The 58,145-nt window shown below is 34.8% G+C and overlaps 2 protein-coding genes and 1 long non-coding RNA gene across 5 annotated transcripts; all 3 read left to right on the top strand.

Annotated features, from left to right (window-relative positions):
• Positions 1–28,813: 28,813 nt before the first annotated feature.
• On the top strand, positions 28,814–31,738 carry LOC145564121 (adenosylhomocysteinase-like). The gene is made up of 2 exons (XM_081624495.1): positions 28,814–29,262; positions 31,540–31,738. Exons 1-2 carry the CDS (start codon positions 29,020–29,022, stop codon positions 31,576–31,578), a joined length of 282 nt encoding a protein of 93 aa, XP_081480621.1. The 5' UTR covers positions 28,814–29,019; the 3' UTR covers positions 31,579–31,738.
• A 203-nt stretch (positions 31,739–31,941) lies between these two features.
• Positions 31,942–32,636, top strand: LOC145564056 (uncharacterized). Its single transcript, XR_014094740.1, has 2 exons — positions 31,942–32,028; positions 32,198–32,636. It is a non-coding gene; the product is annotated as an uncharacterized LOC145564056 (long non-coding RNA).
• A 7,174-nt stretch (positions 32,637–39,810) lies between these two features.
• On the top strand, positions 39,811–43,582 carry LOC145642203 (transcription factor BPE-like). Of its 3 annotated transcripts, none has more exons than XM_081693315.1 (6): positions 39,811–40,377; positions 41,004–41,198; positions 41,432–41,497; positions 41,770–41,838; positions 41,926–41,997; positions 42,134–43,148. In XM_081693315.1, exons 1-6 carry the CDS (start codon positions 40,120–40,122, stop codon positions 42,167–42,169), a joined length of 696 nt encoding a protein of 231 aa, XP_081549441.1. In that variant the 5' UTR covers positions 39,811–40,119; the 3' UTR covers positions 42,170–43,148. The 3 variants fall into 3 exon arrangements, with proteins under 3 accessions (XP_081549441.1, XP_081549449.1, XP_081549433.1); XM_081693323.1 differs by having other exon boundaries at positions 39,812–40,377; positions 42,142–43,148; XM_081693307.1 differs by lacking the exon at positions 42,134–43,148 and adding an exon at positions 43,239–43,582 and having other exon boundaries at positions 39,814–40,377.
• Positions 43,583–58,145: the final 14,563 nt, after the last annotated feature.

Below are 58,145 nucleotides of genomic sequence, written 5' to 3'. Positions count from 1 at the left end.
GTTGCTAATATGAGCAACAGATTTTTTATTCCGTCTCTAGATAATTTTTTAAACTAATTATTTAAAAAATTACATTAGAGACGAATTATGTAAGTTAAATTCATCTCTAAACTAGAAACGGATTTTCAAATCCGTCTCTAATTTAGAAACGGATTTTCAAATCCGTTTCTAAATTAGAGACGGATTTGAAAATCCGTTTCTAAATTAGAAACGGATTTTAAATTCCGTTTCTAAACTAGAGATGGATTTTAAATTCCGTCTCTAATATTTCTTTCATTTATTATCAATTATGTGCGTAAAAGTAAACAAATAATATTTGGTATAGTTGGTAAGAGTATCAATATTTGACATTGAGGTCACGGGTTCGACTCCTACTAACAGTAATATTGCGATTGGAGATTCAAGGAGCGTTACGTGGAAAGCCGAGTCGGGTTGACCCGAGTGAGGTCGACCCAAATAGCAGCTTTTTTTTCGATTCAAAATATTTTTTCCGTTGCTGAATCTAGCAACGGATTTTTTAATCCGTTGCTAAAGCTAGCGACAGATTTATTTTTCCGTTGCTAAATCCAACGACGGATTTATTTTTTCCGTTGCTAAATCCAACGATGGATTTTTTTTTCGTTGCTAAGTCCAGCGACGGATTTTTTTTTTTCCGTCTCTAAATTCATTTAGCGACAAGGTTTTTACCAACGGAGTGATTCCGTTGATAAATCCGTAGCTATCTATGTCCAACGACGGATTTTTAGCAATTAGCAACGGATTTCACCTGTTGCTAAAAGGCCAAATTTTTGTAGTGAACTCGCTTCCATGGTTTGGTGAATTCAACATTCTCGGATGTACCCTTTGTTGCTCAGAGCGTTCAATCAGGTAGATGGAGCATGAATTCCCAGAGGGTTATGTCCATATGAAGAACACATATGGGTTTTAGAAAAGTGAGAAAAAATTAATCAGGAAGTAGAATCGAGCAAACAGTGCTAAAAACTAGTCAAAATTAGAACGCATATTTCTGGCTCGGTATTGGAAGAACTTGGCGCCAGCGAACAGAGGCCGGCGCCACAATTTGGCTTTAGCACCTGGCGACAAAAGCTGTCGCCTGACGCTAAAGTCAAATAAGTGGTGCTGGACTTTGTTTCCTGACGCTAGTTCCTACATGCCTCAGCAGCTTTCTGTGCTCGATAAAATTTTCCAGTTTCGCGCAACATTATTTCGGTCCTAGTTGTGAAAGATATTCCTCAAATTTCCTACGTGTAAAAATCCTATGTTTTAACTCATTACGGATGGTCTTTCCAATGAGATCTTTTTTATACATATGACAATAATGTTAATCAAAATTACGCACATGAAATACTTAGAACTTTTTGAGTCTCATCCACTCATTCTAAATCATTGCCGAAATAAATTTCAGGAATTAAAATAGAAATCTTCCCCAGTGGAGTCGCCAAAAACTATAGAGAATATTTCAAGCATTACCCTTAGCTTGAACCCCACTGTGATCATACACTAAAGTACGGTGGCGTCCAAAGGGAAGGAAGCTAGAGCAAAAGAGTCGCCAACAAGTTTTAGGAACTTGTAAACCGTTCACGAGGTGAAGGTTACACCCCTTAACAATCCAGGAGATTGTCAACTCCAATAGGTCTGGAACCATGACTGGTAGTTCGGGGATGAAGGTACAAATCCAACCTAAAAGAGATTGAACCTGCCCTAATAATAGGCCTCTACTTTATTCTGATCGTATTCATGTGCGCTTTCTGACTAACATACAATCATTAGGTTTACCCTAAACCTGTTTATCTATGTTGGTTGAATATTAATGCACAAATAAATCTACTATTGGCGATCACTTGAGTTATAATCAAATTAACCCTAAACAAGATTATTAATTATCTTATTAAGCGTGATTATAAGTACAAATTCCCTTTAAACATGCATAAAAGGCGTGATCAAGCAATAACAATAAATATAATCAAGCAACATAATCATAACAATAACAATTATAAAAATAATCATAAGTAATAATTATAAAAATAAATCATAATAATAATAATCATGTTAAAGCATAACAAAAGCAAGATCCTAGGCATGATACTAACAAGATTAATAACAAACCCTAGCATGTCACTAAACAATAAAGATCAAAGCTTCAACCCTAACATGATACTAACATGAATATTAGGAAAGAAAATTGAAGGCATCATAGAAATCATAATTGATATAAGCAAATCACCCTAAATATCATACTAAATAAAGCATCCTAACATGATACTAGGAACATTCTAAACATGATACTAAGAATCAAAATAATAACCTAAGCATGATTTCTATATCAAAATATCAATAAATCAACTAAAGCACTTACTTGGATGCCTCGTACCTCCTCAGAAATTAAAACCTTTCACGTCTAGGGCGAAGGCAACATCTTTAAATTCGAATAGAATTAGGATTTAAGAAAAAGGAAAGTTTTTTTAAAAAAAAGGAAAGTTTTTATTTAACTCAAATTCTTTAGTTTTATCTTTTCAAAAAGGATAATTAAGATCTTTTAGAAACTTATAGAAGCTTCTAATTAATCCTAATTAGTTTAGGAATAGGATTAGACCTTTGGACCCTCCACATGATCATTGGGCCGTAGGTAAGATCCGGTTCAAGTCCAGTTTAGTATTTTGTCATAACTTCTTCATTATTCATCGAAATTGGGCTTATAATATATCGTTGGAAAGGCCTTTTCAAACCCCATCCAACTACACTATTATTGGACCTATATCATGGACCAAACTAAACTATAATGAACGTTTTTCATAAATAGGGTAAGAAAAGAAATATTTTAAAAAACAGAAAGAAGAGATATATTAATAAAAACATCCTCATCACTAGACTTTTCACACTTTTGATTTGTTCGATAATCAAATGACATGAAAGGTATTCATCACTGGGTTTGGTCATGAACCAAATAAGGGTTCGGGGATGATGGTACAAATCCAACCTAAAAGAGATTGAACCTGCCCTAATAATAGGCCTCTACTTTATTCTGCTCGTATTCATGTGCGCTTTCTGACTAACATGCAATCAATAGGATTGACCCTAAACCTGTTTAATTTGGATGCCTCGTACCTCTTTCTAATTACAAAATTCACACGTTAGTAACTTCAAGGAAAATAACAAACAAAGCAATTAAATTAAATAATTGAAAGAGAGATTTGGGACCAAACCCTCATAAATTAAAACCTTTCACGTCTAGGGCGAAGACAACTTCGAATATGGCTAGGTGTTTCTAGATCTAATGAATGCGGAATTTTGTATTAAAAAGCAAAGAAAGAAAAGAGAAGAGAAAATTATGAATGAGATGAATGATTTAATGCTTGTTGATGAATGAATATTGATAATTGGTAATTGTTGATGAATGGAGAAAAGAATTGATGATTCTTGGTAATTGATAGATGTAGATGATCCCTAAAAACGGAGTTTTTGATACGATATTTATAGAGAAAATCATCCAAAAAAGATAATTTATCAAAACAGAGTCTGAAGATCGCAAAAACACCTTGGCATCAGCCCTGGCTCATTGGCGCCAGGACCAGTGGCTAGCGCCAGGCGCCAATGCTGGCGTCTGGCGCCAATCTTGGCGTCTGGCGCCAATCCTGGTTCCAGGCGCCAAGGCCTGGGGTTGGACGCCAATTTGGATTTCAACACGTTTTTGAAAATCTGATAATTTTACCGTACTGGAAGATAAAATAATATAATTTCAACCGAAAATGCTATTTGATCTAATTAAAACTCTGAAGAGTCCTAATTGAATTAGGAATGAAAAGAACCTTCTAGAATCTTCTAGAAGACCAAAACCATTCCTAATTGCATTAGGAATGATCAATCATATTAGGCCCTCCCCTAGATCATTGGGCCGTACTTAAAGCTCAAACCGGGCCCAGTTTAGTAAATTGGCCATAACTTCCTCAATATTCATCGGAATTGGGCTTATAATATATCGTTGGAAAGGTCTTTGCAAACCCCATCCAACTACACCACTATTGAACGCATATCATGGACCAACCAAACTGGATTGGCTGTTTTCTTAAAATAAAGTTTTCAAAAACAGGGAGAAGAGAAAAGAAATAAAACTTTCCGCAACACTAGACCTTTCCACACTTTCGTTTCATTCGATTATGATTCGTCGTGAAAGGCACTCATCACTGGGTTTGGTTTTGGGGAGACACAAATGGGTGTCTACAGAAGCCCCCACTTTGACTGAGTTTGGAGAAACGCAAGTTTCGAAAACAAAAGTCAAAGTATCGATAGGGACGGAGAATGATTCCGAACGTTCTGCGATCCTGAATCACTCTTGTAACGCCGATACCTGCAAAACTAGCATTAGTTAAACAGATAGAAGAGTTAAGAAACGCGTATCTTGCACCGTCGAGCACACATCTCTGAAAGTAACCGATTGCTGATGTATGTTGCTGTTGTTTTGACGACCTCCTGCAAGCTAGAGAATGCCATCCCGCTTGAAAACCGCTACGCCCGTAACCGCTTCCAAATTAGAAGATTGCTTCGCCTGAAACTATCCTCTCCGCTGTGATAATATTCCACGTCCAAGGGAATATCATCGAAAATTGCTTCCCTTGAAACAATCCTTAGTTTTTTGTGACAACCCTCCACAATCTAGGGAACGCCATCTTGCTGTTTGTTTTGACGATCTTCCGCAATCTAGGGAACGCCGTCGATCAATGTTGCTACATCTTGAGCCTTTTCTTGAATCATAGTGACAACCTTTCCAATCATAGCAAAAGTCGTCGAAGACTGCCCATCTCGTGCTATCTTCTCAAATCTTGGGTGACAACCTCCACAATCTTAGCGAATGCCGTCGAAGACCGCCCATCTCGTGCTATCTTCTCAAATCTTGGGTGACAACCTCCACAATCTTAGCGAATGCCGTCGAAGACCGCCCATCTCGTGCTATCTTCTCAAATCTTGGGTGAAAACCTCCACAATCTTAGCGAACGCTGTCGAAAACAACTTTACTTGAAGTCATCCTCAGTTGTTGAGATAATATTCCAACCGAAGACCAACACTTGTCGATCTTTAAAGCTCGCTCGAACTTTGCTTCCGCTATGCCTGTACGTCGGCGCTTTCGTTGCTTTGAACCTATACGTCGGTGCCTTTTCTGCTTTTGAGCCAATGCCTAGGCGCTTTAAGCTAAGTGAGACGATGTTTCATCAGGTCAATCACTTATTGCAATTGTAATCTAACTGACTACTTAATCATGTCAAATTGCTTATAGGGGCTAACTGGCGTACCAAGGAACTCGAAATTGCTGTATGAAGTCGAAATCACCTTTCTGAGAGGCTTCGAGCTCTGTCGTTGCTGAAATATCTCTGGCGCCAAGAATTGACTCTGTCGCCGAATGCTGTGATAGGGTCTTCCCTGTTCTGCTGCACCTGTGTTTATTTTTTACTATAGAACTTTGCCAATCTTTTTAATCATCTTAGGGTTGACCTAAGGCTTAACGTTGCTTGACTCATCGACTTGACACGACTCAAGGAATAAACTTGACTCGATATGTTGACTGACTCGAGGTTGACTCGACTCGAAGTGAAATGACACATGTGTTAGACTCAAATCAAAGTTATATGACACGACATGACTCAATGTGTACATGACTCGTGTGTGCATTGTGATGTGATCGTGCGACTCGAAAATGCAAAAAGCAAAAATTTCCATCATTTTTGTGGAGGGTACCGACTTTCTCCTGAAAAAGAAAGACGTGAAAAAGAAGATCGAAGTTTTCGAATGCATGTTGAACGAGCTTAGTCAAATGTTGTTCGATACTATCTCTCAAGATTCAAGGATTAATCCATCCTAGGCTATCTCAACTATTGGCTCCATGATGAAAGTATTTGGGTAACTTAGGCACGGAGGCTAAGTACTTCATACTTCGTGATGCAATGATGATTACGATTGATGAGCAATTTTGATATGACAAGGCATGCTTCAGCGTTGTATTAAGATTTCATGACAAAGGGTTCCTAAGGGAAATATATTTGGTCATGTATATGTGCAGTGTGTGATAGTGACACTAAAGCTAGGCCGCAAGAGCTAAGTGTGTGGAAAAATATATTATTGAAAAGAGTCAAATGGTGGTGACTCTTAGGCTAGGTAAGCTAATAATATAGGGATCAAGCCCCCAAGTCTAGCTCTAAATGAATAGGGATGAGCACAGGGGATACCTTGATATGATCATGGTGTAAGTGTGTGAATGTGAATATGAATGCATGTTTATTACGGCCGCACCTCGATGTGAGGTTGCCTACGTATCCGTTAGGAATCAGGCCGAACGTAGCTCTAGCCAAACCTCGCACAAGTGTGTGTATACCTCAAAAAGGTCTTTTAAGGGTTGTAACGTGGTTAGGCTAAAGGCTGAAAGAAGAAGGGGATAAAGGCTCAAGACCCTAGATAAGCCCTCAAGGTGTGCAACCTCGCTTTTGAATCTTTGTATTTTTATGCTTAAATTTTCTCGCTCTTTTTATCTCTTTTTGCTTTAGCATTTATTTTATTTTAATAAGCGTGGGCAATCCCGATCATGCGGTCTATCACTCACTTGGCATTCATGTTTCTCAGGCACGGTACCGAGCACTCGATAAGAGACGCAATCTGAGATATGTTCTTATCGAAGATACTTTCATATCAAAGACATTTGAACACTTGCCCTTTTGTACACTTTTATTTATATTTGCTTTTATTTTTGTTTTGATCTTTTGAAATCACTCAAGCTTTTTTTAGAATGGCATAAGTTGCACACCATCCCATCCCAAGGTTAGATAGATGTAGGTTTAAAAAAGAAGGGTATATCGTTAGACGAGGCTCAAAGTGGTTTATGAAGAAAGGGTTGTAAATTTGAAAGGTGAAAGGAGATATGATGTGGCTACAAGGGGTGCCTCAAATCATTAGTATACCTTGTGCTTAATTCGACATGGTTTTTTTTTTTTTTTTTTCAATGCAATGTGATGATCATATGCAAGGAAATAAATGCTCATTTTATTAAAAAGGGAAAAAGGAAAAAATCCTATTAATCTAAAAGAAAAGAAAAGGTGCCTATGATAGACTTATTGGGGAAAGGAAAAAATGAAGAAGAAATAGAAAAAGAGGTCACGAAATCTTGTCGTTGAAGCTCGCCTCTTCTCTTGTGTTGTTTCATCATTACCCTCATTTTTTGTTTGTCAATCACATGACTCAAACTCGATTCAACACACATGGATGGAGAAGGTGAAGAAAGATGGAAGAATGTGAAGAAGATTTAGGTGGAGGGATGTGAAGAATTAAGAATAGAATGTACCCCCTCAACTCAAATGACGGAAAAAACCGACTCATGCATGAACCTAAGACATGGCCATGGTGATGTATACTCAAAGTGTGTGCTAAGACTAGTGAGTGTAGGTGACATGTTAAGACTCGTGTCATGACCATGTGGCTAGACTATGTGACCAAGACTCGATTAATGACTTGACAAGGTGTTATTGACAGCGAAAATTAACCGAATTAATTAGTAAACTCGTTAATTAGACATTAGGTGATGACTCGACAAATAATCCGAACTGTCGGCCAAGCGACAGAACTGGCGTCACAATATGGTGCTTGGCGCCAGACTTTTTAGTAAATGTCTGGCGCTACACACCATACAGTGGCGCTACAGCTCAAACTTTGGCACCAATTTTGGAGCCTCGATCCGGGACTGTTTTCGGTATTATTAGTCAACTGGGGTATGCCTAAAGTCGTACTAGGTCAATTCCGATTGAAAGAAGAAAAAACTTTATTGACTCGAATTAATTAATTAATTAATTAATTAATTAGGCAAAGTTCTTTAAGTCATTAATTATAATCTCAACACAAATCAACAAACGGTTAAGAGGAACATAGAATATATATGCACAACAATTAATGCACAATTAGTCAAGTAGGCACAATATGATGCAATGAGTTCGTAACCTAACCATGGCTCTAGTTCTCTAAAGTTCGGGATATGGTTTAGTCAAATAGGGTCCATGGTTAATTGTCCAGATGCACCGCGTAGAAGCCTAACCGTGAAGGGTTAACGCGTGTGGATAGAACACCGCGAGTTTTTAGAAAAAACTCACTTCCATGGTTTGGTGAATTCAACCTCTCAGATGTACCCTTTGTTGCCAGGAGCGTTCAATCGGGTAGATAGAGCATGAATTCCCAGAGGGTTATGTCCATATGTAGAACACATATGGGTTTCAGAAAAATGAGAAAAAATTCAATCAGGAAGTAGAATCGAGCAAACAATACGAAAAACCGGTCGAAATTAGAACGCATATTTCTGGCTCGGTATTGGGGGAAATTGGCGCCAGCAAACAGAGACTGGCGCCAACTTTTAACTGTAGCGCCTGGCGCCAATACTGGCGTCTGGCGCTACGGCTAAAAGTTTGGCGCCAAGCTCTGGACCCTGACGCTACTTCCCACATGCCTCAGCAGCTTTCTGTGCTCAATAAAATCATCCAGTTTCACGCGGTGTTATTTCAGTCCTAGTTGTGAAAGACATTTCTCAAATTTCCTACGTGTAAAATCCTTATGTTTTTGACTCATTACGGATGGTCTTTCCAATGAGAACCTTTTTATGCATATGACACAATGTTAATCAAAATTACGCACATGAAATACTTAGAACTTTTCGAGTCTCATCCACTCATTCTAAATCATTGCCGAAACAAATTCAGGAATTAAAATAGAAATCCTCCCCAGTGGAGTCGCCAAAAACTGTAGGGAATAATTTCAAGCCTTTAAAATCCCACTAGCTTGAACCCCACTGTGATCATACATTAAAGTACGGTGGCGTCCAAAAGGGAAGAAGATAGAGCAAAAGAGTCGCCAACAAGTTTTTAAGTAACTTGTAAACCATCACGAGGTGAAGGTTACACCCCTTAACGATCCAAGAGATCGTCAACTCCATAAGGTCATGAACCAAATAAGGGTTCGGGGATGATGGTACAAATCCAACCTAAAAGAGATTGAACCTGCCCTAATAATAGGCCTCTACTTTATTCTGCTCGTATTCATGTGCGCTTTCTGACTAACATGCAATCAATAGGATTGACCCTAAACCTTTTTAATTTGGATGCCTCGTACCTCTTTCTAATTACAAAATACACACGTTAGTAACTTCAAGGAAAATAACAAACAAAGCAATTAAATTAAATAATTGAAAGAGAGATTTGGGACCAAGCCCTCAGAAATTAAAACCTTTCACGTCTAGGGTGAAGGCAACTTCGAATATGGCTAGGTGTTTCTAGATCTAATGAATGCGGAATTTTGTATTAAAAAGCAAAGAAAGAAAAGAGAAGAGAAAATTATGAATGAGATGAATGATTTAATGCTTGTTGATGAATGAATATTGATAATTGGTAATTGTTGATGAATGGAGAAAAGAATTGATGATTCTTGGTAATTGATAGATGTAGATGATCCCTAAAAACAGAGTTTTTGATACGATATTTATAGAAAAAATCATCCAAAAAAGATAATTTATCAAAACAGAGTCTGAAGATCGCAAAAACACCTTGGCGTCAGCCCTGGCTCATTGGCGCCAGGACCAGTGGCTAGCGCCAGGCGCCAATGCTGGCGTCTGGCGCCAATCCTGGTTCCAGGCGCCAAGGCCTGGGGTTGGATGCCAATTTGGATTTCAACACGTTTTCGAAAATCTGATAATTTTACCGTACTGGAAGATAAAATAATATAATTTCAACCGAAAATGCTATTTGATCTAATTAAAACTCTGAAGAGTCCTAATTGAATTAGGAATGAAAAGAACCTTCTAGAATCTTCTAGAAGACCAAAACCATTCCTAATTGCATTAGGAATGATAAATCATATTAGGCCCTCCCCTAGATCATTGGGCCGTACTTAAAGCTCAAACCGGGCCCAGTTTAGTAAATTGGCCATAACTTCCTCAATATTCATCGGAATTGGGCTTATAATATATCGTTGGAAAGGTCTTTGCAAACCCCATCCAACTACACCACTATTGAACCCATATCATGGACCAACCAAACTGGATTGGCTGTTTTCTTAAAATAAAGTTTTCAAAAACAGGGAGAAGAGAAAAGAAATAAAACTTTCCGCAACACTAGACCTTGCCACACTTTCGTTTCATTCGATTATGATTCGTCGTGAAAGGCACTCATCACTGGGTTTGGTTTTGGGGAGACACAAATGGGTGTCTACGGGGAGACACATATGGGTGTCTACAAACTTACACTTTGTCTCACACCAAAGAAGAATTTTCGAGGACCAGTAGCCTCAAAACATGCTTTCTCATTCAAATACATACAGTAGCAATCAATAATGCACCATCGAATCCTGAGTGGGGCAACAAGGGTGTCTACAAACTTACACTTTGCCTCACACCAAAGAAGAATTTTCGAGGACCAGTAGCCTCAAAACATTCTTTCTCATTCAAACACAGACAGTAGCAATCAATAATGCTCCATCGAATCCTGAGTGGAGCAACAAGGGACACCATGTCTTCTCTCGGAATTAAAAAAATTCATTCCAAAAGTAACAAGGCTCTCACTGAAACAATAAAAAATAAGATCAGCATTAAAAAAAATAGTGGAAAAAAAAACAGATAAAAAAATAATTATCATAAAAAATGACACTTAACTTCCTATTCATTGAAACATCCTTCAGCAAACAATAATCGAGAACTTCCAAATGTAACTGAGGCAAATTCCTGAAAATCCGAGCATTGCCCTTCAAAAACAGAGTTACAAAAGGCACCTGCACACCTACTGGTCCACAGTCCAGAGAGCATAGAGATTTATTTGCTCTGATGATACGTCCAGTAGGTTCATTTTGATCAATATGCCCAACAGGAATATTTTCAGCATACCAGAAGGTCCAGAATCATTAAGACCTTCATTAACACTTTTTCCATGACCATTGTCATCATCCTTAGGAATATCTTCATTGAAACCTTGTGCAGGTTCTTTTTCGGGAACAACATCTTTTTCACCTTCTGTAGGTTCATAAAAACCACGAAACAAATTATGTACAGACTTCATTTTATTACACTCGTCAATTAAACCATTTAAAATCTTCAAATAATGAGGATCAGAGAGTAGCTGTTTAGTTTGAGAAACTAAAACGGAATCATCAGAAGATAATGAAACACTTCTGCGAGAAGTAATCAGCTCATTCAAGGTTTGAAAACCAGTTGACTGAACAAATAATAAAAACATCCATATTTCTTTTAAACAAAAGAAATGTTTCATGAACAACCTACAAACATATGAACAAAAAATAAATAAATAAATGTTACAAATAAAAATAATAAAATAAGTAAAAATTCAAAATATATGCTTAAAGTGACCCTTTTATATGCATAAAGTAACCCTTTTAACTAAATATTTAGGATAACTTTAATGCATATAAAGGGTAACTTTGGTGCAAATAAAGGTAACTTTTGTACATAAAAAGGGTAACTTTTGTGCACTTAAAGCAATAATAACTAAACATATAAAAAAAAAACAGAACACTTACATCAGTTGAAATTTCTTTAATTTCTTCATCGGTCATAATACCTTCTGGAAGCTTAAATGCAACAATGCGGCCAGTTGTACCACTTGTAGAAGCACCCTTATCATATCCCAAAGTAGGAGGTTGCTTAAAAACAGTTTCCCTAAAATTAATCTGTGACACAGGATATGTACGTAAAAGTATCCAACGGTCCCTGCCCATAACCACCAGCTTTGATCTCTAACTTAATCTGCTTCTTAATCTTTGCATCCGTCCAATGTTGAATCAAAGGAAGAGTACTACTTTCTTTTTTACCTTGAAAATTTAAACGGTGAAAATACATAATTTTCAAAGCCAGCAAACAACCACTAACATTTTGAGCAGTTTCATCATTCTTATACTTCTGAACAACCTTCTTTAACTTTTTCAAAACATATGAACACCAATCGAAAGTTTTAATTTCATCAACTTCTTCAACAGCTTTCAGCAACTTCAATGAAACAATCCTATTAGTAGTAGGAGCTAAAAAGCTAGACATGTACATAGCTTGAAGAACAAAACACCTCTTAAATTCTTCCCCTCCATCAACCAAATCAACCATCCGAGACTCCAATTTTGACAAATGAAGAGGTTACTTATCAGAAAGACCATAATCAGATCTCCATGCCTAAATGATACGTTTATCTACACTTTCATATTCAGAATTTTTATTAAGTTCAGGAACGCAAATATCACTCAAAGGCAAGCAAAACACATCGCATATATCATTTCTAGTAACAACAAATTCTTTACCAGTAGCAATGGTAAACATGCAGCTACCACCATTGAAGTTTTCAACAAGCCAAGGTAGCATTTGACGATTAAGAGTTTTCAATTTCAGATGTAATAAACCATCAAAACCAATTTCTTCAACAGCCTTTTTTTGCTCAGGACTAAAGTTCTGCAACAAAATTTCCAATGAATATGGTCTACACCATGAAATCAAGCTTCTTCGCTCCCTAAATAATAAAAAAAAATGTAACTGAAACAATATAAACAAAAAGAAAAATATAATTAAAAAATGCAAAAAAAAAAAAAAAAAAAAATGTATGCTTACACAAAAGACTCAGAATCAGAAAGCATTTCATAATCAGAATCTTGCACTGTTTTAGCTTTCTTAGGTACAATTTTGGCCTTCTTAGGAACTATTTTGGCCTTCTCAGACTCTGGTTTGGCAATCTTAGAAATAATTAAGCCCTTCTCAGGAATTGTCACGGCCTTTTTAGGTACTGCTTTGCTCTTCTCAGGAAATGTCTGGGCCTTTTTAGGTACTGCTTTACCCTTAGCAGGCTCTTTAGGCTTTCCTTTTCCTTTTGTAGGCAATTTATAACGATATCCACCTATTGAACCACCTGTATCTAATTATTACAGAGAAATAACAAAAAATTACAAATTCAGAAATTACTCATGGAAAAATTTAGAATAATGTGCATAATGACCCTTTTAAATTCATAAAATGACCCTTTTAAATGCATAAAGTGACCCTTTTAACAGTACAAAGTGACTCTTTTAATAGCACAAAGCACTAGTAGAAAAAACGTAATGGCAAGCGGTTCAAACCCCCTAATGGCAAGCGGTTCTGAACCGCATGGGTTTAGGGGGCTTGCCAATAGCCATTTAAAGGGCAAGCAGTTCAGAACCGCTTCCCATTAGGGGGAAAGGCAAGCGGTTTGGCGCCAAAACAGCTTGCCATTTGTTTTTTTTTCCCCCTAAATATATAATAATTAATAATAATAGTATTAGTGACCTGTTTTGATATGCACATTAATCTGTAATTTTAATAATTATTATTATTAATATTATTATTAATTAATATTATTAATTAATAATAATTAAATTAAAATATTACAAATTTAAGAATAATAATTCAATAACAATAAAATGCATAATAATAATAACATATATAACACTCACATATAATATATAGTACTAATTACATATAAGTAATGTACATATATAAAAAATAAAAAAAATAAAAAATAAAAAAAGATAGTAACTAAATATTAATTGATCAGAAAAAAAAAAAAAAAAAAAAAAAAAAAAAAAAAAAAAAAAACCTGGTCTCACAATCTAACACATATTATTCTACCTAGATGCCATCAAATGTCACGAAAAAAGCCCACATGTCGCGAATTTCATCAAATTCTTCCCTTGTTAACGAGCCTTCCCTTTGAATCTTACAAACCTTTGAAAAAAAAATACCAAACATTAAACATCATTCATATATTGCGTAAAATTCAAACTAAATAATAATGTATGTGTTAAATATTTCAAACATCATTCATATTCATATTACATCACTCTATTAGGTGTCTAAGGTTTGAAATCACATCAAAAGAGGATTTTGTAATTTATAGGACGTTTTTTATCCAAAATCTCCCAAATAAGCCCTATTTAACTTCTACTTTGCCCGATTTCTACATTTTTTATCTAATGAACTATTTCTTTATCATAACATGTCAATTATAACTAGTCTTAGGTGTCTAATGTTTGAAATCATAGCAAATTAGCATTCTAATAATTTTTAGGACGGCTTTTACCCAAAATCGCCTATTCCACTTCTACTTTGCTCGATTTCTACATTTCTTATCTAATGAACTATTTCTTTATCATAATATGTCAATTATAACTAGTCTTAGGTGTCTAATGTTTGAAATCATAGCAAATTAGCATTCTACTAAGTTTTAGGACAGCTTTGACCCAAAATCGCCTATTCCACTTCTACTTTGCCCGATTTCTACATTTCTTATCTAATGAACTATTTATTTATCATAACATGTCAATATTAAATAGTCTTAGGTGTCTAATGTTTGAAATCATAGCAAATTAGCATTCTACTAAGTTTTAGGACGGCTTTGACCCAAAATCGCCTATTTGACTACTACTTTGCCCGATTTCTACATTTCTTATCTAATGAACTATTTCTTTATCATAATATGTCAATTATAACTAGTCTTAGGTGTCTAACGCTTGAAATCATAGCAAATTAGCATTCTACTAAGTTTTAGGACGGCTTTTACCCAAATCGCCTATTCCACTTCTACTTTGCCCGATTTCTACATTTCTTATCTAATGAACTATTTCTTTATCATAAATCGGTGTAAGTGACTTATTTAGCTTATTCACTAACAATTACGCAAAAAATAAACAAAATTGCATGAGGTGCCAATGACAAGGCCAAAAAATTAATCCCCGGGCTGCTTACCATGGCTGATGCAGCTGCTCGGTTGCTTGCACGGCTGCAGCAGCTGCCTGGTGGCTGCTGAAGCTGCCTGTGCAGCAGCCTGGTGGCTGCTGCAGCTGCCTGTGCAGCTGCCTGGTGGCTGTTGCAGCTGCCTCGGCTGCTGCCTAGGCTGCTTCTGCAGTTGTCTGGGCTGCTACCTGGTGGCTGCTGCAGCTGCCTGGGCAGTTACCTGGTGGCTGCTGCGGCTGCTTGAGCAGCCGCCTAGGCTGCTGCTGCAGCTGCCTGGGCAGTTTCCTGGTGGCTGCTTGCAGCTGCCTGGCATAACCCGAGGCGGTTGCCTCGGGTGGTAAAGTTGGCTCGAGTGCTGCAGTTGCCTCGGGTACTAACTTTCCCATTTTCTACATTTTCTTTCAAATGACCTAATTTGTCCTCAGAGCATACCCATATTAACTAGTCTTGGTTGTCTAAGGTCTGTAATCACATCAAAACGCTACGTGAAAAAATGAAATTGGCACCGGTTCAAACCCGGCCTAAGGCGCCGGTTTGAACCAGTGCCAATGTGGGGGGTGCCAATAAGTGGTTTAAAAACGCATCGATTCAAACCGGTGCCAAAAATCAAAATTGGCACCGGTTAACCGGTGCCAAAAAATAACAAAAGAATTTAATTCACTGTTTTTGGCACCTGTTAACCGGTGCCAAAAGTGCCAAAAAATTAATTTTTTTTTTAACTTAAAAATTAAATAAACTAAAATTAAATGAGAATACAAAATATAAATGGAACATCACAATCAATATAATCAAATCTGTTCAATATATATATAATCAAAAAAAATTTACAGTATAGATCAATAAAAAAATTACAACATGTAAATCAAAATAAAAAAAATTACAACATATAAATCAAAATAAAAATTACAATATAAATCAAAATAAAAATTTACAACTTCACAATAAAAAAAACTCATACAACATCTAAATCAATATACTTGCATCTTGATTCTTCGATTTAAGATCTAAATCCATGTACCTGCACCAATTAAAACGACCAAAATAAATCGATTAAAATGATTTAATTAAGCTGCGAAAAAATTCAAAAAAAAATCCAGAAAATCGAAAAATAAAAAAGAAAATCAGTTGAAAAGAAAAAAAAACCTAAACATCAGTTAAAAAGAATTAAACCCAGAAAAAAAAAATTAAATTCAATTAAAAAAAACCCCCAGAAAATAAATAAAATTAAATTTGATTAAAAAAACCAGAAAATAAATATAACAAAATTCGAATAAACCCAGAAAAAAATTAAAAATAGAAAAAAATTAAAATCGAAAAAAACCCAGAAAACAAAAAAATTGAAATCGAAAAAAAAATTGAAATCTGAAAAAAAAAATCAAAATCGAAATTGATTAAAAATTTGATTACAACAAACTTGAAATCGAAAAAAAAAATAAACCCAGAAATCGAAAAAAAAATGAAAAAAAAAAAAACCTAATTAAAAGAGAATTGAAATGGAAAAAAAAAACCAGGAAAAAAAAATCTAAAAATCACGAAAATAAAAACCCCAAAACCGCATGCATTAACCCAAAGTAATCAATTATTTTAACAGAAAATTAACCCAGAAATCGAAATTGAAATCGAAAAACTAAATCAAAATCGAAAAAATCACAATCAAATTTAAAATCGAAAAACAAAACCCAGAAATAGAAAAAAAAAAAAAACAAAATCGAAAAAAGAAACCCAGAAATCGAAATAATTGAAATTGAAAAAAAATTTAAATCAAAAACCCAGAAATCGATTGAAATGGTAAAAAAAAAAAACCAAGAAATCGATTAAAAAAAATCAAAATCGGTTTTGCATGTTGTTGTCTTCGAATTGTTGGTGGTCTTCGAGTGATAGAAAGGAGGAGGAGATCCCGAAAGATAAAGAAATGAAGGAGATCGGTGAGCAAGAAGGAAAGAGGAGGAGAGGAGAGAGAAAGAGGCGGAGGAAAGAGAAAGAGGAGAGGAGAGGAGAGAGAATGGGCTGCGAAAATTAGGGTTTGGGGGGAGTTAAATGAGCGGTTTTTTTTTTAATAATTAAAGAACCGGTTCGTAAAGGCACCGGTTCAAACCGGTGCCCTTTTTATTTTTGGCACCGGTTTGAGCTGAACCGGTGCCATTTCTCTTTGTTTAAAATCCCGCCCATTTTTAGGCCGGTTTTTGCCACCGGTTTGGCCTCAACCGGTGCCATTAGGGGGTTGCCTATTTGTATTTTTCTACTAGTGAAAGATGGTTTTACTAAGTTTTAGGACGGCTTTAACACAAAATCGGCTATTCCACTTCTACTTTGCCCGATTTCTACATTTATTATCTAATGAACTATTTCTTTATCTTAACATGTCAATATTAACTAGTCTTAGGTGTCTAATGTTTGAAATCATAGCAAATTAGCATTCTACTAATTTTTAGGACGGCTTTTACCCAAAATCGCCTATTTGACTTCTAATTTGCCCGAAATCTACATTTATTATCTAATGAACTATTTCTTTATCATGACATGTCAATATTAAATAGTCTTAGGTGTCTAATGTTTGAAATCATAGCAAATTAGCATTCTACTAAGTTTTAGGACGGCTTTTACCCAAAATCTCCTATTTGACTTCTACTTTGCCCGATTTCTACATTTCTTATCTAATGAACTATTTCTTTATCATAACATGTCATTATTATCTAGTCTTAGGTGTCTAATGTTTGAAATCATATCAAAAGATCATTTTACTAAGTTTTTTGACGTCTTTTACCCAAAATCTCCTATTTGACTACTACTTTGCCCGATTTCTACATTTCTTATCGAATGAACTATTTCTTTATCATAACATATCAATATTAACTAGTATTAGGTGTCTAATGTTTGAAATCATAGAAAATTATCATTGTAACACCCCCAAATCTCCCTCTACGTAATTACTATATTTATACGTGTACAAATAGCGTAGAAGTAGACTTGGGCGTATTACCGCCACGTGAAAACGTAAGGCTTACTTAATTACTCAAATTGCAGCGGAAAAATAACTAAATTTTATTAATAATAATATGATTAACCATAATAACTGTTTCAAAATAATCTAATAAAAACTCCACACATAAATAAAATTAACCCCTAACTATGTGATCCCAGTCCCGACTCTAGTATGCGCACGAACGACTCCACACCTGAAATCAAGACTGCTTACCAAAAATGGTAAACAGGGCGAACCAAAACAAAAAGGAAAACAGATTAGCAAAAACGCTAAGTACGTATAAGTGCAAGGCATGTAAATACTTTTAATAGTCAAACATGCTTTCGAAATAACCATTTGACTTGCACAAGTCACATTCAAAATGAGACTTTCTAAAATTAAACCTTCGAAGGATAGTAATGATCATCATTAAAAACTTTCCAATTTTAAAAATATAATTCCAAACTAATTTTCCTCTGTGCACACCCCCAAGCAAGTTATACTATACTCGAGGAAAGACCATATCATACAAAGATCATGGTCTTACTTAACCAGTTCCGGGTAGAGGGACAATTAAAATATCAAATACTCAGGCTCATAATGAGCTGCAAATTTTAGATTAACTCAATCAAATGATTTATAAATTAAACCAACTTTTATTAAATCAATCAACACTTTTAGAGATCAAACATTTAAATCATAAAATCATATTTTAACTCGTTATAAAAATCATTAACTTAAATATTCATATGTAACATTTATTCAAACAATCATTAAAACAAACATTTACCAAACACGCATTCAAAATTGTATCAAGGACCTAGCCACCTATACGTACCTTGATCACGAGAATAATAAGGTACGACTACTAAACTTGACCACGATCGAGGGATTCCTACACAAATAAAATAACCTTAATTAATATAAGGTTAACAAAATAACACAAAACCATAAACACCATTCTATTGTGCATGAACTACCAAAATATTATCCTTATTAATCGAAACTTTTATAACTTATGGTAGCTAATACTAAAACAAGTGACACTAGTATATAAAAAATTATGACGTTAGTATCAAAATCAAAAGTAGTATTTTAGAAATATTGGTAATGGTAATCAGAGGCAAAGTTCAATTTTTTTTTTTTTGTTTATTGTTGTTATGTGGCAAAGGAGGGAGTACAGATTAATGTACGCACTTGCTAGCAGCAAGTCACGGCAGCAACGAGTGGCAGTGAGGTGGTGGTTGGCGGCAGTGGCGGTGGCAATGACGAGGTAGTTGTTTGGTGACAGCAACTTGGTTGCGGGTTGTCGTGGAGTTTATTTAAGCTAGATAGGGGAAGAAGAGGACGTGATGAGATAGAGAGTAGAGAAGAGAATTTTTTATTTTTGGTGTGAAAAAGTGGGAAGAATTAAGGGTCTATTTATAGTGTTGAGGGTGTAGAAAGGATAGAGCTTAAGGTGTGATATGATTACTATAAAATGTGATAAGTTTTTTGGGGTTGTTAAGGTACTTGAATCAAATTAAGTCCAGATTAATAGTTGGGTTAAAAGATAAGAAAGTTAAAATGGATATACATATGATTGGGAGAAGGAAGATAAGAACAAAATGAGATAATGAAGAAGAGGATTAGAAGTTAAGTTAAAATATACTTATTAACAAACTAAAATGATAAAATCCATTCTTAAAATCATCAGCTTCACGTTTCAATTTTTTTTTTAATAAATGAAAATCATACTTAAATAAGTAATTAACAAAAATATAAATATTTTAGATAATATTAAAACTAAGTTAGTTGTAAATCATATTAGATATTAGCTTTAAAAAAAAAAACTCTTGAAATTTGCTAGTATAAAATATAAACCGACCTTTAAAAGATAATTAAGCCTATATTATTAATTTAGAAATCCGAAAATAATTCATTATTCAAATGATTAAATACTTATATTTGGCGCCAAAATTTAAAATTCATTTTGGCTCCAAATTAAATAATTTAATAACTTTCCAAAATATTTTCTAAAAAATTCAGGGTATTACAAGCATTGTACTTAGGTTTAGGACGGCTTTTATCCAAAATCGAACGGAAAAAAGTAAAAATAGGTACCTCCTCAATGTGTTGGGCTTCAGTGCACCTATTGACTATGTCAAGCATAAACCGCATCACGTACAAGGCACAATCAACGCCATTGTCTTGTTGCGCACACTAACATGACACAAAGTTAAACTAGTCATCCATAGCCATAACTCAAGGCAATTTTATTAAATAAATCAATATATTAAGGCTTTACCTTCGAATATTTCCACGTAGGACCCGCAACCGAACGACAATTCAACTTCTTCATAACACTTCAAAAAAAAAAGCATAAATTTAGGAACATAGCCACTCAATGACTTAGGTGATGATATAAACAATAGGAAGCGGTATGCACCTATTCAATAGGTTATTCACTAGAAACTTCCTTGGTGGCCATATACGAGCCGAGTCAAAGTAGTAGATTGTGTTATTGGAAACACAAATCACCATAAGGCTCCAATGTAGACTACATATATATTAAAGCAAATATCAATCCATCAATTGTTATACGTCAACATCTATACTTAACAAACAACTTAAGAGTGACATATTTAAACTTACTCCTCAAAGCAAGGGGCTAATATGAACTTGTTTCCCGCACGCATTGATTCTGTAATACCCCGCTCAAGGTAATCTATCACATCACGAGGGTTATGCAAGCATTTTGTTACGGAGGTATGCTCGAGGCATAACCACCCAACTGCTGCTTCACCATCGGGTTTACTACTTAGGAGCTCCTGTAGTGACCTTCAAGAAAGTAATGTGTACAAGTAATTACTATTTGCATTGATTTGGTACGAAAATATCAAAAATACAATATGTTTAGAAATAGTCTCGTTAATTTACCTCATGAAAGTCTGAATGATGGAAAAGTTAAGCATGGAACCGGTTAGAAATTCCGTCACATCCTCTCTAGAAATGTATACGATCGCATCCTCATCATAGTGGAACAATGTCTTAGGCAAGTTTACTTGAATATGTGTACCCGTAGGCAACTCACTAATACGGTTGTGAAGAAAAGTACATGCTTTCAAAAGCGACTTAAGGACATCGGCTTCTACAAGTGGAGTACAAGAAGCTCTCGAACTCTTCTTCGACACTTGTCCTTGTTCCATGTTCGGAGGACCTTCTTCCTTGGATTTTGGCTTCTCCACCTTATTCCTTTTAGCGGACTGATTTTCCATAGTAATCTAGTAACATAAAAGAACATGGTCATTGCACAAAGCACATGTTAATCTAGTTACATACAAGTAGTTACATACAAGTAGTGTTTACTTACCCCTCCTACCAACCTCAACCAATCACATGGCCATTACACAAAGCTATCGGTCGTGTCACGCAGCTTAAAAAAATCATATTCCTCTCTAGGCACCGGTAGTGGTAAGTCCTCAAACCCAGCAACTATAGAATCGATCCCGACCGAGATGTAGTGGGTGCTAGTATTAGACTTAAAATGGAACTTGTCAAAAGGTTGTGCACTACCATACCGCAAGTTACATAGAACACTTTCTTAGCTTGAGATGCAAGGATGAATGGTTCAAGACTATCCCGCAAGTGGCCAAGATCTACAAGAGTGAAGTCATCATTTCTCATGTTGCGCCTATTATTATCGACCCATTTACACTTGAATAGACCAACCTTGAAGTCACGGTAATCTAGTTCCCATATTTCCTGAATTCGTCCGTAGTATGATAATAGTGCGTCAATTGGTGATGTATCCTTCGCACTTGCAAACTCTCTTGATGAAGCCACAAGAGTGACACCGCTATTTTGAGTCGATGAGGATTTCTGATCCCGAATCTCAGTCCAAAATATGTACCCATTTATGTCATATCCCTCAAATGAATGAACATCTTCCTTTAGACCATAAGTTAGCCACTTTATTGTATCAGACACAGTCTCATCCAATTGACGCATCACACGATCATGGAACCACTTCACAAACATCTTATTATGCAACTGCATTAGTTCTCTTTCCCCTTTTTATGGATATTCAACACGCAAACTATCCATGTGCTCTTCTAAATATGGGTGAACCTCCGCAATATGATGAAGCACAAATAGGTGAGCTTGCATGATTTGATCTCGAGCAGCCCAGATCCTTTTTGACCCGATTGTGCCATGACCATCAAGTCTCCCTTCATGTCAGGAAGTGGGAAGCCCAATAGGTTCGGCAACGGCAACATACTCTGCCACGAAATTCCCAATCTCCTCGGACACAATTCCTTATATCATACTGCCTTCCGGATGGGCTGGATTTCTTACCTTATCTTGCAGTGTACCCATGTGTCGTTCAAAAGGGTAGAACCACCTCATAAAGACTGGACCGCACAACTTAATCTCACGAACCAAATGCAGAATCAAATGCACCATTATGTCAAAAAGTGACGGCGGGAAAAACATCTCAAATTTGCACTAAATTACCACAACATTCGCATGGAGAGCATCAAGTGTAAAGGGATCAAGAACTTTGTTGCAAATAGTATTGAAAAACCCACAGATGCTTGTAATAACTTCTCTCACGTGCTTTGGTAAAATACCACGAATTGCAATCGATGAAATACTTGCATCATCATGTAACAATCATGGGATTTCATACTTGTCAACTTCAATTCTCCATTTAAGGAAACAAACCTTTTCATGTTTGACGAGAACCCAGATGGAAGCTTAATGTCATACAAACAAGCACAAAACCTTCGTTTTTCTTCCTTTGATAATGTGTAGCAAGCTGGAGGTAAATACACCTTTTGGTTATTACCTTTTCCATCACCTTTCTTCTTTGCGATACCCGTGGCCTTTTCCTTGCGCTTCCCCTTACGGTTTTGACCACCATCTTTTGTTCCTTTTTCCTTTACCTTTGCCATCCTTACCTTAGCTTGAACCCACAACTCCGGACGAACACCCCACGCTTGCAAATCTAATCGCGCACTCTTTCCATCCTTCGTTTTTCCAGGAATGTTCATAATTGTCCCAATGATTGCATCACAAACATTCTTCTCTATATGCATCACATCGAGACAATTTCTAACATCATGTTCTTTCCAGTACTTAAGCTTCCAAAAGATTGATTCCTTTTTAAAGAGAACATGCGGGTCAATTGGTTTCGTTGTTTTACCAAAAACACATGGTATACCCTTCACTCTAGCATAAACCTCCTTTCCACTCAATGGCCTAGGCGCAACCCCCTCCTCAACTTTCCCATCGAAGGCCTTTTTCTGCTTACGATACGGGTGATCGCGCCTAAGAAATTTTCGGGTCCTCACGTACGCATCTTTGCCATAGTGCTCAAGGTACACGTTCGGTGTGTCATCAATACAAATGGGACATGCTTTATGCCCTTTGTTCTTATACCCGGACAGATTGCCATATGCGGGAAAATCATTGATGGTCCACATAAGGGCAGCATGCAAAAGAAACATCTCGTTCTTATGGGCATCATAAGCGGTAACACCTTCGTCCCACATCTTTCTCAAATCATCAATAAGGGGCTCAAGGTAAACATCAATGTCGTTTCCAGGTTGCCTTGGCCCCGTTATCAAAAGTGAAAGTATTATGTATTTTCGTTTCATACACAACCACGGAGGCAAGTTGTAAATCACTAAAAGTACCGTCCATGTGCTATGTTTGGTACTAAGAGTGCCAAATGGATTCATACCATCCGTGCACAATCCAAGCCTTAAATTTCTGACTCCACCACCAAATGCCCTAAACTTCATATCGATGTTTTTTTATTGTGGAGAGTTAGTAGGATGCTTCAAAAATCCATTTTTCTTTCTTCCCTCAGCATGCCATCTCAGGTTCTTAGCATCTTTTGGTATTGAAAATAGACGTTTTAACCTTGGAATAATAGGAAGATACTACAACACCTTGGCAGGAGGTCCTTTCATACCAGCATTGCAGCTTGATCGCTTGTAACGCGAATTACCGCAACGTGGACACTCCTCCAACTCTTCATATTCATTTCGATACAGAACACAATCATTAGGACATGCATGTATCTTCTTATACTCCAAACCAAATGGACACATTAGTTACTTTGCATAATAATAGAAATTAGGAAGTTCATTCCCATCTAGCAACATATCACATAACGCAGTCTACAAAGAAGTGAAACTAGTGTCACTCCAATCATGCTTAGACTTTAATGTTAAATAGTGTAAGCACGGCTGAGAGTTTTGTGTATTTTTTGGACCCAAGATACAAAGGCTTTTTGGCAGCCTCTGATAATGACTCAAATACATCAGATCGGTCACCAAATTCACCTTCAACATCACGCATCATCTCATCCAAGTGATCACCACCACCATCCTCGGTGTCATCCCCTTCACCACCATCATCACTCCCATTTTCTTCTTCAACATGAATCTCGGCACTTTCAACATGCGTCTCATTGCCAATAATATTCTCCCTATACGATCTCTTTTCACCATGCCAAACCCAAACATGATATTGAGGCCTAAACCCATGACATTGTACATGAGCCATGATGGTATCAACACTATTAACCCTTGTGACATTATTACAATTGACACAAGGACAATAAAGGTAATTGACACCCGTTCTGAGCTGATATTGTGAAGCACTCTTGCAAAACTCTTGAACCCCATTAAAAAATTCCAATGTATCACGTCTACCATACATCCAACCGCGATCCATTGACGCTTTAAATTGCCTTTAAACTTACCAACACATTTCAAACAATGTATAAATGTAACATATATTATGTCAATCAAAGTACATAGCATATATATATATATATATATATATATATATATATATATATATATATATATATATATATATATATATATATATATATATATATATATATATATATATATATATATATATATATCGCGTAAAAATGAATGCTCCCAAAAGGTCCTTATCACTCCAACCTAACCCATCCTTGAACGTCTAATCTCACTAGTGAATGTATGTCAACTTTTCAATTTTCCGGAAAATCAGGCAGCATTTCCCCCCAGTTCTCCAAGTACACAACGTAGGTATGTAATAACTTACCTACATATGTACCTAGAGAACATGGTGAGAAAATGAGAATCCCGGATATTCCTTAAAATCGAAAAAGAGACATACATTCACTACCTAAGTGAGATTAAACGTCCAAGAACAGTCCCAACTGGGGACTATTCAAGACTTTCTCCTATTGAGAAAGACTCGAACGGGTATCTAGGCAAATGATGATGCAAGCATTCAATAATTTGCATTTATTTGACATTCAACAATAAACAAGTTCATTCATTTAAATAGTGCTAATAATTAAATTAACATACATACAATCAAACTAAGTTTACTTATATATATAGCAATCCATTATATTCATACATTGCAATTTACTAACCACATTTAACAAACTAAAATGTTAACTAATATATATTCTATTCATAAATTTCATTTTAAAGCTACTCAAATTCAAACAAAATTTATATATATATATATAAGTAACAATTAACATTATCGAATATACAAACAAGTAATAAAACAATTAAAAGAAAATTGTGTTAACTACTTGAAACCCTAACTTGAAATTTTGGAATAACAAACAATTAATACAAATTAATACATATGAAACTAAAATTTAATAAGAACTCACCCTAATTTGAGAGTGAGAAAGAGAAAGATTGAGGGATGAGGATGATAATTGGAGGGAGAGAGAGAGACATTAGAGAGTTGTTGTGTGTTGTGCTTGGGCTCGGTTCAACACCACCCACGAACACCACCACCCATTGCACCCAAGAACACCACCAACAACCACCGGCAGCCTCGAGCAACCACTAGCAACCTCGACCAACCACCAGCAGCCTCGAGCAGCCTCGACCCACGACCCACTACATGCAGCTTCGAAACAGCCAAATTAAAAAAAAAATTAAAAACTATATGAATGGAGTGGTGGTGGCCGGAATCTGAAGAAGTGAGAAGAGAGGTGAGGACGAGTGAGACAGAGAGGAGGAGTGAATGCGCGGGACTTAAAATTTTTGGAAGTGAATTGATGAAAATTAAGGGAGGAGAAGAGGGTATAGCTTAGCCCGCTTTTAAAAAAAAAAATGGTAAGCGGTTCGGGGTTGAACCGCTTGCCAATTTAACTAATGGTAAGCGGTTCAACCCCAAACCGCTGGCGATTAGTTAAAAGGCAAGCGGTTCGCGCCAAAACCGCTTGTCAATTCACTTCTCTCTTTTTGTTTTTTATAATTATTGAAATGGGAAGCGGATTTTGTAAACCGCTTGCCTATTATGGCTTCTCATCACATTTATTCTACTAGTGAAGTGACCCTTTTAACAGCACAAAGTGACCCTTTTAATAGAACAAAGTGACCCTTTTAACAGCACAAAGTGTCCCTTTTAACAGCAAAAAGTGACCCTTTTATATGCATAAAGCGACCCTTTTATCAGCATAAATTTACCCTTTTAAACTCAACAAGTAACCCTTTTAACTGAAAAAGTTACCCATGTAACAACATATAATGACCCTTTCTACAACATAAAGTGACCCTTTTAACATCGTAAAGTGAACATTGTCAAAGCATATAAATGACACATATGTCTATTACTCAAACACATTGAACAATGCACAAACACAATGCACATATGCATGTTAATCAAACACAGATGCACAAACACAATGCACATATGCATGTTAATCAAACACAGAAACACAATGCACAAACACAATGCACATATGCCTACTATACTCATACTCAAACCAAAACATAAAACCTAAACCTAAAATCAGTTTAATTAGCATTCTCTGCTAAAAACCTAACATGCAAAATTAAAAGAATAATAAGCAATGATAAAAAAAATTCTGAAAATAAACATGAAAAATAGGTGTAACATAAAACAACACATATATAACAAATTTTTAACCAATTATAAACAATGAACAAAAAAATAAAGCAAAATTAAACATATTAACTTCAAAATTCAAATTCAATTATCAGAATCTGCATGAAAAATCAAGTGAAAACTATAAAAATAACATGCACTACTAATTTAACATATATAAGCGAAAATTCAATTGAAAATTTTGAAAAAGTGATGAAAAATTTAAGTAAACACACCTACTTCAACATCTTAAGACTTCTTTGTAATCTTCTTCTTAACCATTGCAGAATAAAACACTACAAAAATCGAAAACAAAAACAAAATCAAAAAACCTAAGAATCGAAGAATCAAAACAACTCAAACTAACAAAAATCGCAAAAAAAAAAAAAAGTAAACGAACCTAAATATAGCAAAAAACTTCGAAATTCAAATGCAGAGAGAAACAATCGATTGTAGAAGAGAGATTGAAGAGAGCGAAAATGGTGTTCGAAGAGAGAGAAAATGGCGAATTGAGGAAGAAACAAGAGAGAGAAAGTAGTTTGCTGAATAATGAAGAAGAAAGAGAAAATTTCGCTTTTTGTTAAATTTGAAAAACCTGTCGCGCACGTGTGAGTAAAAAAGGAAACAATATTTGTTTCCTTTAAGCAGCTGATTTACACTAAATTAGTGTAAATCCGCCTTTAATGAACATTTGTGGTGCGTCTATTGCACGGGGTTTTATCCTAGTGTCTTACTAAAAGATTATAAATAAAAAAAAGAAAGGATTGGAGGGAGTCCTTCATAACAATTATAGACATTATTCTCTCAGTTTTAAGCTAATTACCACATTTTCTTTTATAAATTATTCAAATTAATTACTTCATACTACATTAATATTACTTTTTATTATTATTTCTCTCTGGTTTTCTTCTTCTTTTTTTTTGACGGGATTTTCTCTCGGGTTTTTCTTCCAAATTAAAGTGCATTTTTTCTAAACAAAAAAATAAGTGGATAAGTGGATTTCACCCCCCCTCCTAATTAATGTTCAATGTGTACTTTTTTCCCCTTAAATTTGTGACAAAATGATAATCGACTCCCTCCCCTTCCCCTACCCTTTTCGGCCTTCCCAACCCTAAACCACCACCGTACTCCAAAACCACCCAAAACGAATTTATGTTTTGCTTATAGTGGTTTTGGGGTGGTGGTTTAGGGTTAGGGAAGGCCTAAAAAGGTAGGGGGAAGGGGGGTATGGGGAAGGGGAACGGGGTCGATTTCGGTGGGGGGAACGGGGCTGGGGGCAGATTCCGATGGGGGGGAAGGGGGTGGTTTTGGTTTCGGGGTGGAGGTCGAGAATGCGTAAGGGTGGGGGAAAAGGAAGGGGGGCTGCGTAGGGTGGGGGAAAGGGAGGGGATGGGAAGCTCTGGGCGTCGGCCACCGGCAGGGGGGAAGGGGTGGCTGGGTTTTTTTTTCCTTTTTGGAATAAACTTAACGGATTCCGTTAAGTGGCCTAGTAGTGGAATTTTAGGTGGTAGCCAAATTAAATTAAAAATAAAACGGGTACAAAATGTAACACAAGGTACTTTCGTCGGTAGTAAATGTCAATTTTTCCTTATTTTTATAGTGGTGTGTGATTGAATTGTGGTGGTGGTAGGTAATTCTGGGCGATCTAGGATTAGAGTTTGGGAGGAAGGGATGAAGGATGATGAAATAAGGTGGGTTGTGGTGGGTGTGGATATGTGTTAGGGGTGGTGACATAAGGTTAAAACTTGTTTAATTATGTTAGTATGGTTTGGTTTGGTTTTGGTTTTGTTTGTTCGGTTTGATTGGTGTGGTTTGGTTCTGTTTTTTTGCAAAATTTGATGTTTATGTTGCTTGATAGGAAAATTCAATACGGTTTGGTTTTTTTTAGAAAACCGAAATTTAGGTGGTTTGGTTTCATTCCACTAGTGAAAAATTTGTCATTTGTAACACCCTATTTGTAACGGACATGATAAAATCCGTTACAAAAAGAGTAATTGTAACGGGCAAAATTTTTTATCGTTACGGAAAAACTTATTTGTAACGGGCAAAAAAATGTCCGTTACGAATAATTAATAATCGTAACGGGCAAATTAATGCCCGTTACGAATAGTTATTAATTGTAACGGACAAATATAAATCCCGTTACAACTAAATAACTCTCTAGGGTTAAAGATCGGTTCCTAGAGGAACAATCCCCAGCCGCATTTCTTCCTCACTCCTCTTCTCTTTCTCTCTCCTCAAATCACTCTCTCTTTCTGCATTTCTCTTCTTCTTCACTCATCTTCTCTTTCTCTCTCCTCAAATCACTGTCAACACTGCTCATTTCTCTTCCCGCATTTCTCTTCTTCCTCACTCGTCTTCTCTCTCTTCCTGTTCTTCAAGCTCAACAACAATGGCGGCGACTCCATTGTCAATCGAGAAGACCACCTCTGGTAGACTCGAAATCGAGCTTGCTGAAGTCGAAATGCCTGGACTTATGTCTTGCCGTACTGAATTTGGTCCTTCTCAACCTTTTAAAGGTGCTAAGATGACTGGATCTCTTCATATGACTATTCAAACTGGTGTTCTTATTGAGACTCATACTACTCTTGTTGCTGAAGTTCGTTGGTGTTCTTGCTACATCTTCTCTACCCAGGTATAATTTCATTTATCTCGTCATTTTTCGATTTAATCCCCTTTTTTTTTATCTGTGATTTGCCCTTGATTTTAGAAATTTCCAGATCTTAAATGGGGTTTTATTGTTTTTATGGATTGGATCTTGTTGGGTTTGATTCATGTTGTGATGATTTTAATGAAATGAGTAAATGATTGATTTGTAGAATTTTTTATTTGAAATGGACTGTTTTTTCTAAGGTTCAAGATCTCAGATCTTGTGAATTTTTATTTTAAGAATTGTGGGTTAATTGATTAATGATAAAATTGGTGGTATATACTTAAATTATTTAATCAATTTTAGTGGGATTTGGTATATAATTAGAGTTTAAAATGAATAAGTGTTTAATATGTTCATAAACAAGATCAGCTATCTCATGCAGACATGCCAACTGCTGTAATCTCGTGAGATCAAGTATAAAAGACAATACAGGGCTGCAATGCTTAACCCCAAATGGATAGAAACACCAGTAAACCTATGAAGAAACAACAAAGGGAGGTAGCTCGTAGCCGTTCAAGTTATAGACCCAGCCAATGCATTAAAAAATACCAATCTGTTTCATAAATTGCTGACTCTACAAAAAGCCTGTAACAATGTCTTTATTCTTTAAAAAGCAAAAATGCAAAGAAAGGGAAAAGGATGGAGAGGAGGAGAATAGAGAAGTGAAGGCATATTCTCCCAAATGATTGATTTGTAGAATTTTTTATTTGAAATGGACTATTTTTTCTAGGGTTCAAGATCTCAGATCTTGTGAATTTTTATTTTAAGAATTGTGGGTTAATTGATTAATGATAAAATTGGTGGTATATACTTAAATTATTTAATCAATTTTAGTGGGATTTGGTATATAATTAGAGTTTAAAATGAATAAGTGTTTAATATGTGCAATAAATAATTCGAAATGTGTTGTTCATTTCTGGATTCTTAAGATCTCAGATCTTATAAAATTATGGGGGAATTAATTAATATTAAAATTAAAATGGATGATTAAATGGTGGTATTACTGGTATATACTTAATTTGACTCCATGAATAGTTGCGATTTTAAGATAAAGTATGTAGTTGGCCGCTTAGATTTGTGACGTTGAGAGGTTAGCTTCTCGGTTCGACGAAGAAGTGCAACGTCATAAAGCTTGATTTTCAGTTTTTAAGGGTAATGATTTCTACTAGTCGGGCTTTTTAAGCCATCCGAGTTCGTTTCAGGCCCGAAAATAGCGTTTAAACATTTTCCGGATTTTATTTTTATTTTATTTTCGCATTAGGGTTTTGTTTAGACTACTTAAACGTTTTAGCCGTCTTTAATATTCAGTTTTTGACATTTTTATAATAATCTCAAGAGTTATACTCTTTTCTAGTGGATTCCGGAGTATTTTAACAGATTTATCGCTTGTAAATTTGTCTGTTCGCGAAGGATTAGCGCTTGCTTTTATTGCTACCTTTCCGACTGCGTCAATTTGAGAAGAAATTCAATTACTTGTTAAGATTGTATTAATGCATAACCTGCCTATTTGTTATCAAAGAGAAGATGAACATTCAAGTTGGTTATATCAGAGAATTACAATTGATACTGATCTATGAGTAAAAGCATCATCTGTATACGTTGTCTAATTATAGAAAGTTAGCGTCTGCATTTATGCCTGCTATTCAAAGGTACTGGTGAGATGATGTTTATGGTGGTTTAACTTGGTAGAATTAGAGGAAAGTTATGATTTTGGGAACGAATGCAGTTCGAGTTGTGTACTTTGGCAGTTGTTCATCTTTGTTTTCTGGTTTGTTCTACAAAATTTGTAGGATAACTTGACATATGACTAAGATTTGTTTTGATTCTTGTTTATCTGTTTCGTTCTCAAGTGTCCTTGAAATGAGGAAATTGATACCATTGACATTCCTTATGATCTTACTTTCTAGTGATTTCTCATCCAAGATGTCGTGTGGTTTAAGTTGCCACATAAAGAGATATCTGCTACTGTCATTTTCATGTTTATTGCAAGATTTATGAACATAGATACTAAGTAGACTCTTAGCAAGGTCCCATATTCTAAACGCCCTACCAAATTGTTTCTTATCAAGTTTATTATATGATTTGTTGTCGGATTTGTTGTCTACCGTGTTGATTGTTGGATGGGATTGGAGCTCATTCCACTCCCCAACAGATGCCCTGTGCTTTTATTAATAATTCTACAACTATTGATTATAAGTTATGACAACTTGTTTTAATTATGAACATCTACCCTAATGTTTTATAGTTTTTGTTTTACAGATGTGTGCAACAAAAATTAGGGGGACCTACTGTTGCTGAATATGAGAAACTTCATATTGAGATGTCAGACCTGCAGGAGAAATACAAAGAGCTTCTGGCCACCCATCAAGAGACTATTAAGCAGGTATTTTCCTTTCCTTTTATTGTATTCATTGTATGATTTCCATAGGCAATATTTATGTAAGCCTTACAAGCACTGGAAGTGTCATAGTTTACTCTGTTTCCTTTCGAATTTTCCGGCTCTCAACTTGATAAATGTGTAGTGTGTGTGTGTGTGTGTCGTTGTATAATTTCCATAGGCAGTATATATGTAAGGCTTACAAGCACTGTCCTCAGCCTAATGTGTGTGTGTGTATTTTTAACTATGCAGATTAATATTTAATAGTTCTTTTTTTGCAGGTTCTTCTTGAAGAGGAGATGAACATGACAAGTAGTGATGGCTCTAGCATTCCCGGTTCACTTGTTGTGCCTATGGGAGCTGAAAATCAGGTTTGTAAAATTGTAAAGCTAAAATTGTATATATTATTTTTTTTAAATTTAATAAATAATATAGGCATGTTGTGTTTGATTCTTCACTAGTGTAGTTTGCATTTTTTTGCTTCAGATCTATCGATTTTATTTTATTTTATTTTTCTGATTTTGGATCTTTCTTTGCTAGTTTGGGTATGGTGATAAGTAAACCGAGAGTACGGCAAGATATGCTACTCAGATCTTCTCCGGGGGCTTCAACAGTTCAGCAATCAACACGGTTGGTAGTTCTTCCTCCTGTTCCTCCTCCACTGCCCCCCTTTGCTGAAATCACGCCAAAATTAAACAACAACAGGAACAACCCGAGAAAGAACAACAATCTGCTGTTGTTGCTGAAACAGTTTCGAATTATGAGCAAACGAGAGAGCAACATATTGAATTTGAATCTCATCTTAGTTATAGCAATTAGCAAGTGCATGACTTGTTTTTAATTTCTTTAATTGATAAAATCATTTGAATGTTGTATAGCTTTTGCTAATTGAATAACTGTATATTTGTATAAAATATTATTTAAAATTATTTATTTTTTGTAATTGATAATTTATAATAGTAATTAAAATTTGGCAGCATACTAGCAGGTATCACCTGCTGGTTTTTTTTTTAATTTGGGTTCAATTGTATTCGTAACGGGCAGTCAAACTGTCCGTTACAAATAACCCGTTATTCGTAACGGACAATCAGACTGCCCGTTACGAATAACGGGGTTATTTGTAACGGACAATCAGACTGCCCGTTACGAATAACATATCCTATCCGTAACGGCAGCATACGTAACGCCCGTTGCCCGTTACGGGTAGGCTGTTTTTGCCCGTTACGGATAGCTATTTTTCCACTAGTGTTCGTTTTCTAAGCTAAAGTGGTGCGGTGCTGTTTGCAAATTCCAAAAACCGAAATAAGGTGGTTCGGTTTCGGTTTGGGCAATAAACCAAACCGAAAACTGAACTTTCACCCCTATATTTGATTCCCTAAAAAATAAATTATTTTTGCTTATCTGAACTTATCTAATTTGGTTTGATCTGATTGTCAAATTTAACCAAACTTTAACATTAAACGTATGATAATTTATAAGGAAAAAATGTATTAAGTTGGGTCTTGCTAAATTCGTAGCAATGTGTATTTTATTAGTATGCAATTTTCATAATTTTTTCATTACAAAATTAAAAATATTTAGTGGTAAAAAATTGCACATAAAACGCTGATGTGATTTGAGCTTATTTTTTCTGATATATATGATTTTATCTGAATTTTTTTTTTTAATAAGTAAAAATAAGTTGAACTAAATAAAACCTTACAGTGGACTACAATCTACATAGGCGCTTGGAATGGGGGTTATAAATTAATGGGGTAATAAAAGTCAAACTAGGTAAATTATAGTTGATTAGAGGTATTAGTGTAGGGAGAGTTGGAGACAAGGTGTTTATGAATGAATTAAGGTTGTAGTGACATAGGAAAAAGAGAGCGGTAGAGGAATCATTACTCTCCAAATGAGGGTAATAGGTTACCCACCCTCCCCTAGTGTAACCTATTACCCCCAAAATAAGGGTAATAGTTTCTTTTCTTCACCTATCACCACACCATCACTATATAAATCTTGTTACAATCACATCATCACCAGCTCTCCCTTTCCTATATTTACTTTAATTTTGTTTGGTTTGACTTTTATTACCCCTTAATTTAATACGTACTCCCAATCCAAGCGCCCATAATAGTGAAAACATATACTTATTATATATTTTCTTCAAATAATAAAGTTTATATATAAGAGCAAGAATCTCATAGCACAGTGGAGCTAGGCTTATGGGCTTCCGTTCTCATGGTTGAGACCCGAGTTCGACCGTCGCCATTGGGTAATAATACTCTCTTGAAGTCTTAATATTCCCTTGATAGGAAATCAAGGTTGGCCCACCCCTTACCCCTAACATATACTTTCTCTGTTTTTTTTACTTGACCTGTTTCCTTTATCACGATTGCCAATGCAAAACTTTAACGATCAATAACTTAAATTCTCCATAAGTAAAAATTATAAAAGTTATTTTTTATGATAGTACTTATTAAGACGAATCTAAAAAGATCATATATGAATATATTTTTCCTTATATATTATTCACAAAAGACGGTCAAAGGAGGGGTGGTGAATAGTGTAAAAGTCAAAGTGGGTCAAGTAATAAAGAACGGAGGAAGTACTTCTTCCGCCTCATTTATAGTTCCCATTTGGATTGGGCACTTTTGCCAATGCAACACTTTGATTGTAAATATCATTAGTTGCTTATTAGTAAAAAAAATATAGCAATTGAATATTAATAATTTTTTCATCATGAGAATCAAATAAGACCCAACATGACTATATGTTATATCTTATATATTAAGAGGAATTTAGAAGTTTCTCTCACATTATGAATAGTGTCAAAATTACAAATGGGAACTAGATCAAACTAGATGATTAGCATTCATTATTCACTTTTTGTATAAAATCAGATAGGAACTTTATTTGTTTACTTATCTTATGATTTAGTGCGAAATAGTGATTAAAGTTTAGTGAAAATTGTATAGATTTGAAGATTCAAATATGATCTAATTTGATTTCGAGAAATTTAGACCAAAATATCATAATTGGATAAAGAGAGCAAATCTCGAATAATAATATATACTTCCTCCGTTTTCTTTTACTTGCAACACTTCTCTAAAAAGGAAATGTCACAATACTTGCAACACACTATAAAAGGAAAGTTACTTAGGGAAAAACTATACTATTTCCCTTATTTAAAGCACATGGCCCGCTAAATTACACTCCTAACAACCACTCATCCCATTTTAAATTGTATTATATCATGTGAACCCCATATTTCTTAAATACCGTGAAAAAGTGTGTGTTGCATCTAAAAGAAAACGGAGGAAGAAATAATAATGTCATAGTCAATTTAAATTGTTGCAATCTTAAGGAAGCATGGACATTTGATGGTGATATAAATAGAGTTTAATATGCAACCTTTTAAAACATTACAAACAAGATTAGTTGGCATCAACGTCGACTGCTCCGTATGACAACAAGATCTCCTTGCTCTTAGTTTGAGGAAGTACAAGTATGCCTATATATCAATTTCAACCCTTGTTGCAAGTGACATAAGAAACTTAACAAGATAAAAAGGGCCAATTTCCTTCCTTATTTTGTATTAGTTCAGTATCTGTCGTTTAGACTTTCCTCACATGTTAACATACCCCATCTCTTTCACTCTTCTTTGTGCTTCAACCAGCCAAAACTACACAATACCAATTGCTTCTTCCCTTCCCCTATGTTTCAAATCACTTGCTATTTTTAGGAATATGCCTTGTAAAACACGTGGAGTAATTAAAAAATAACATACTACGGGTCCCCTTCGTTCCTAAGATATGTTCTCATTTTCTTTTGGCACATTTACAATAGTGCATAAAAATTGATTCTAAAATTCAACCATCAACTTAACATAAGTTTTAAGTTGAGTTGGTATCTTGATAGTATGATTGGTCTTTAATATCGAAATGAGTCAAACAATATTTCACGCGAGTTTTTTTAAATAGTGACGGGATTCTAAGATCAATTGATTAATTACAGTACTAGCTAGATTCTATATAGCTGGCTCCTGGCTGTTGGGAAATTGGTGGAGAACAAAAAATGGAGGCCTAAAATAAAGAGGAGAACGCATCAGATGATTTGATAGGATAGCAAGGCTGGCATCTACCAATATTGCGGCATTGACGAAAACAAAGCTATCATAGTACTACTACATGACTTAGCTAGCAATGTGTCCAATCTCCTCGTCTTCGAAAGGGAAATTGTCTATGAAATTTTCGTACGCCAACTTTTGCTAGTGGTGATATACTTATAAGAATTTTTAAGTCATAATGTCTTAATTAACAATTTAGAGGCTTATGTAGTTATGTGATCGTATCATGTTAGTATTGCGTATGTTATGAGATTGAAATATAAATAAATTGATTTTACTAGATATAAGATATTATAGGGACTCTCAATTGAAGATAAGTTATATGTTGGGTGTGATTACTTGCACAGTTGCACCCACGCCTAAATTACATGTGACATGCACAAAGATCATTATAGTAGTATATATCTTAATAAGCAAATTACTAATTCAAAAATGTATAATCAATCGTACATCCGAATATAATTTTCGTGTTGGCATGATGACACTAATCTCAATTATCTAATCCTCTTACATACTAATTTTTCTCCATCAAAGCAATCATTTCATCCTAAACTCAAAAATCAATCACTAATCATTCCCTTAAAGCAATCTAATTAATTAAATTATGCTAATCACACATCATCATCATTACCTAATTAAGAAGAAAAGATGACTAAAATAACAATAAAAGGAAATCTAAGCAACTTTGCTCAACTAGTTTGTACCTTTGATTTGTACTATCTCCTCTTCCCCACCTAAAAAGGAAAACCCCCCAAAATTAAAAGAGATTGTAATAAATACCTGCCAAATTGCCAACTCATCAAATCTCTACGTGTCTGATCCCCAAATGACCGTCGATAAAGTGGACCCACTTGAGTAATTTAATCAAAGATACCAATCTGACGGCTATTAAACCCAGATGTATCTCTGTCTATTGTAGCACTGTTGTAGCAGATCATGTCTACTTGTGTAATCCCTCCATTTTTAAATACTTAGTTCCATTTCTCCTAAAATTCTAAGCATGGAGAAAAGAAAAGTGGAGCAAATATTTAAAAAGCGGAGAAATTTAAGAGAAATTGGGGAAAGTAACAAAAATGAAGGTAGTGGGGTTGATGGAAGAATAAAAAATTGTAAAAAGCAAAAGTAGTTGAGAGAATTAAAAGAGCGAGAATATAAAATTAATACTCCGTAAACTACTTCGTATGATTTATGTCGGGTCCACTAGTCGAGAGAAATGAATTAAATATTGTAACAACTTTCCAAATAAGGAAATGGGACAAGTATTTAAAAACAGTCATAAAATGAAAGTGGAGCAAGTATTTAAAAATGGAGAGAGTACTATTTTTTTCCTCTTTCCCTCCCGTTAAGATATACTCCGGACGAAGTAAGCACTACGTGTACTTGCTCTATTTTGTAATAATCGCAACATCTATACTATAAATTAAAAGACGTTAATAAAATATGGTTTTAACTGGATTCGAATCCTCAACCTCGATTAAATAAATGCTACACACTTACCATCTTAACTAACTTTTATTAGTGTTTTAAATTTCACATATTTAACGTTATATATTCCTTTTAAATTAGAGGTTATTTAATTTATTTATTTTTCACAAGATTAGAAAATAAATACATATGAAGTAAAAAAAAAAAAAAAAAAAAAAAAAAAAAAAGGTAACATTCGAGACAACGCCCAAATCATACACTAGCTATACAACAGTTGAACATAATTATCAAATTAAAGATGTACAAACTAGCAATTCGGGGCATCGCCCGGGACACACACTAGTTTTTTTCATTATTTGTTGTACAATAATTGCAACACTTTCTTATTTATTAGTACTACTATGGATCTAGTATTTATAATTTATTACTCCTTTCGTTTTTTTATATGCTAGAGATGAGATTGTGCGGAGTTTTAGGAGATTTAATACGGAGTAAAATAAGATGTTAATGGGGTAGATAAGGTTATTAATTTATTGAAAAATAAAGTGGTATTAGAGGGAGTGGAGACCATTAGAGGAGTGAGAAATGATAAAGTAAAAAAGAGTGGGGACATTAGTGAATGAAAATATATATTAAATTGTAAGAATTTTTAAAAATGAAACTCTACCTTATAAAAAAGCGAACGAAAATGATAACTCTATATAAAAATAAAAAAAAAATAAAAAAAAATAAAAAAAAAAAAAGGAAAATGTTATACATAGCCCCTAGGGCTACATATAAGCATTAAATTTACACTTGAAAATCGTAAAAAGTTAAGAAATCATCAAAATATAAACATTAATAACACTGATTTACGCGTGTTTTTGTCATGAATTCCTAATTTTATACAATTCCAAGAGTTTATGTAATGCTTATAGATAGCCCTTATGGCTACGTATAAAAAAAAGGAGGGGGTATTATTTTTCTCCCCTATCAACTCCACAATACTACTTTTTATTTATTTATTTATTGTTTTCTCTTCTAGTAACAGCTACTCGTAACTAAATACACTCCTAAAAACTATACTTTATATTATGAGTATTAATTCTTTTTTGACCCCACCTTATACTTTTCTAAAACTACGTGCAACACTTAGGGTCTGTTCTGATTAACTAAATTGAACTGAACTGAACTTATTAGAGCTGAACTGAACTGAACTGAATATTTTATAAGAGAAGAAAATTAAGAACTAAACTGAACCCAACTTATTTGAGCTAAACTGAACTAAAAATAAGCTGAAGAGAACAGACGCTTAATGTTGCAATTATTACAAAAAGAGGATGTGTTTTATCTCTGTTTCATATTATGTGCAACATTTAATAAATATAGACTATACAAAAGTATGCGAATTTGAACTTGTGACCTAATTATACAAGCTGTCAAGCGAAAGTATTAAGGGTCTGCTCTCTTACGTTGAAATTTAGTTCAGTTCAATTCAGTTCAGCTCCTAATTTCCTTCTCTTATAAAATATTCATTTCAATTCAGTTTAGTTTAGTTCAGTTCAGTTCAGTTTAGCTCAGTTCCGTTCAGTTCAGTTCAATTCAGCTGAGTTCAGTCAATGAGAACAGGCCCTAAGTCAAGGCTCGTTAGTAGATCTTGTCTTATAACTCTATATTTTTATAATATGATTGAACTTTTATAAGTGTTAATGTGTTATGTTATTATTCCAATGTGAAACTTTGTACAACAATACATGAAAATTTAAATTTGCATCAATTAATTACTCGAGTATTTAATTATCAGTAAGTAATGGGCAATTCTTACAAGTACTAGCATGATTATACTTTATATGAAAATTCAAAAATAGGATAAAAAAAAGGAATGAGTACTTATTGATGATTAATGATATAATTGGTTATAATTTTGTATTATCAAATTAGAGCAATTCAAAAAAATAAAATGAATACTCTTTAACTTTATTTAGGGTATGTTCTCTTCCGCTTAATTTTTGTTCAGTTCAGTTTCTAATTTTCTTCTCTCATAAACAATTCAGTTCAGTTTTGTTCAGCTCAGTCCAGTTCAGTAAATGAGAACAACCCCTTATTCTAGTGGAAAGAATTATGAGTACTTCGTATCTCCTCGGCTCTCCAACTATTTAACATACATCTCGTTGTAGACACCTTTGGTGTTCCCTGAAGTCCTATGGAATATTTCTAGAGGTAATCATCACTGGCCTAACCTGTTAGTCCAATAAGACTCAGCCTAAAAAACTACAGGTTTAAACAAGCTTATAAAGCGTAACTTTAGTTCGAAGCCCGAGCTCGAGCTCGAACCAACAAAAACCAAAAGGCTTGCTTTGATATGATTAGTCCGACATTATTTTACAGGTTTGAACACAAATTTTATTCTTAAACCTTGCTCGGTCTAACTTTGTTTTTTTTTTTTTTTTTTAGGGAACGGTCTAACTTTGTACCACCTCTAAAAACACCATATTACGCTAATCCTGACCGTGGCCTAATTTGATTTGCTTTATACTCCGTATTAGATTCCGATTTGATAGGACGCCTTCTTAGTTTCTCCGTACCTACCAAAAAGAAGGAAATAAAAAATTGTCTATAAGTAGTACTGTACTTTGTACAATTTTCTTTTAGCTTCCCAGAATACCTCACTCAAAAGTCACTCTTCTTCTTCTCACTCAACTCTTTCTTTAAGCTCAACTCCCGAGGACAACTTCCATTTTCTCTCTCCTCCCCATCCGTTGAAGTTTTAAGATATTGAACACCTTCGAATATCATAATCTTATATTATACAGTACCATAAAATTAATAATACAATCATAAATTATATCATATAGTATTACATGTATGTTAAATTTATAATAATATATCTGGTATTGTAGCGAGATTTCGAATGGTGTTTTGAATTTAGCAGTTTTAAAAAGGTGTAATGGATCCGCAGACGACGCTGATGAATGAAACGGCGTCGTTTAATCTGTCGGAGATCTGGCCGATTCCGTTGAACGGTGTCGCTGCGGCAGGATTAGACCTCCGGAGAAACCCGTTCGGGCCGAGTTTGGCCCGGTTTGTTGACCCCGGCCCGAATCTCGAAGTTTCTGGAAGCGACGGCGGTGGTTGTGGTGCGGCCCGGAAGAGGAGAGAGAATGTTGCGGATGATGATTCCGTCAAGGGTGTGTGCAATGGCATGGTATTTCTATTTTTCCTTTTTAATTTGCTTAAATATCATCAACTCATTTTTAATTTACTTCTGATGATTTTGCTTATTTTTCGAAGATTTCAGATTTAATGACAGATTTTACTTACCTGCAGATTAGTATGAACTGTTGATTTATACGAATTTTAATTGAGATAACTATTAATCACGTCCAAAATATTACTAGCAATATTTATTTGATTGAATTTTGAATTTTGGTTGATATTTTTGTACGTGCTAAATGTGATCAATGATAATCATATTGATTTTAGGCTACTTTAGGTTATCAATTATGATAGCAACAAGTTAAATTAGCATTAATATTGCACTGGGTTAGGTAGTCACTGTTATTTAGGTATTAGTTAGATATTTTCGAGATTTTGTTAATTTTGGTTATTTTAATCAAAATGAAATTAGATGGAAAAATCGAGCAAATTGTTGGATTGGATAGGCATTTACATGATGATTGATGAATACTTGAAATCGATTGTGTCATCATTGTTGAACCTATTATCTATGGATTGCTGAACTGTTTTTATCTAGTATTTCTTGTTGTAGTTCTGTATGTAATGCAAATATGCAACAGAGAAGACTTTACACTCAATTTTCTGTTTTGACAGAGTGATTCTGATGGTAAAAGGCTCAAATCAACAGGATCCGGAGATGAAAATCAAAATCAGAAAGCTAATAACGAAACAACGTCTGGAAAAGGAGGTGAACAAAAGAGTAAGCCAGTTTCTGATCCATCAAAGGATTATATTCATGTTCGAGCAAGGAGAGGTCAAGCAACTGATAGCCATAGCCTTGCTGAAAGGGTATTTTCTTGCTAACTTGTTTTCTCTATTTTTAGGCCTTCATCATTTTTTGTAAGTCTAAATTTATAACCTCACAGTAAAATTGTCTATTATGTGATCATTTAAAGAGATTATGTCAAAAAATAAATATATATTGTATTTATCAATTTCTTGTAAACCATTTGCTGTCAGAGATCTAGGAATATGATACAGTTGATAAGATATCAGATTTTTTTTTTTTTTTTTGCTGGCAGGCTAGAAGAGAAAAGATCAGTGAGAGGATGAGAATACTACAAGATCTTGTCCCTGGGTGTAATAAGGTTCGACCTGCTGCTACGATTATTCCACGTATTGTTGTTGTCATTATTATTGTCATTTGAAGGGCTGATAAACTGTCATATTGATTTTTGCAATTGACATGAGTATTAATTGGACTGAATTCTCGGTCCACTTTTCTCTTATTGCATCTTATCAACTTATCTAGTTACGCAGTAAAATCCTACTAAGATTTTTGGTATTTGGCGGTGTTTGAGTTTTCGAATATGTTTGAAGAGGTTCATGATCAGTATCCTGACCAAACTTCTGGGTTCAGGTCATTGGCAAAGCACTGGTACTTGATGAGATCATAAATTATATCCAATCGTTACAGCGTCAAGTTGAGGTGTGTAATTGCTGAAGCTGTTGGTTGTATGTTCTTTCTGTTGCCTTCTTATTGAGCTTTAATGCTAACCCTGAATGCTCGTTGTAGTTTCTATCGATGAAATTAGAAGCTGTCAATACGAGAACTAGCCCTGGTGTTGAAGGATTTCCCTCAAAAGATGTAAGTAAAAAGACTACAAACTATTGTCTCTACAAAGAATGAGCTGTGGCAATGTTTTTTTTTTCCGTCATCGGATCCTTTTCCTACTGCTTTGTTAAATATGAAGTATGTGATACGTGTAACATTGGAATGTAAGTTTTGCAGCAGCTTGCAAGCTTCTGATTGGCCTTAGCTTCAGAAAATTAATCGGCCCTTCCTCTGACTGTGTTCCCCTGCCAATCTGCAATTCAGAATGGCATTTCTCCTTCTTCTGGCATATCCTGGTTTTTATCAGTGTTTTCAAGCTCAAGTTCCCAATTTTATTTTTTATGGGGGAAAATCAGTGACTGATTCTGCCAAGATACAGCTGGCTTTTGAAGAATACCGAATCAAGTTTTATTCTCCCTCCGCCCCTTAAAGTTTTCCCCATCCACATTTTTTCACTCTATTAAGAGTTGTGTTTTGTGATTAGGTAGAGCATAGACTTATGTGGGGTAGTAATTAAAGTAGAGACTGATTGTAGGGATCATATTAACATATAATGGGCCAATAGGGTAATCTTTAAATGATGGAGGGAGCATTTAAACATTAATTTTGGAAATTCAGTCTTATACGCCATTGAAGTGATCGTATTACACTATTACTTGCTTGATTCATACCTTTATTGTATAGAAACAGGAATGGGGAAGTAAAAGTCGTGAAATGAGTTTTCATACTATTGGGGGAACACATTTTAGTTAACTCATTCAACTCCATTTTTTTGGAGTTTTTATTAACAAATATTACTAAATAAATTAGAGGTTTTCTTCTTTACTATACATGATGTTTAGAAAGAAGAGGTCATGTTGTTACTATACAAATTTTTTGCTGGTCAATCATAGACATGGAATTGAGTTTCCATTTCTCCACTTCCTGTTTCGCTCTTCCCTCTATGGTTTGTTTATTTTATTAAATGCTAATTCAGAGTACTAATGGTAGGGACAATTGCTACACATGCTCTGTCCTATAGGTAATCTTAAAAAGCTTCATCAGATGGAAGAATTTGTTATCTAACTTGCTAGGAAACCATTACGGAGTATTTGTTTAGCCTTATTCATGCAGATGTCACATATTTTTCTCATTGATGTTCTTACTATTGCTTCAGCTGTAGCGTCATTAGTTGGAATTTTGTGTTTTTTTTTTTTTTCCTACTCAAGTGTATCCATAGAGGAATTACCCTTCATATGTTTACTTGGTTTTGCAACCTCTATTTGACTTTTCAGTTTGGCCAACAAGCTTTTGATACTTCTGGAATGGGATACGGTTCACAAACCCCAAGAGATCAGTATGGTCGCGATACATCACCAGAATGGTTACACATGCAGATTGGTGGTGGTTTTGACAGACAAACATGACAAAAGTCCACTGCTTGTCTCTCTAGCCCGGAAATAAGATCCATTTTAGCTAGAAGTAGCTCATACTCCTTCAATGACTGTAATATTGTATACCAGTCTACTAGTACCTTGATATAAACACAGACCTTACATCGATTACTGAATCAGGCGTGAAGTGTACTCTGTGTTTGTAAGAATACTTCAATTGAATTTACACATTCCCCTCTTTATCACTTTCCTCTTAAAGCATATGTAATACTCCGTACTTGTAAGAATGTTCCCAGATCAAAGGCTAAGCCTAAAAGTAGTCTTAGCGTCTCTTAGAACAAGACAGGGAGTCAGGGATACTGATGACTGACCGTCTGACCCTGGGTGTTTTCTGAATAATACGAAGTAATATGTTAACATGCAGGCCATATCCAAGTGGGGGTTATTGCTTGAAGGCCTTGAACCCTGATTAATAAGTTACAGACCATTGTCATACGTTAATCCTACTGCGACTGCCTTGTAGCTACTAAACTCCAACTAATCCGAGTTCTAAACGGGTCGGGCCATAAATAGAGGATCTTCTTATCGCTGTCAATGAAACTGTTAATTATGAATCTGCTAGTAACTGCTTTACAGGGTATTAATTTGGAAGTTTGTTTTTTTTTTTTTTTTTTTTTTTTTTGATGTTTAGAGAGCCACAAGGGCGGGGCGAGAGTCAATCCCAGGATCTCTGCGAACCGGGATGAAAGCTCTAACCACTTGAGCTATCCCTTACTCTCATAAAACTCTTGGAATCGATAGGAAAATTCTATAAAATACGGAGTACTTTGCAACTAGTCCTTGTATACAGAATTACAGATGGAACTCCATGGAAGTGTTGCATAGTTTATAATTTTAGCCATCAGCAAAGCGGCTACCGGGACATGTTTGGTATATGGTTCAACTGTCCAACCAACCAATCTCGAATAGTAGCTCATCAGTCATCACTTCTTTGGCAGTCGTTCCTTAAATCTAGAATACACTTCCTTTTTTTTTTTTTTTTTTTTTTGACATAGAGAACTATAAATGAAAAGCACAATTACAACCTAAACTAAGTAAAGAAAACAAGATTACACGATAAAACATTGGGGGTCGGACCATACAATTTCTTATGATTGGGAAACCAAGTATACCTGATGGGACAAGAAGCTATTCTCTTAGAGCCGCTTAACCTGCAAAACAAAGAGTTAGTAAAAAGCAAGGGAGAACTACTTTGCAGAGTGGCGTATTTTCTTCTAAACCTGGGACGGGGAAACGAGACAACACCCAACAAATTTTCAGAGGAGGACGTTGTTGGGTGAACGGAAGCCTACAAAGGGGAAGAAACTGACGGAACTGGTAGGAGTGTCAACGTAGCCTCACATGATGAATCTTGACTTGCCATACCTATGGCTGGATCTACTTGCATCAGAACTGGAGTCGTTTCACACCTATCATGCCCTTCCACAGGGGGGTGACTAAGCTCCATTGGTGTAGAACCTTCTTGAGTTTCACCACTATCCATCTTTCTCAAAGGATTGGCTACTCAGATGGTAATGAAATTCTTTTGGGAAGAACAATAGTATTGTACTGTTCTCCCTTTGGAAATCACTCCATACATTGTTGGAGTGAGATGCAAATAGGAATCATATCGCTTTCGGCTTGAGAACCGAAAACTTGACCCTGTCAGATTTGAGTTTTTTGTTTCTGAAGTTTTCTTCGGAACACAATTGTTATCTATAATGTCGGGCCTAAGATCTTGGTTGGTAGGGTTGACTTTACCCTCCAAATTCAAAGAATTGCCGTCAACATTCTTATCCATGTTGGTGTTGTCTGTCACACCTGTACCCCTTCGAACATTACCATCACCACGACCATCTTCTACCTTTCTTTTCCCTTTTTTCCTTAACTTCTTACTATTATCTTCTTTCCCCGAATGAATATAATCTCTAAACCTATCATTATCCCTTGTTACTGCAAGTGCCTCGTCAACGAAATCTGGAGTCCAACCCAATAAGGATATTACCTCCTTTAATTTTTGTTGGAACTCAGTGTTTTTAGGATCTAATTTAAGGGCTTGTGCAAGATCCATGAAAGCTAAGGAAGGTTTATTAAGCTCTAACGCTGCAATCGCTCTTTTGAAGTAAGCTTTCACATTAGTAGTATCAAAACACAAAACTGCTGAACATAATTGACCTACTCTGTCATAGTCTTTAACCTTGATGAAGCAAGCACCCAAGTTTAGATTAAGGGACACAACTATGCTCGAAAACAATAATATATCCTCATCACTACAAACTGAAGCAAAGGACAATATTTTTAGAGCAAGAGAGTATTTCGCAATAGCAGACCTTATTTGGTTTTGCTTGTAGAGATTGTTTCTAATTGAGAATACCAAAAGGATTCTCCAATTGTCCAACTAAAAACTCCAACTCATGAGAAGAGACATCATTCTCTTCAACATGTGAAATACACAACATCCCCCTTAGTTCTTCAAAGCTAGCCATTAAAACTTAAACACACTTATTAAAACACCAAAGACAAAGTTAAACTAAACAACTATGCTTCCCTTAATTACACAAAAGGGTAGACCATACCAAGACGATGAGCAGGCCGACGATAAGGAAACCCGAACTCCACTTCGTCGGTGGGACAAAGAGATAATCGGTGGCTCAAAGACAACGCCGAACTACCTGCGAACTTTGAAACAAGTCACCAAAGGTACCGAAGAAGAAACCCCCAATTGAAACCCTAACCTACCAAAACTCCGAAAAAAACCGAATCGTATGGATTGGTGGTAGGCGAAACAGGTCTAATCAAGCGCAGCCCTTCAGAGACTGCTCGCCGGCGACCGTATAAGAGTAGCGACGCTCAGGTCACCGGCGGCAGGGGAAGATAACGGGGTGGTGGGTGTGGCTCTGTTTTGAGGAGAGAAGGCAGAGCTTCTTTTTAGAGAGAGAAAGCGCAACCCTTTTTTTTCTTTTTTTGAAAGAGTAGTAACATTTACATGTTGCAGCTATTTTTGTAAGTAACCAAAATATTATAAAATTATTTTTGTCTAAGTATATATATCTCGTGCTTTAGCATGAGTACGTTCTAGTAACAATAAATAGGAGAGTGCTTGAACGCACGAGGAGCGAGTGTTAAAAGCTGCTCTTTAAACCTTTTCTATACGAGATCTCAATTAACTATCCTAGATTGCTAGCCATAATGCTCTTAACCCAGGTGATGAAATAAGTAACCCACGAGTAGTGTCACTTAAGATCTCATTTGGTAGCACATTAAAAGTAGGAAAATTGAAAATTCCCATGAATTTATGAATGAACTTTTTGTGTCACAATAAAAACACAAAAACGGAGGAATTGAAAATGCGTGGGAATTCAAATGTCCTACAAAAACATGGAAATTAAACATGGAAATGTCAGCTTAATTTCAGTTTAGTTCAGTCAGTTCAGTTCTTAATTTCCTTCTCTCATAAAAAATTCATTTCAGTTCAATGCAACTCCAATCACTTCAGTAAATCAGAAGAGGCCCTTAGTCTCCCTTAATATTTTTAATTTTCCCTCAAGTTTATCTTAGTACAAACCATACAAGATATGAAAATGGCCATGAATTTCATGTGGGATTTTTTTTTTTTTTTTTTTGACGAGAAGAAAAAGAATTTCATTGATGAAAGATAGTTAAACGACACTTACAAACAATTCCTAGAAGCACTAATCTAGCCTTTGAAACCAATTACCATGTGTTGCGAGTTGTGACATCAATCTTACAAACTTGGATTTTTTTTGTTAGGATTTAAAACTTGGATTTTTCTTTTTTATTTTTTTATGACGGGAAGAAAATATCATCATTTGTGATTAGGCATACAACATCTACAATAATAGTATTAATCTACAAACCACATATTTAGAGAAAATAACATAACTTTTACAATCAAAATCATAACTATTTTGCCGACATAGTTCACACTCCACTACCTTAAGCTTTGACGTGAGTAATAATTTTTGATGTCTTTACGTTTTTTGAAATAGAAGCCTTCCAAATTTTCGCTGATATTTTGATTGTAAAGTTAATGACAAACCCTAAATCCATATGAATCCAAATCACCTTCCCAATTAACCAAACCCTAAAAATAATATTCTCTTCCCAATTAACCAAACCCTAAAAATAATATTCTCCTCCATGGATGAGAATCAAAATCCTAGAAAATTGGGACAAACTAGCTCTCACAAACGGAGAGAACAAAGCAAAGCGAAAAGAAAACAAAGCAAACACCTAAACTATATTCAGATGAATAGTTACAGCCTAAATAACCCCCTAAAAATTGAAAACCTTAAAAAGGAGAGAGCAAAAGGGCAAACATGCAAATAACTACTACCTCCGTTAAATGTTATGTACAACTTTTGAATTTTTTATATTCGCAAATAATACCTCAAAGTTGCACATAACATTTAATAGAGGTAGTAAAAAAATTAATTGGATTGAAGTTAAAAATTATTTCATATGCCCCAAAACATAATTTTCAATTCTATTTGACAGGTCATTAAGTTGTATAGTAAGACCCCCGTTCTTTAGAGCTGCTCTGCTCTGCTGAGCCCTGCTCTGCTCAAATCAAATCTACTCTGCTCTGCTCAAAAGAAATCTGCTCTGCTCTATTTTCAAATAATAATTAATAATAACAATAATAATAATTAATATTCAATAATAATAATAATTAATATTGTATTGATGATAATAATTTATTATTTTGAATAATTATAATAATTATTAATATTAAAAATAATTTTAATAATTAATATTTATTAATCATAATAGTTATTATCATTATTAATATTTAATAATTCAAACTATTAAGAATTAATATTTATGTTTTAAGTAAACCGTTGTCTTTTATCTTTCTACTATTAACATATGTTAAATATGACATACATATATTTATGTTTTTACTCACCTAAATCAATGGTATATGCACTTAGTAATAGTAATAGTAATAGTAATAATAACAACAACAACATTCATAATAATAATAGCATTGATAATAGTATTATTAATAATAATAATAGTAATAATAATAACAACAACAACAACAACAACAACAACAACAACAACAACAACAACAACAACAACAACAACAACAACAACAACAACAACAACAATATTAATAATAATAACATTGTTTGTCAAAAAAATAATAATAACATTAATAATAGTAATACTATCCCCGGTTTATAAGTGGAGCGGCTTTTAGTGGAGAGAGGGCCGGTTTTTTTATATTAGGAAGCCACAGGTTTTGAACAGGTGGGAATAATTTTTCCCCACCGGTTCGGTTTGAACCGGTGGCAATACTATCCCCGCCCATTTTTTCCCTTTTTTTGCCACTGGTTCTTAAAAACCGGTGGCAATTGAGCGGTGCCTTTTTGCCTTTTTTTTACTAGTGTAATAATAATAATAATACTAGTAGTAGTAGTAGTAGTAGTAGTAGTAGTGTAGTGGTGTAGTAATAACATTAATTAATAATAATGTTGAAATCTGCTTTGCTCGGCTCGGCTCTGCTCGGCTCGGCTCTGCTCTTCTATCCTGAAATCTGCTAGTAGTAGTAGTAGTAGTAGTAGTAGTAGTAGTAGTAGTAGTAGTAGTAGTAGTAGTAACATTAATAATAATGTTGAAATCTGCTTTGCTCGGCTCGGCTCTGCTCTTCTATCCTGAAATCTGCTCTGCTCTGCTCTGCTCTGCTGAAATTTAATCTGATCTGATCTGCTCTGCTGACCCCTGCTCTGCTCTGCTCTGCCCAAAAGCTCAAAAGAACAGGGCCTAAGTCAGCTCTGCTGAAATTTAATCTGATCTGCTCTGCTGACCCCTGCTCTGCTCTGCCCAGAAGCTCAAAAGAACAGGGCCTATGTCATTGACCATTTTACAAAATTATAATTATTATTTATTTTTATTTTATTTATTTATTTATTTATTATTATTATTATTATTATTATTATTATTATTATTATTATTATTATTATTATTATTATTATTATTATTATTATTATTATTATTTTGTGTTTTGTGTGTGTGTTGTTGTTGTTGTTGTTTAGGGAGCCACAAAGGGTGGGGTGACAATCGATCCCAACATCTCCTGAAATCGGAAGAGAAGCTTTAACCACTTGAGTTATCTAATCCTTCACTCTCACAAATTATAAATTGTTGATATTACATAAATGCACATTGAGACAAATCTAACAAAACGAACCATCTAAGATGACCATAAACATTTTGTATATCAGGTCAAAGTATTTAAAGTTTGACCACAGAAATAGAAATAAGAACTATTAAGAAAGTAGCAAAAATTAAAAACACTATAGTCAATTAGGCCTTATGAAAGCTTTACTTAAGCATCAAATATCAAAGCACGCATTGCGTGTATGTAAGACTAGTCTTTACTTATTTTAAGTGACTTTTTTACTTTGTATTTTATTTTATAGATTATTGTTATTATTATTATTATTATTATTATTATTATTATTATTATTTGGTATTACTTTCTTAAGATGAGGGAAACACCAATAATGATGAAGTATGTCATGTGTATACGTGTCCTAATTTGAATGGACACGTTTACCAATGCAAAATGTTGATCAATAACATAATTGATTATTAGTAACTATAATATATAATAAAAAAGTTGATACTCCGTTTTTATAAGTGTACATTAAGACAATTTTCAATACAACTATATTATTTTTTGTTATCTATGAATTAGGTCAAAATGTATAATGTGAATGTTGCAAAAGGTCAAAAGAAGCATTAGTACTCCTAATTTATACTTCAATTTATTTTTATCTATATTAATCTATATCTATACTATATATTAAAAGGCGTTCCTTTTAAAGGAACGGTGCCACGTGGCACTCTTCACAATATGTGTGTCATGTCATAATGTCACGTCACCAATCAAAGTATATGTGCCACGTAAGCTAGCTACTTCATTTAGCAAAATAAAATATGCTTTGTACAAGATTTGAACCCTTAATCTTTGATATATACAAGTGATACATTTACCATCTTAACCAACTTATATGAATGTTTCTAATTTCAATATTATATATTCCTTTCATTTATTAAGTAAAAAGGCAATATAATTAATTTATTTTTCATAAGATTAGAATATATAATACATATAATGTAAAAAAAAGTGACACCCGAGACAACGCTTAAACCACTATACACACTAACTATACAAATGGTCAAACATAATTATTAAATTAAAGAACTACACAAACTAGCAACCCAGGGCATCGCCCGGGGTACACACTAGTTTAATATATTAAAAGACGTTTCTAAAAACGTCTATATGCCACGTAAACTCCTCATTGCGCCACATCATCATATACTCAATTTTTTAATACGCCATGTAATCAACTCAATTCACCTTCAATATGCCACGTCACCGGTGTAACCAGCAATAACACTATATAATGCCTCAACTTAATTAAAAAAAATGTGGAAGAAGAGGTTCGAACACTCAACCTCTAAGAAAAAAAGTCATTGTTTAACCATCTAACTAATTCTCACTTATGTTACAGTCTTGCACACAAATTTATGTTATACTACAAAAGTATTGAAAACACATACAAACTATTAAATATCTTTAAAAAATTAACAGTTGCATAACTAAAAAAAGTAGCAAACGGGGCAACGCCCGGACTATACACTAGTTTTAATGTTTAAAAGCACAAAACGAAGATGCCACGTGTGCTCCTCTCTTTATACCTTTCTATATAATTATTCCTTTTCCTTAAATTTATAGAATTTCTCTAGCTCTCTCCTTTATTTCTCAATAACTCTTTATATTATATAAGCTCCACTCAAATTTCAACAATTTGAATTATTTTAAGCTTTTCCTCTTTGCCCTCCATCTTTCAATTTAATTAAACAATAATGAAGATAATGATTGAAAAGGAAAAAAATGAGGCTGCAAAGTAAGGGGACTTAATTTTGTAAAGAAAATAATGAGTTCTATAAGAATATTATGAAAATTCCACATCATCATATGTCTTCGAAGAGATGGCAATTTCATAACATAACATTGCTTGCATCTCATTGGATCATTATTTTCAAGATATTTAGCGCACTCTACTAGAAAAAGATTTAATAATAAAGGAGAATTTTATTTGATGTAAAACATATCTATTATATAATTGCAGAGTCACTTCACCACAACCCTCCAAATCACCAATACTCAAATCTCATGCATTTGAGGGTTTTTTTTTTTTTTTTTTTTTTGTTAAATTTATTTTTTTTTACAAAACAATAACTACCCAGTACCCATCCCATTATATTATTTATTATTTATTTTTTAACTTAAAACAAAAAAACACCAATAAGGATAATAACTACCCATCTCACTTTTTTTTTTTCCTCTCAAGGAATTGCAATAATTAATAAAAATTCAATTTTTTAAAAAAACATTACTAACATTTCACTTTGTCTTATTTTCTTTTGCGTATAATACATGTCGTGCATTAGCACGAATACACAATTCCTTTATCAACAATTACCATAGCACTCTAAATCCCCAACCCTTCAATTGTATGCATATTTTTTGGGGATTGTCCTACAAACAATTTCCACTTCCCTAATCATCAAAATAAAAATAAAAAATAAAAAATGTACAGCACGCTATTTGCGCGACTGACCTCACCGAATAGTTACTTGCAAAAAATAAAAAAATAGACCTATGACACTAACTACGTAACCCCTATAACATAGAACACAAGTAACCTTTATAGATTTAACACACCTACACTTCCCTAATCATCAACAAGCTATTGATAATTACATCATATAACATATGTTAATCAATAACTACTTGCAAAAGATAAAAAATAGACCATATGATACTAACTAAGTAACCCCTATAACACAGAACGGGTAACCTCTATAGATTTAACAAAGTACCACCCGCATATAAGAGTCATCCCTGTTTTTTTAATTTTTTTTTTAATTTTAATTTTTATTTTTAGCAAAGCAGTGAATGAATATCATATTTCAGCACAGCAGAACAGGTGTCGGCAGTTTACTAATATTCAATAGAGAAGATTTGAACAGAGCATTGTAAAGCAGATCAGACCACAACAACTCTAAAAAAAATGGATTAAGTTACTACATCAAATCAACTTCCCTATTTGAAACATATTTTTTCTTATATTATATATTTAATTGTTTCTAATATAAAATATATCCTGTGTATTTTGCACGGGTACACTCTAGTAAAAATAAAATGAGGGTTAGACATTTTAGTTTTTTATACAAATTATTACAATTAGATTAATTTAATTATACAATTTAAAATTGAAAACTAATAATACCACCTTAGGCCCTGTTCTTTTGAGCTTCTGGGCAGAGCAGAGCAGATTTCAGCAGAGCAAAACAGAGTAGATTTCATTACTACTACTACTACTACTACTACTACTACTACTACTGCTACTACTACTACTACTACTGCTACTCCTATTGCTACTACTACTGCTACTCCTACTGCTACTGCTACTGCTACTGCTACTCCTACTCCTACTACTGCTACTGTTACTGCTACTCCTACTCCTACTCCTGCTACTGCTACTGCTACTGCTACTGCTACTGCTACTCCTACTGCTACTGCTACTGCTACTGCTACTGCTCCTGCTACTGCTACTGCTACTGCTCCTGCTCCTGCTACTGCTCATGCTACTGCTACTGCTCCTTCTACTGCTACTGCTACTACTACTGCTACTGCTACTGCTACTGCTACTGCTGACTGCTACTAGATATATAATTGGATCAAATTATGGAGATAATTATGTCATTAAGTCCGGACATTTGGGTCGTCGTTTTGCCATAGCTAGAGGTACTTACGATCTTTGGACTAGTAAAATAGGCCAAAGCCCAATTGGACGGATCCTATAAGGTCACACAAAGGGGCTAGATTGAGCATTAGAGGACGAGGCCCATCTTGGGCCTCATCACTCTAGGTGGCCGGCCATGTAGGGGAATTAAGAGGCTTTTGGGCTTCGTGAACTAGTCTAATTATAATGAGATTATAAATAGACTAGGTGCCTAGGTTTGCAAGTAAGTAGTTGACTGATCTTTTGATCAAACCCGAATTAGCAAACACGAAACCCAACCCCTCTCATATTCCTCTCTCTCACGGCTCTCTCCTCCTCCCCGACGCACGGTGGTGTCTCGTGGTGGTGGTGGTTCGTGCGGTGGTCGGTTGTCCGAAAAGGTGGTGATCGCGGTTTTCCTCAATCACTCGACCAATCTAGTATTGGTGGACGGCTCGTTCGAATCTCGTGGACTAAGTAGAGGAGCAACACTTGGGGCTCTATTCTCTCCCTGATTTGCCTGTCGAATAGCTTCGTGGAATTCACGCTTCAAAGGTATGATTATGTGTCTTGTGTGTTATGCATGTGATTATTGGGATTAGGTACCTTTTTTAATATGATTCATGTTATTTCCGCTGCGTAGTACCTATAAACTCTTACAGTGATATCAGTTAGCCTCTTGCATGAACGCGCTAGATCATAATAATACGATTATTTGATGTCCACGTTTATTTTATAATCAATTAAGAGGGAGAAATTAATTTAATTATGGTTTGATTATTATATTTAATATGATTAAACTTTGAGAATCGATTAAATGCGATTTAATTATGCTCAAATAGCCATGAAGAGGACCGAATTATGCCCTAAAATTGTTCGAAAATTTCGAACCCTAACCCTAATTTATTCGAAAATTCGAACCTTATTAGCCTTAAAATTATTAATTTTGATGCTTATTTTGGTTGATTACGTTTTAAATTTGTTTCATAATTTTAATTGGATTGATTTATGCATAAAAATGTTTTATGTATGATCATAGATTTAATTTTAAAAGTTAAAATTTAATTGGGATTAATTTTATGATAAACCCTAATTTTAAAAGTTGAATATGATTTAATTTTAATCTTATGGACTGATTTAATTTAATTAGGATAAATGTTATTTTAATTAAATTAAAAACACAAAAAAAAAAAATTATTTTGGTCGGCAACCGCGGCTGGGTGGCGCAGCCACGGCGGCTGTCGACCAGGTGGTCAGTCCAGAGGGAGGGAGGGGAGCGTGGCGGTCCTAGGTGGCTGTGGGCAGCAGCGTGCAACCGTTGCACGGCTGCTGCCGCGGCTGCCAGCGCCGGGGTGCTGCTGCCTTGCGCGGCAGTGGCTACTGCAAGGCAGCCAGCCACTGTGGCTAGCCTTGGCTGGCCACGCACGGTGGCCTGCAGCCTCGGCAGTAGCAGCTGCCACGCTGCTGCCTTTTGCGGCAGTGGCTGCTGTCACGGCAGCCAGCCACCGTGGCTAGCTTCGGCTAGCCAACCACGGTGGCTGGCGTTGGTGGTTGCGGAAATTTCAAAAAAAAAAATTTTGTTTTGAAAAATTTATTTCAGGATAATTGTGAATTATTTTGGGATAAAATCAGTTTATTTTGGATAAGTTAAAATATTTTGAAAATATGATCTTTTATTTTTAAAAGATAAAATTGGTTTTATTTGGATAAGATATTTTATTTTAGGATAAAATCAAATATTCAAAAGTTGTTATATTTGATATTATCCATATTTAAGTTGTTAAATTGGAAATTATCCTAAATTAAAGTGGTTAATTATGGATAAGATTGACTAGGATATTCTGAGCATATTCCAAAAGGATAATAATTGATTTAAACAATGTGATTATCCCATAATTAGATTAGGATGTAATTGATTTTAAAATTATTTGATTGGCTAGTAATTAGGATAGAATCTCCTAAATTAGTTAGGATAATCATGGAAGATTAAATATGATTTATCTTTCTAGATTAAAATATGATTTGATTCTATCTCATGACTAAATTAAATATATGATATTTTATGAACCGTCATGAATAATATATGATATTATCTAATTATGATTAATATATAAGATATTTTAGGAAATGCGTTGACTTTATTATGAACATTCGATGTTGTAGTTTAGACAAGCATATTGAGTGATTTATTATATGGCACTTTTATAATATATGATATTATGTTGCTATATATAGACTAGTATGGCCCATAGATTCTTAAATACGATCTGCGCATCGTGATGTATTTTTGTAATCTAAATACGGTCTGCGTACCGTTAAGTATTTTATAACTTTTATTTAATGTAAATAGAATAGTTATTTAAATGGTGTTAGCCCAAAAGAAGCCCATAAAGTGAAGGCCCAAAGGAGCAAGGTGGATGAAGATCCATGATGATTCAAGTGGGAGCATTTTTCATTTCTAGTTTTCTTAGGACTAAGGGTCCATACTACGTCATGTTTATTTTATTGCATTAGTTGATTATGCATGTTTAGGTTTATTTATGTTGATTGATGATGCGCTAGAGTTCACTAAATAATCACAACATAATAAATCTAGATCCCAGTAATATTGAGGCAGCTTTTCCAATTAAAAACCCGACGAAACCTTCGATCGTTTATGATGGGTCGGCCCTCAGCAGAGCATCATAATATATCTTGGGGAAGTGGGGGTAGGACCCATTCTACAATTTTAATTGGTTATACTCAACAAGGTTACCTAAAGCGTTTAGAACCTTGAAGCTAAGGGTAATAATTAAACATGTGATGGTTAATTATTCAACCAAGAGTTACAAGAGTTGTAATCAGTAAAGAGTTTACTCACCTTGAAAATGTAATGGTTGATGGCAGGGCCTCACTCTGGTCAATTATTGCACAAATAAAGGATCTTGGAATCACTTAAAATTCAATAGGGATCATTTAATCATTGAATAAAGTGTTTTAAAGTTACCAAATGAATGCGTTTTATGGTACTTTAATTTTATTAAACATAATAATTAAACTTTGCCTTATTTTGACTTAGATGGGTAGCCGTAATAACAATGACAGCAACGTTTACAATTTGCGACCATTCCTTGAGAAGGATAGGTTAACAGGGGAAAACTTTTCCAACTGGGAAAGAATGCTAAGGCTTGTTCTAAAATCTGAAGGTAAGGAGGATGTCATTGATACCCCATTGCCAGGACCTCTGCCAGAAAATCCAACTACGGCAGAGATCAAGAAGCACAAGGAAGCTCATGATAGAGCTATGCCTATCACTTGCTTAATGATTGCAACCATGGAACCTAGTCTTCAAAAGCGTTTTGAGGACCAGGGTGCCTATTCAATCATGGAAGAACTCAAAGCATTGTTTAAGAAACAAGCTAGAGTTGAAAGGTATGAGCTTCATCGTGAGATTCTGGATTGTAGAATGGAGAAGGGTCCCACAGTTCATGATCATGTTTTCAAAATGATCGGCCTAATTCAAAGTATGGAGAAACTGGGGTACCCATATAGTGATGATTTGGCAACAGACATCATTCTCCACTCACTTCCAGAAAGTTTCAACCAGTTTATCATGAACTTTAACATGACTGCCAATGCAAAGACTATGAATTAATTGCATGCAATGCTGTTTAGTGCTGAGAAACAAATCCCTAAGGAACCTAAGAAGGAAGTTCTTATGATTCAAAAGGGAAAGGGGTTCAAGAAGAAGGGGCAAAAGGCTAGTGCCAAGAGCAAGGGCAAGCAAGTTGCCAAGGCTCCTGAAAAGCCTAAGGCGAATCCAAAACCCAAGGCTGCAAGTGAGAGTGAATGCTTTTACTGCAAGAAGAATGGGCATTGGAAACGTAATTGCCAGAAATACCTTGATTTCCTCAAGAAGAATGGAGCATCAACCTCAGGTATAATGTTATAAACATTTAACTTTCACTTAGGTATGTGATACCAAGTTGCAGTGCTTAACATTGTGATGTTGCGCAGGAACTGCAAACAAGTGAAGCTAGCAAGGAAATGGAGCTAGAAGGTGCACTAGAAGTGTTTTTGAGTGGCCAGAAATAGCTTCATAGTTTTAATTTCTGATTAGTTTATCATGACATTTAGAACAATTTCCAGTTTTTGATGAGACAATATTTCGGTTTTCTTGTTTTGAATACTGATTTGGTTTACTTGGCTTGGACAAATGTTGATCCATGACCAAGGTAATAAATTGTTTTCATTTTTCTAGACATGAGTTAATTTTATTTTATGACATTGATATAAGTAGATCACAAAAGTAAAATTAGATGATTCAAAGTAAACTTATTTATAAATAAATTAAGGTTAGGTCACATAAACCATTTGCACATCCAAAGTTATGGATAGACTCTTACTCTTATATGATTATGAATCACTTAAGAATTAGAAGTCATGCTTGATAAGGTAAAATGACCAAGTTACCTTTTAGTTGAAAGGGTAAAAGAGCTAAAATGACCTTTTGGATCACAAACATATGATGTGAGTGTACCATAAATTCAAAATTAGCAAGAGATTTAACTATTTCATTGCTCTTATTAACGATTTAAGTAAATATGTCGATAGTTACTTAATGAAATAAAAGCTGGAATCATTGAAATGTTCAAAATTCCAAAATGAAATGTAAAATCAATTTGAGATAAACAATTTAGCACTACAATATGATTGTTGTGATAAATATTTAACTCAAAACAAATGATCATCTAAAGGAATTGTTGAATTAGTTCACAATCCAGGAACATTACAATTAAAATGTATGTATAAAGCAGGAATCAAACTTTGCTTGCCATGGTTCGATCCAAGATTTAATGATTTAAAAATATCATTTTGAGGATATGCATTAGAACAACAACAATTGCGAATATATTAAACAGAAACTTAACCAAAGCAATAGAAAAAGATGTCATAAATG

This window comes from Chenopodium album, chromosome 1 (assembly GCF_948465745.1).
Source record: "Chenopodium album chromosome 1, dcCheAlbu1.1, whole genome shotgun sequence".
NCBI classification, from domain to species: Eukaryota; Viridiplantae; Streptophyta; class Magnoliopsida; order Caryophyllales; family Amaranthaceae; genus Chenopodium; species Chenopodium album.
The sequence above is the reverse complement of the archived record's forward strand: the minus strand, read 5'-3'. Positions and strand labels throughout refer to the sequence as shown.

Bases quoted from the DNA above. Each gene is read 5' to 3' on its own strand.
- LOC145564121 (XM_081624495.1), top strand. From the start codon at position 29,020: ATGGCGGCGACTCCATTGTCAATCGAGAAGACCACCTCTGGTAGACTC. The intron at 29,263-31,539 runs GTATAATTTCAT...TTTGTTTTACAG, and splicing joins GCTACATCTTCTCTACCCAG to ATGTGTGCAACAAAAATTAG.
- LOC145642203 (XM_081693307.1), top strand. From the start codon at position 40,120: ATGGATCCGCAGACGACGCTGATGAATGAAACGGCGTCGTTTAATCTG. The intron at 41,498-41,769 runs GTTCGACCTGCT...TTCTGGGTTCAG, and splicing joins TTGTCCCTGGGTGTAATAAG to GTCATTGGCAAAGCACTGGT. The intron at 41,998-43,238 runs GTAAGTAAAAAG...TTGACTTTTCAG, and splicing joins AAGGATTTCCCTCAAAAGAT to TTTGGCCAACAAGCTTTTGA.